Genomic DNA, 72,089 nt, shown 5'->3' with positions numbered 1-72,089 from the left:
ATAGAAAACCAGTAGCTTTAGAACATAAATTATTTTATCCATTATTCTGAATAATAAATAATCTCATATTGAATAAAATATTTAATATGGTAATTTCTAAAGGAGTAAACATTTTAATGTTTTAATAAGCTTGCTCTTAAATATTATCTTTTGGTACTAATATAGCAATTTCTTAAAGTTATGGAATATGAAATAAATAATCGACAACTATATTTTTTGCATACTATCTGCAGTTTCTGTCCAGTTCTTTCCATTCATCTGATGGACTTGGATATTTATTTTTCCTACTTTCAGATAACTGAAGTTCGTATATCTCATAATTCTGTCCAGTTCTTTCCATTCATCTGATGGACTTGGATATTTATTTTTCCTACTTTCAGATAACTGAAGTTCATAATATCTCATAATTCTTAGTTATGCTGAAGGCATGTGTTATGTTTATTTCATATACTCTCCTTATGTATCTACATTATTTTTATAAATACTTAAAAAGGAATAGTTAGGTACTATGACTCTAATGTCACTTGAAAATTTAACAGGAATTTCTTGAATAATATTTCTTCTACAGAGAGCGTTTATTGGTTTATGTATGCTGAATTCAGTATGTTCTGTTTCATATCTTATGTAACCTTACAGGTATATGGCAAATTGCACGTGTTCTCAGTGTCCAACTTTTTTCAACCCATGGGCTGTAGCCCACCAGGCTCCTCTGTCCCTGGGATTTCCCAGGCAAGAATACAGGAGTAGGTTGCCATTTCCTCCTCCAGGGGACCTTCCTGACCCAGGGGTCGAACTCGAGTCTCCTGCATCTCCTCACTGGCAGGTAGATTCTTTACCACTGAACCACCTGACAGGCTGTAGGACAAATTAGGCATCATTATCTCATATATAAATGTGTAAATAGATGCTCAGAAAATTTGAGGGATTCGTCTGAATAATTTGCCTAATTAGTCAATGCTGCTGCAGCTCTTTAGTCATGTCTGACTCTTTGTGACCCCATAGACTATTAGCCCCCCAGACTCTTCTATTGATGAGGTTTCCCAGGCAAGAATACTGGAGTGAGTCATCCTTGCCTTCTCCAATATAACCAATATGAGAGCTCAGTTTGAAAAAGCAAACAAAAAGTGTTTATATGTTTGACTGTATACTTATTTGAAACTCTGTAAGGACCTGCAAATTTCGCACAGTGTTTACTAAAGACCTGAATGATTCTGTTGCCTTTCACCCCCATCATTTCACTTGTGTGTGTTTATATTAATATAATTATATTCTATTTACCAAGGTACTAACTCCTAAAGTTATGCTTGGAATACAGATTTACGCATTAATCAAAACAAGATACCTCTTCAATTTCTGTTGTGCTGAGCAACAGAAGGAATAGGAAAAAAGTATAAACTGTTATACTTTTAATGTATAGCAGTATAATGGTAACAAAATTTTTTACTGCAAGACAGATTAAAAGTAATGGAGTTAATGAATGTAGTTAGTTAAATGTGGTAGATTACCAGTTTAAAAAAAATGACATGGAATATTGAGCAGAAATCTGTACTAGGAATTAAGATAATTGGTTGCTAATATCTGTCTAAAAATGATGTCAAGGGAAAAGGCTTCACACTTAGTGTTGGGTTTTTTGTTTGTTTGTTTGTTTGTTTGTTTTGGTCTCATTGGATACTGTTCTCAAGCTTTCTTTTCTAATTCCAATACTAATGTGTTTTATATTCCTTCGTGTTTTGTGTACATTTCTGTTCTGGCAATTTTGATTCGCTGAATTAGTTCCCTTGAGCCTGTATGAGAGAGAATAGATAAAACATTAAGTACTTAAGATCTATGCAGAAACGATTCCAGAGGGTTTTAAACACCTGATATTTTTTATCTTGCATATATTTACTTTTTCGCATTCTCTATTGTCAAATAAACATATCCTTTCTGAATAAAAGAGAAATTTAACACAAAAACATTGACAATAGGAAGCATTTCGTGCAATGAGAAGAAATGTTTTTTTGCAGAAATAGATTACAACCATGATAGTTGCTAATATGTTTATATTGCAGCCACTCGAATGTTAGTGAACTTGTACAAAAATCAGAGGTAAGGTTGGCAAATAGATAGCAGTGGAAGTCTCTCAAATTTTATCAGTGATTTATTACCTATCGACTCAACAAATTAAATAGGATAAGAGCTTGCTATACAGCGCAGGCAACTGTACTCAATCCTCTGTAATACCTGTATGGAAAAAGAATCTAAAAAAGAGTGGATGTATGCATATGTATAACTGATTCACTGTGCTGTGGAAGTGGTAGTGTTAGTCACTCAGTTATGTCCAACTCTTTGCGACCCTAAGGACTATATAGCCCACTCTGTCCATAGAATTCCCAAGCAAGAATACTGGGGTGGGTTTCCATTTCCTTCTCCAGGGATTCTTCCCAACCCAGGGATCGAACCAGTGTCTCCTGAATTGGCAGGCAGATACTTTACCACTGAGCCACCAGAAAAGCCCTCACTATTAAATAAAGGCAGGTAATTATTATTTCCGTTGTTTGTTTCTAACTGAATATAGGCTTTGCAGTAATTTGTTTAAGAGAATAGACTTTAATTTTTGGTATATTCTTTGCTAGCTATATAAAACATCTAAGGTACAGAACCTAACTTAACTTAGTTATTTATTTGGGAATAAAGATTAAAAGTTCATAGGTATGTTATAAGAGTTAAATGAAATACAAATACAAAAGTTATTATTTCATTGAAATAGTACACAATTGCTATGATTATCCTTCCCAGAGTTGAGAATTAATTACAATCAAAAGAAAATTAAAGTAAGTAAAAATAAAGAAAATTAGTCTTCTTAACATATAAGTGCCACATGATTTTAGAATAATTTCCTTTATGTTATTGCAATTATTTCTAAGAAATACTTTTGAAATTTCAACTCCATTTTAAATACAGAAAACTGAAGCTTAAAAAATTAAATAGCTCATCCAGAGTCATAGATCCATAAATGGCCCATTTGTATTTTTATTTATCTATTTTAAAATATAAATTTATTTATTTTAATTGGAGGTTAATTGCTTTACAATATTTTAAATTCATGTTTTTCTTACCTCAATGCCCATGTATTTTGTGTGATAATAATTTACCCTAGAATGCTGTAATGATGGAATTAATAGCATGTTAACAATTTTAACATAATAATAATAATAATTTTTGTTGATTTACCTTCCCTTCGTTGTTTAAATTATAGATCGCTAACAAATGAACTGAAAGTGTGAGGTTATGAATTGATATTCACCACAAACCTCCAAAGATATAAATGTTACAATTTCTGGGCTTCTTATTAAATGTGAATTATTATCTCTTTTTCCCTTTGTGTTGTGTCTGTGAACACTGATATGTATGCTGAGAATTGAACCTGCCTATCCCTATTGAAATAAAGAAATATAAATTAATCAGATTTCTTCAAGGAAATAGTCTGCTATAATAATTGTGAAAAAAAAAAAAAAGTATCTAATGAAACAATCCTTCCAACCACTTGACTGGTTCTCCTGAGGAGTCTTTGCTTCATTCAAGATGAGACAAATTCTTAAAGGATCCCAGTGTCATGGACCAAAGTTCAGAATGATTGAGCAGTGTCCAAGATAATATGAAGCCAAACTAAATGTTACACATGACATGTAATTAAACAACTTCCTTTTTCTTACTGCATTAACCTAAACCCTAAAACACCCTTTAAACTCACAAAGTACAAGGAAATAATGATGCAACAAATGAAGCACATCGCCTTCTGGTATGATTTGTCAAAGTTTTCTAATGACCTGTAATGAAGTTTAACTGAAGAAGAGAGAAGTGGTAGATACAGTAAAAGTTGTACCAACTATACCTTCAAAGTCATTGCTTAAGAGATTTTTCCTCCCAGTGTACAAAAACAATTTTAAAAACAACAACAGCAAAACACACCAGAAATAAAATGGAATCAATCAAAGATGCCTATCTCAGTCTCTCAAAGGAATATATTTTATTTCTTTAAAAAGAATGTATTCATTAATATGAAGTCTCTTTTTCAACTTGGGTATCAAAGAAATCATAAATTTATCTACAGTTTCATTGTCAATGTTAATATGATAATAGGGGTTTAGGAAGGGCAGGCCATAGGAATATTTTCAGAATGACATATTGAAGATGATTTGCAGTCATCTTATTAACAAATTAGAAATAATAATACTAATTTTAATTTTGAAAAGCTCAAAGAATCTGTATCAAGGATTCTCAGAAAACAAGAATTGATTTTTATGAAATGAGTGGGAGGAAATGCAAAGTTTAGCAACCTAAACCACATTCTTCCAGGGGGAAATATGGACTTGTGTTCAGAAATAAAAGTTGAAAACATGAGTTAAATGCTTGGAGATATTCTTCATATTCTGTGTGAATACATCCTTGGGGTGGTTTAAATCTCTTGAAATCTTATATATCCTGTTAAACACTGAAATGTGTTTCTTTCAAAGGGCTGATGTATGAAGGAATGAATGCTGATGATTTTTTATCATGCTTACTTGATGTTAGGTGAATAAAATCCATTGCATTTTCATAATTTTTTTACATACAAAGTCTCATATACCACTCCCAATTTCATGATACTAAATCGTCTCTTGCTAGAGTTTGCTTCAGCCTGTTTTCTCTGGCCCTAGAAGCCTGGCTATGTTAGTGTCCATCACCAGTAATGCTCATATGAATTCTTCTAATGTCTGTTAATATCTTTCTTCACAGCTCTTCATACATTCTGTGACAAGTTTAGTCAGCAGCAAAAAGTGTAAATCCTGATATTATAATTCATCAAATAATTAAAATTATGAGGAAACTGAAGAGGAAATGAATATGTAATGAGGTTGAAATAGGCTTAAAAATACAGTGCAATGACACATAGTTCATCATATAATAATAACATAATTAAAAAGAAACCTGACTCTCCAATGCCTGTAGGTTATTGCAGAAATTTCAATCTTGAGATTGAAACCAAAGTTTGTCAGTTTATAAGAATGTATTTTGTGAGTGCGAAGTGTTATGAAAAACTAGTGCTTTCAATGAAAGGCAAATCCTGATGAAGGAAGAGTGATGTTACTGAGCAGGAGTAGAGTTCATTAAAAGAATGAATTGGCTACTCGTTCGATGCATGATACTGGATGCTTGGGGCTGGTGCACTGAGATGACCCAGAGGGATGCTATGGGGAGAGAAGAGGGAGGGGGGTTCAGGATGGGGAACACGTGTATACCTGTGGTGGATTCATGTTGATGAATGGCAAAACTAATACAATATTGTTAAGTAATTAATCTCCAATTAAAATAAATAAATTTATATTTTAAAAAAGAATGAATTGTAAAGAAATTAAGGACATTAGTTTTGAAATAATATTTTACAATTTTTTAAATTATATATCAAAAATTTAGCTTTCTTTACATGTTCTTTGTTATAAATGTACTCAATGCAGGGAATTTAACTTAAGCAGATAATGCATCCTGAAAAGTAGGTAAAGTAGGAAAATACATCTTATAAATCAAGATAGAACTGACATGAAATATAGTCTAGAATTTGGCTTAAAATGAAGAGTTGCACTTAGGGGCAGTATGAAATTCAACAACAAACTCAGAATTAATTACTTACATAGATAAGTGTTTATCTTAAATCTACTCTCACTATACTAGGCACTGGATCATGTTGCCATAGCTTTGAAGGTAAGACTTTGTGCTACACTGACTAGAGAGGAGTTCACAGGAGATTCTGTAGTATGCGAGGTGGGTTTGAAAGGATGAATATAAATTCTTACTGAACTCATACCATGAGTATTACATTTGTTCGGGAATAAGAAAGAAGGTGACTTGAAAATCATTCAAATATTCTACCCCTATGCTAGTTACATACATTTATTTTGTTAATATAAGCTTCACAGTCTTTCTCAGAAAGGTTACTAATATTAATGAGGAGAAGAGAAATGAAGCGGCTATTGGTAGCAGTGTCGAAGTCCTGGCAAATATCTAACACGCCTCAAATGTGGTGATCAAATCCTAGCTGAAGATGAGAGAAGTGGATTGTTTGTGGAAAGTAGGGGAGCAATGATGGGTAGACAAGGCAGATACACTATGCTGGGAGAAGTGATCATGTAACCAAAGTGGAAGAGTGAGGATAAGATTCACCTTCCCAGAATGCCTGTTGGGTACTCTAGAGTCTCGTGGTTCTACTCTATTTTCATTGCTTGTTGTTATTGTTCTTACGTGACTCTCTTGGTGCTAAATTTATGCACTACCACTTATCTTAGATGTAAGTTTTTACATAGCATAACATCTCAATCCCAAACGTTTTCAGCTCAGTGGTTAGGGAATGTTTTCTCCATTGAACAAAGCCTTTTAGGGGTTTTATTAAATGATAAACGTTTTTCAAAATGCTTCACATGTATTTGCTCATTTAATGGTCAAAATAATTTTATGAGATAGACTTGTATTAGTGTGTATTTATAGATGGGGCATGAAGGGACTGAGTGACTTTCAGACCTAGTAAATGAATTGAATTAAAACCTACATATCCTTGGTCTTCAGTAATATCATTTAAATTTTACTACCCAAGAAAGAAAAATTAAAACTCATTATTTCCAAAACATATACACATAAACATATTAACATTTGCTTTCTTGAAGGACAATTATCTTACTTATTAATCATCATCATAAACATAATATATAAGTAATATTTTAAATATAAACGGAAATAGGTTGTATGAGAATAAAGTCCACAATGATGACACATAGTTATGCTGTAACATTATAAATTGTCTCCAGGGATAAAGATGATATTGACCTTAAGCTTACATGATTGTCTATCTCATTTTACCCTCTGCCTCTAAAACCTGCATGTGCCAGTGGCAGTGGCTTTAGCATTTCTGACTTCCAGTGAGGTAGGAAGAGCTGAAAAACCTGAGAGACTTCCCTGGTGGTCCAGGGGTTAAGACTTTGCCTTCCAATGAAGGGGGTCCTGGTTGGATTCCTGATGGGGAAACTAGGATCCCACACGCATCATGGCAAAAAAAATTAACAGAAAAAAAATATTCTAACAAATTCAGTAAAGGTTTTAAAAATGGTACACATGTAAAAATCTTTAAAAAAGGAAAAAACTGGATGTTAACAAAACTTGATTTGCTGTTTTGTTGTTGTTTAGTCAATAAGTTGTGTTCAACTCTTTTGCAACCCTGTGGATGGAGCATTCCAGGCTCCCCTGTCCGTTCCCAGGCAAGAATCCTGGAATGGGTGGCCATTTCCTTCTGCAGGGATCTTTCCAACCCAGGGATCAAACCTGCTTCTCCTGCATCGCAGGCAGATAGTTTACTTCTGAGCCACCACAGAAGTCAAGGACAAAATAGTCATTTTTTAAATTAAAAAATTGCAATATCTTTTCCATTTTAAAGATTCTCAATATAATTAAGCTTTTAAGTTACACAGGAGGAAAACTGTGTAGGCACTGGAATACTAGCGCAAATATAATTATCATGAAACCTGGTGGGTATGTTTCTGAAAGGTAGTATTTGGTGTCAGAAAAAGTGTAGGAACATATTCTTGCCCTACAAGATTTGTGATATTTACTGTTTAAACTTCCATTAATCAAAGAGTGTTTTACTTATTAAACAGAACCAACTTAAGGATCAATGTCATGATCAATTTGCTTTAAATTTCCCCTGAAGGTGAAATGACATACTAATTTCATCAAATTCTAGGTCTACACTAGGTTATTTGGTAGTCTTCTCTTCCAGTGTATTCCTTGTGCTTTCTGTTGTAGGTCTCCTGGAAGGAGAAAAACAAACAAGCAACTGAAGAATGAGAAACCATACAGAAACAATAGAGTTTATCCTCCTGGGACTGTCAGATGACCCACAACTTCAGGTTGTCATCTTTGTCTTTCTGCTCATCACCTACATGCTCAGCATCACTGGGAACCTGACCATTATCACCCTGACCCTGCTGGATGCCCACCTCCAAACCCCCATGTATTTCTTCCTCAGAAATTTCTCCATCTTAGAAGTATCATTCACAACTGTCAGTATACCCAAGTTCCTGGCCACCATTATTACAGGAGGTAAAATAATTTCTTTTAATGATTGCATTGCTCAGTTATTTTTTTTCATTCTCTTGGGAGTCACTGAGTTTTACCTTCTGGCTGCCATGTCCTATGACCGTTACATTGCCATCTGCAAACCCCTGCATTACATGACCATCATGAATCACAGAGTCTGCACACTGCTTGTCTTCTCTTCCTGGCTAGTTTCATTCTTAATCATATTCCCTGCACTCATGTTGCTCTTAAACCTTGATTACTGTAGGTCTAATATTATTGACCATTTTACCTGTGATTATTTTCCTTTGCTTCAACTGTCTTGTTCAGAGACAAACTTTCTCGAAATGATGGGATTTTCCTATGCTGTGTTTACTCTAATGTTCACTTTGGCATTAATAATTCTGTCCTATATATACATCATCAGAACAGTTTTAAGAATTCCTTCTACTAGTCAGAGGACAAAGGCCTTTTCCACATGTTCTTCCCACATGATTGTCATCTCCATCTCTTATAGCAGCTGCATTTTTATGTACATTAAACCCTCAGCACAGGAGAGAGTGTCTTTGAGCAAGGGGGTTGCTGTGCTAAACACCTCAGTAGCCCCCATACTGAACCCCTTCATTTACAGCCTACAGAATGAGCAAGTCAAACAAGCCTTCATGGACATGGCAAGAAAGACTATTTTTCAGAAGCAAATGAAATGATGTGCTATAATAAACTAGAAACTTTTTGCAGGGCAACTTTAAAAAATATATAATCAAGAATTTTAATAACTTATTCAAATCACAATGGCTTCCCTGTCAACCTTGTTTATTCTTTTTATTCCTAGAAGTTGAAAATCATATTTGTTTATACATTTCTCATTCAATTTGAATAACTTTTCTTATGTCTTTCTGACTCCCATTCTTCTGAACATTTTGTTAGTTGCAACTTCTTAAATTAAAAATTATTTGATATAAATTCCTATTTTGAGTTTGGATGTGATATTTAGTTAACTCAAGAAATATAATCATGAATTTCATTTATAGTATATTTGACAGAAACTCCTTTTTACCATTTTATAGGTTTTTAAAAGTTTATCTGTTTATTATTTATTTATTATTATTATTTTTTTTACTGACTCTTCATGCTTCTCGTGGGCTTTCTCTCATTGAGGCAAGATGGAGCTACTCTTTGTTGCAGTGCATGGGTTTCTTATTGCAGTGGCTTCTCTTGTTATGGAGCAAGGGCTCTAGGCATGCAGACTTCCATAATTGTGGTGCATGGCATCAGTAGTTGTAGCTGGTAGGCTCTAGAGTACTGACTCAGTAGTTGTGGCAGAGGGACCTAGCTGCTTCAAGGTATATGGGATCTTCCTGTCCCAGGGATTGTACTTGTGTCTCCTGATTGGCAGATAGATTCTTAGCCACTAGAGCCTCAGGGAAGTCCCTTCACTATTTATCTGGGGAAATGATGTCAAATGCTGTATAGATTATTAAAAAATGTAAATATTTTCATTTAAAAGCAGAAAGATTATTTATTGCACACTTTATAAGGTATGTCCTAATAATTTCTTCACCACCCTTATGGCAGAAAGTGAAGAAGAACTAAAGAGTCTCTTGATGAAAGTGAAAGAAGAGAGTGAAAAAGTTGGCTTAAAGCTCAACATTCAGAAAACGAAGATCATGGCATCCAGGCCCATCACTTCATGGGAAATAGATGGAGAAACAGTGGAAACAGTGCCTGACTTTATTTTTTGGGGCTCCAAAATCACTGCAGATGGTGACTGCAGCCATGAAATTAAAAAATACTTGCTCCTTGGAGGAAAAGTTATGACCAACCTAGATGGCATATTAAAAAGCAGAGACATTACTTTGCCAACAAATGTTCATCTAGTCAAGGTGATGGTTTTTGCAGCTGTCCTGTATGGATGTGAGAGTTGAACCAAAAAGAAAGCTAAGCCCCGAAAAATTGATGCTTTTGAACTGTGGTGTTGGAGAAGAGTCTTGAGAGTCCCTTGGACTACAAGGAGATCCAGCCAGTCCATCCTAAAGGAAATCAGTCCTGAATGTTCATTGGAAGGACTGATGCTGAAGCTGAAACTCCAATACTTTGGCCACCTGATGCAAGGAGCTGACTCATTTGAAAAGACCCTGATCCTGGGAAAAATTGAAGGAGAGAGGAGAAGGGGATGACAGAGGATGAGATGGTTGGATGGCATCACTGACTCAATGGACATGAGTTTGAGTAATCTCTGCGAGTTGGTGATGGACAGAGAGGCCTGGGGTGCTGTGGTTCATGGGGTCACAAAGAGTCGGACACAACTGAGCGATTGAACTGAACTGAACTGAATAATCTCTTCATCAATTGAAAACATAGACTTTTAACAATATGTACTTTTGTAAATATAGTGCTAGATAGATCAATGCTGCTGCTGCTAAGTCATTTCAGTCGTGTCCGACTCTGTGCGACCCCATAGATGGCAGCCCACCAGGCTTATCCGTCCCTGGGATTCTCCAGGCAAGAACAGTGGAATGGGTTGCCATATCCTTTTCCAATGCATGAAAGTGAAAAGTGAAAGTGAAGTTGTTCTTTTATGTCCGACCCTCAGCGACCACATGGACTGCAGCCTGCCAGGCTCCTCCGTCCATGGGATTTTCCAGGCAAGATTACTGGAGTATTTCCAAATCCCATAGTAACTTGATAGAAGTCAGTACACATACATATGTACTAGAATATGGTGAAGAAATAACCATTTTAGATATGTAGGATTAAGTTCACTTTCTCCAGTTCCACAAAAAGTAAGCTCTATTGTCTGATCTAGCTGAGATATATACACAGCTCCTTCCCAAATTCAGGACTAGTTTGAAACAGAGCATATATCTAAATCATTTAATTCCCTAAATTATTTATTTGTTTATTTATACCTTAAACTATTTTATAACAAAATCACTTAAGTTTTACAGAGGCTAAAGCCTTGATAACAAAGCAAAATCTCCCCTTTTTATAGAAAATTAGGATTTCATGTGCTAAATTTCTCTTCCACTTGTTAAAGCCTTAATAGATGCCTAAAGTATTTGGAAAGGTGGGTGTATGTGTGTAGGTGAGGTGATTACAGATACCAATGTAATCCTCATTTATGTAAACCACATTTTAGTAATAGAAAATACAAACCTAATTAGTGGTGCAACATTCTGAATAATCATTAAGAGATAAACACGCTTGAGAGATATAAGTTTTCTTTTTCAAAAAAAGGGAAGGGTGAGGATGGGAGTGATGGAAAATTGAAGGGGATTCAAATGTTAAAGGGAAGTTAAGAGTGGGTTCTCCATTTCTTTGTATCCTATCTCAAATACAATTTGTGTATTAAATAAGGTGAATATCTGACAAACTTAAGGTTTCTATAACCTCTAAGCAAATATTTTCCCATCAGTAAGTCAGGTATAAGTTCAGGTAAGCCAGGTATATATAACTTATTATAGAAATGAAAATGAATTTGTAAAGCATATAACATAGTTCAGTTCAGTTCAGTTCAGTCGCTCAATCATGTCTGACTCTTTGCAATCCCATGAATTGCAGCACGCCAGGCCTCCCTGTCCATCACCAACTCCCGGAGTTCACTCAGACTCACGTCCATCGAGTCAGGGATGCCATCCAGCCATCTCATCCTCGGTCGTCCCCTTCTCCTCCTGCCCCCAGATCCCTCCCAGCATCAGAGTCTTTTCCAATGAGTCAACTCTTCCATGAAGTGGCCAAAGTACTGGAGCTTCAGTTTTAGCATCATTCCTTCCAAAGAAATCCCAGGGCTCATCTCCTTCAGAATGGACTGGTAGGATCTCCTTGCAGTCCAAGGGACTCTCAAGAGTCTTCTCCAACACCACAGTTCAAAAGGATCAATTCTTTGGGGCTCAGCCTTCTTCACAGTCCAACTCTCACATCCATACATGACCACTGGAAAAACCATAGCCTTGACTAGATGGACCTTAGCCGGCAAAGTAATGTCTCTGCTTTTGAATATACTATCTAGGTTGGTCATAACTTTTCTTCCAAAGAGTAAGCGTCTTTTAATTTCATGGCTACAGTCACCACCTGCAGTGATTTTGGAGCCCCCCCCAAAAAAAGTCTGACACTGTTTCCACTGTTTCCCCATCGATTTGCCATGAAGTGATGGGACCGGATGCCATGATCTTCATTTTCTGAATGTTGAGCTTTAAGCCAACTTTTTTTGCTCTCCTCTTTCACTTTCATCAAGAGGCTTTTTAGTTCCTCTTCACTTTCTGCCATAAGGGTGGTGTCATCTACATATCTGAAGTTACTGATATTTCTCCCAGCAATCTTGATTCCAGGTTGTGTTTCTTCCAGTCCAGCGTTTCTCATGATGTGCTCTGCATATAAGTTAAATAAGCAGGGTGACAATATGCAGCCTTAGCTATCAATAAATTATAATAATGATTATTAACATTATCTTGCATATCTAACCACTAGAGATATATACACATTATAATTTTGAGGTGATAAGAACTTTTAATGTGAGATTTATCTACTTAAAAATTTAAAGACACGATACAGTGTTGTTGACTATAACAAACTTTATGTCAATTGATTAGCAATATCCACATTTCCTTCTCCCTCTCCCCTCAGCAACCACCACTCCATTATCTGAATCTAGGAGTTTGATAATTTTCAGTTTATCATCTAAGTGAATTCATGCAGTTTTTAACATTTTACGACTGGCTTATGATACTTAGCATAAGGCCCTCATGCTTCATTCATGCTGTTCTATATATTGAGATATTTTTCCTTTTTTAAGGCTGAATAATAGTCCAGTACTATCCCATTAAATGCATTTACTGTATTTTCTGTATCCACTCATCCTTCCCTAGACATTTGGGTTCCTTTCCATATCTTAACAATTGTGAATACTGCTGCAGTGAACATGACAACGCTATCACTTACATACCCTGATTTCAATTATTTTAGATACATATCTGGAAATGGGGTTGCTAGATAACAGGGTAGTTCTATTTTTAATTTTTGAAGGAAATCTGTACTGTTTCTCATAGTGGCTGCACAATGTGCATTCCCACCGACAATGTATCAGGATTCTAAATTCTCCACACCGTCATCAACACTTGTCTTTTATCATCTTGATAACAGTCATCCTGACAGGTGTGAGGTGACTTGATATTGTCCTTTTGATCTTCCTTTCTCTGAACATTAGTGGCATTAAGCATCTAGCATATATCTGTTAGCCATTTATCTCCTTATATTTGTGTGTCTTCTTTGGGAAAATGTATACATGAGTCTTCAGTCCTTTTATTAATTAAGTTATTAGGTTTGGGGGTTTGTCCTGGTTTGTTCTATTGAGTTGTAACAGTTTCGTACATATTTTAGACATTAATCCCTTATTGGATACAGTGTTTGTAATATTCTCTTCTATTCTATAGGTTGTCTCTTCACTCTGCTGTTTGTCGACTTGTTCTTTGGTGGTGAAAGTGCTTTCTATTTTGATGTAATCCCACTGTTCTATCTAGTTTTGTTGCCTATGCTTCTGGGGTCATATCCATTAAATCATTGCCCAGTTCAATATCATGCAGCTTTTCCCCTATGATTTCTTCTGGTGGTTGAGTCGCTAAGTCGTGTCCGACTCTTGCAAACCCATAGACTGTAGCCCACCAGGCTCCTCTGTCCATGGGATTCTCCAGGCAAGAATATTGGAGTAGGTTGCCATGCTCTTCACCAGGGGATCTTCCCCACCCAAGAATCGAACCCAGGTCTCCTGCATTGCAGGCAGTTTCTTAACCAACTGAGCTATAAGTTGCTGATGCTCATGATTTCTTCTAAAGAGTTTTAAAACTTTATGTCCTATGTTTAAGCTTTAATCTGTTTTGAGTTGATTTTGTGTACAGTGTAAAGTAAGGGTAGAATTTCCTTCTTTTACATGCAGATGTTCAGTTTTCCCATAACCACTCTTTGTTTTCAATAATTAGCTTAACATTGAGCTTCTTTATGTACATTCACACTTTTATATAAAGCAGTCATATTTTCAATGCTTTTCTGCAAGTCTTTTCATATTTGAAAAACTTTTCTCTTTTCTGAAAATACTACTGTGAAATGTTTACTTGTAGTTTCTTTAAAAGTTGCTTTTGTTTGAAACTGTTAGTCTTTGGTTTTCAGTGTCCCTCTTTGAAAAGACTGTCTTTTCCCCTCCATGGGTTTTTGGCATCCTTTTCAAAGATCATTTGACTGTATGTACCTGAGTGTTTTCTGGGCTCCTCATGGTGTGTAATTGGTTAAGATGGCTATTGTTATGCTAGTACTCTATCAATTTAATTATCATAGCTTTCAATATATTTTGAAATCTGGAAGCCAGCTTTAGTTTTTATTTTCAAGATTTATTTGGCTAGTCATGGTCTTTTGTGATTCCTTATAAATTTTAGGATTTTTTTCTGTTTATGTAAAAAAATAATGCCACTAATATTTGACAGGACTGCACCGAATCTGTTGATTTTGTTGGGGAGCAAGATATATACATAAGTTTCCTAATCCATGAGTACTGAATGCTTTCCCATGTGTTTATGTTTTTAGTTTCATCAAAGTTTTGCATTTTTCAGTGTATGTATCTTCTACCTCTTTAGTTGTTTATTCCAAAGTATCTTATTCCTTTTGGTACTATTGCAACTTTCATTTTTTACTTAATTTCTTTTTTAGAAAGCTTATTAATAGTATAAAAATGCAACTTACATTTATAATATTGATTCTATGTTCTGCATCTTTAAAACATTTTTACAAAGTGTGTTCAGTTCAGTTCAGTCGCTCAGTCGTGTCAGACTCTGCGACCCCATGAATCGCAGCACGCCAGGCCTCCCTGTCCATCAGCAACTCCCAGAGTCCACTCAGACTCACGTCCATCGAGTCAGTGATGCCATCCAGCCATCTCATCCTCTGTCATCCCCTTCTCCTCCTGCCCCCAATCCCTCCCAGCATCAGAGTCTTTTCCAATGAGTCAACTCTTCACATGAGGTGGCCAAAGTACTGGAGCTTCAGCTTTAGCATCATTCCTTCCAAAGAAATCCCAGGGCTGATCTCCTTCAGAATGGACTGGTTGGATCTCCTTGCAGTCCAAGGAACTCTCAAGAGTCTTCTCCAACACCACAGTTCAAAAGGATCAATTCTTTGGCGCTCAGCCTTCTTCACAGTCCAACTCTCACATCCATACATAACCACTGGGAAAATCATAGCCATGACTAGATGGACCTTAGTCAACAAAGTAATGTCTCTGCTTTTGAATATGCTATCTAGGTTGGTCATAACTTTTGTAGAGTTTTCTATTATAAATCATGTCACCTGCAAATAGAGATGACTGGTTTATTGATTGATCAATTTTGTCCCATTATTCTGACTAGTACTTTCTGTACTATATTGAATATAATGGCCTCCTTGCTTGTTTCTAATTTTAGAAAAAAAGTTTACGGTTTTTAATTTGAGTATAATGTTTCATCCTTTTGATGAGGGTGAAAAAGGAGAGTGCAAAAGCTATCATAAAACTCAACATTCCAAAAGCTAACAGCATGGCATCCAGTACCATCACTTCATGGCAAATAGATGGGAAAAAAGGTAGACACAATGACAGATTTTATTTTCCTGGGCTCCAAATTATTTTTGGCTGTGTATGGCGACTGCATTCATGAAAATAAAAGACTCTTGTTCATTGGAAGAAAAGCTATGACAAACTCAGTGTATTAAAAAGCAAAGACATCACTTTGCCACCTAAAGTCTATATAGTCAAAGCTATGGTTTTCCCAGTAGTCATGTATGGATGTGAGAGTTGGACCATAAAGACTGACCACCAGAAAATTGGTGCCTTTGTATTGCGATGCTGGAGAAGACTCTTAAGAGTCCCTTGTACTACAGGGAGATCAAACCAGTCAATCCTAAAGAAAATCAGCCCTCAATACTCACTGGAAATACTGACGCTGAAGCTGAAGCTCCAATACTTTGGCCACCTAACGCTAAGAGATGACTCATTGGAAAAAACCCTGATGCTGGGAAAGCTTGAAGGCAAAAGGAGGAGGCAGCAAAGGAATGAGATAGTCAGATAGCATCACCAGCTCAATGGACATAAATTAGAGTGAACTCTGGAAGATGGTGAAGGACAGGATCCTGGAATGCTACATTCCATGGGGTCACATAGAGTTGGACACAACTTAGCAACAACAAATAACAACAACAACAATAATATTCACTGTGGGCTTTTCATGTATGCTCTTTATTGTGTCAAGGTAACTTCTATTGCTAGTTTGTTGAGAGCTTTTATCTTGAAAGGTTTTCGAATTTTGCCAAAAGCTTTTTCTACTTATATTGAGATACTCTTGTGATTTTTATTGTTTGATCTGTTAAAGTTGTGTCTCACATTGATTGACTTTCATATATTGAACAATTCTTCATTCCAGGGATGAATTGACATAGCTAGTTGAGCATATAAACTAAAAGAAGAAATGCTATCTACAAGAAATATATATTATTTATAGTATTCCTATAAAACTCCAGGTAGTATAAGAATAATGGTGGTTGTCTAAATATTTGTTTTCGCTAATTTAAAAAATAATTATTTAAACTTCAAAACTAATTGAAAGATTAGACACTATTTTCTTATTTTTACAAGTACGTAAATTGATGCTCAGAAAAGTTGTGTAACTTGCATGAGGTTGTGAGCTATAATAGCCAATATAAGAGACTGATTTGAAAGAAACACAACAAACAAAATCTTGTGTTTGCTTAATTTTATAGTGTTAACATTAATCAATAAAAACAGAAAACATCAAAATATCATCCCTGACTGCCGAGAAGCAGGAAAAATATATAAACTGTTAACGATATTATGGCACAAAAATCTTATTGGAAAGCAGATTGAAAATAATAGAGCCATTTTGTACCAAAAAAAATAATGGCTCCAACCATTGATCAACAATGGATACTAAAGATGAAAAAAGATCAATTTAGCATATTTCTGGAGTATCATTGCAAAAGAAAAAAAAAAAACATATCTAAACCTGGATATAGCCTCTTGGAAGGAATGATGCTAAAGCTGAAACTCCAGTACTTTGGCTACCTCATGCAAAGAGTTGACTCATTGGAAAAGACTCTGATGGTGGGAGGGATTGGGGGCAGGAGGAGAAGGGGACGACAGAGGATGAGATGGCTGGATGGCATCACTGACTCGATGGACATGAGTCTGAGTGAACTCTGGGAGTTGGTGATGGACAGGGAGGCCTGGCGTGCTGCGGTTCATGGGGTCGCAAAGAGTCGAACACGACTGAGCGACTGAACTGAACTGAACTGATGAGAATGAGGGTTTAATCTAGTGAAGCACTACTGTGCATGTGTCCTTCATGAATAATATAGAGTTCCTTTTTGCTTGTTAATTGGGCTCTTAGGGTAAATGCATTCAACATATCTCCATTGCCACAAAGCTGATATCAGAATATTGTGTTACATAACTGAAAATTGCTGAGAGTAATATTAAATGCTCTCACCACAAAAAAAGTAAATAGGAACTATGTGAGTGATAGATATGTTTACTAACCACTGTGATAATCATTTCACAATATATACGTATATAAAATCAACATGTGCATTTTAAACTTACACAATGTTATATGTCAATTGTGTCTCAATAGACTTGAAAAAAAGATGAAGTGGACAAAGTTATCAATCCTTGTGATATAGAGAGACATTTGCCAAAATGCTCCTTTACTGAGTTAAATAAAAACAGTACATGTCCTGTTGCAGATACGAGTTATGCTACCATTTTCTTCTATTTTTCTTTGTATTCTTTCCTAATGCCTCTCTTTCAGTATATAACTCTCATGCAGACTTCCCCCAGCAGTGCTCTAGTTCTGCATTAGTGACTCTATTATTATTTTAACATATGAATTCATTATTGTATTCTTTTATGTTAAATAAAGTTATTTCATTGAAATATATAAATGTATTTAATATAAAGCAGCTATTATATGATATGTGTTATTTATATGTTAATAATTATATAACAATGTATGGCATATTATTAGCTGATTATATATAATTTCACTATCAAAGTCTTGGGGAAAAATAAAAATAATAACAAAGGAAATAAGGAACAGTAATTCACTGACTACAACCTGAAAGAAACAAAAGATTGTATTTTGTGATGTTTCTCACTAGTATGTCAAAGACATGATAAAGACATGTAAAGGCCAAGATGAACAATAAGATGGACAAAACTGACACTGCAATTGAATATTGTTATCAATAGTGAGGACTCAGTTAATCCCATGTAACAGCAATTTTTTAAAACTGTGAGGACATTATGTGCATTATAATAGTTATCATACAACCTAGAAATATGAAATAACCTTGTTTTGAGACGTTCCAAAAATAATAAAGTCAAAGGAAAAGCAAAAAATTTGTATATGTAGAAAATTTTCATAGATCAAGATTAAAAATAAAGTAGATTAAGAGTGTTATTTTGTAAGATTTTACATGCATTTTATTACTCTTGAAATGAATAATTGTGATTGATGAAAGTGATCGTTTGTAGATGTCATCATTGAGGTCTTCTGTGGGATGCTGCTCCTGCTGCTGTGTCGCTTCAGTCGTGTCTGACTCTGTACAACCCATAGACGGCAGCCCAACAGGTTCTGTCATCCCTGGAATTCTCCAGGCAAGAGTACTGGAGTGGGTTGCCATTTCCTTCTCCACTTCTGTGGGATGAACATAACCATTCTCAAGGGAGATTGCTATAGAGGAGAGTCAGGAGGTTACTGAGAACACCAAGGGTGCCTTCCAGAAATCCCCTATGGTCCACAGCATAACACTGATGTAGCCTGGACTTTGCTTTGTTCCTAGGAGAGCAACACATGTCTTTCTTCATAGGTCAAAACAACTAGATTTGAGTATTTGCCTTTTAGTGCAACCAGAGGGACCCCAGATCCTAGTCCCAAAGACACCAGAATCTATACTTGTAAAACTAAATGTTGCCATATCCCTTGCGATTCTTTCTGTAAATATTTCTCCCTTAAACTTCTAGACCAATGTTACTGAAGAGGATAGTGTATTTCTACATCTTCTTAAGGTTTCTGAACATTTTTATTCTCATGAATCATCATAAAACAGAGAAAAAAATCCAATTTGATTAGTGTGACATTTGATAGTGTCTAGCAGAGAAGCAACGATTTCGCATTCTATTACTCATAGCAGAAGTATGAATATATGAAACAAGGAGAAGGGAGTTTTCACAATTTTTAGCAAACCAAATACACAGAAAGATATATGCAGCAGAGGTGGGAATTAACTGAAGAGTTATGAATGCATAGGAGAGGCTTTGCTGTACATATCTGGAATATTCCGTTAAATCAGACATCTCATGCACACGAAAAATGTGGAGCAGAACTACAAGGGAATAAAACATTTTTTCATAAAGCTTAATAGCTAAGAGACAATGATATTCAAGCAGAAAATGCACTGAGCTACAATATGGGTAACAGAGCTGCTAAGATCTGAGGCAAGGAGTTACTTTTCAATTTATGCTTCGGTGCAAAATGAAAAGTATATAAATACTGCATATCCATTTAAGCTAAAACTTAAAACTGTTTCCATATGTACATTCCTAGCAAATCATAGTAGATGCCAAATATTAATGATTATAAGACAAATCATTGAAAAAGTGAATATGTCCCCTAGTAAATAAAATAATTAGGTTATTTATTCTATTTATTGTAAATACATATGTAACATATATACAATGTTCTCATATAGTTGATAATTATATTCATAAATACCAATAAAATAAAATTAGTAACTAAATTATTTCATCATTAAACATTTATTTTATTTGCTAAGTAAATCATTAATTCCTTATATCATAAAAGTATTGGGTTGTTACTTTAGATTTTTATGTTTCATTTTGATCTTGTGAAGGAAGTGAGATCATCCACTTCTGTTTTAGGTGGTAGTATCTTCTAATAAATACATGACAGAAGAAAAGAAAAATGTATATTTTATAGGATTATTACAGCAAAACTACAATAATTTAATTGGACAAAGCAAAAAAGCATTGATTTATTTCACTTATCATCTCTCTATAATGCAACTTATTGTATGAAATTTTCCTATCATCTGCTAGATTTAGAATCAGAGAATTAGTATGTAAAGCAAGATTCACAAACATGTCAGAAGTAATAATGCAAATCAGGTAATCAAAATAAAATACCATTGACATGAATTATAGAGAAAGTTTTATTTTTTTAATATAAATTTATTTATTTTAATTGGAGGTTAATTATTTTACAACATTGTATTGGTTTTGCCATACATCAACATGAATCTGCCACAGGTATACACGTGTTCCCCATCCTGAACCCCCTTCCCACCTCCCTCCCCGTACCATCCCTCTGGGTCGTCTCAGTGCACCAGCCCCAGGCATCCTGTATCATGCATCGAACCTGGACTGGTGACTCATTTCATATATGATATTATACATGTTTCAATGCCATTTTCCAAAATTATCCCATCCTCTCCCTCTCCCACAGAGTCCAAAAGACTGTTCTATACATCTGTGTCTTTTTTGCTGTCTCACATACAGGGTTATCATTACCATCTTTCTAAATTCCATATATTTTTGCATTAGTATACTGTATTGGTGTTTTTCTTTCTGTCTTGCTTCAGTCTGTATAATAGGTTCCAGTTTCATCCATCTCATTAGAACTGATTCAAATGTATTCTTTTTAATGGCTGAGTAATACTCCATTGTGTATATGTACCACAGCTGTCTTATCCATTCATCTGCTGATGGACATCTAGGTTGCTTCCATATCCTGGCTATTATAAACAGTGCTACGATGAACACTGGGGTACACGTGTCTCTTAATTGACAGAGAAAGTTTTAGAACTGCATTAATGATGATGATATTGGTCACAATGAATTATACCTTTCATCTATTCCCTTTAATGTACTTTCCACCTAAGTAAATGTGTTAGGTAGGTAGAATAGGGAAAGGAGTCCAAAATGGCAGTGGCTAAAGACAAAGAACGGAAAAGAGCGTGAAAATAGAACAAAACAATGTCCAAGGACCAGAGTGAGGACCTCAGGTAAAACAACACTCCTGGCTGGCCCAATTTACATAGGACAGGCCCAGGGAGAGATAAACATATAAAAGGAGGCGCCAAAGCACTTTCTCTCTCTCTTTCTCTCCCGCATGCATGCGCTCTTTCTCTCTCTCTCCCTTTCTCACTCTCTCTCTCCCTCTCTCACTCACTCTCTCTCACCCGCGCTCTGGGGCACTCTTCTCCTCGTGTCTTTGGATCGATGTGCCCTCATGCCTCGAAGATGGATTTTCTTGCTATCTTCTAAATAAAATAGAGCTGTAACACTGAGCTGTAACACTGATTTGTCTAAGAGCTATAACATGGTCCATTCGAGACCTGAGATCTATAACATGGTCTATCCAAGACCTGAGAGCTGTGACATGCTGAGGGGGCTTTAATGTCCATCACTCCAAATCTTTGTTGTGACGAGACAAAGAACCAAGGCACATACACTCACGTGACATCTATTGTGCCGTGACTCGAGTTTAACCTGGCTGAAACAACCTCCACGTGGAAGAGGCCAAGCACAGCAGGAGCCCAACTCAGCAAAGCTCCTGTGGTAGAGGCAGAATGTGAACAAAATCCAGTGCAGGGGAAGGCCCATCATGCTGGAAATAAGGAAAGTGGAAAGCCCACGCAGCCCAGTCTCAGATTCCAAGGTAAGGTAAGAGGTCCTCGCTCCTATGGCTGGAGGGACATGCCTAACGAAATTTTAATTCCTTTACAATCTCTCATTTCTTGTTTCCTCGAACCTCCCGTGAACAGGCAGGCAGCAGGCGACACAATCGAGGGACTCTGGAGAGGCTACTCCTCAGCATGTCCCAAAGGCGCTATCTGCTGAGCCCCAGTAGCTGTTACACAAACCGGTGGGGGTTCTTCTGTCCTTTCTCTTCTCTGTGCCAAGGATCAGACCAAAGAAACTGTGACCCCGATCAGATATTTAGCAAATTTTCCGGCCGGCTATGAAGGGGATTCCTTGGCACGTTTTTCCCACCGCTTTTTCCTCCTGTCCTTCAGCCCTCTCCCAAGACTTGAGCCTGACAAAAACCCAGAATGGCTTCAGGTACCTAATAAAGCTCAGACTCTGAGGTCTCATTACAAAAATTCATTGAGAGTCAAAGAGATAGATAAGAGGTAGACTTGTTAAGATTCAGAGAAAAGCGCCCACTCTACAGGGTACTGGCTATGGAATGCGGCCTGGTTAGGTTTTGTGAGTGGCGTGAATTCATATGCTAATGAGTGAAAGGATCATCCCAGCCATTGGGGAACCACCCACTCCTCCATCTTTTGACAGTGCCTTGGAGCTGTCCTGCCACTTCTGGGTGTGTCTGTTGGCTCATAGATTGGAGATTAAGGTTTACTTGAATTTGAGTTGTCATCTTGGACCCAACTGATTTTAATTGGTTTACAATATACCCTTGTGCTATGTCATTCTTTCAAAGGTTATGCTCTGCCCCCTTACCTCCTGTTTCATGCTCTTTTCCTGAGCCCCATCCAGACCCACAAGGGTGCCTTTACAATCTTCTGGAGAGACAACCAGAAAATAGCTGGCCTTGGGAGGGAAATACTCTATAATATCCAACACCCTAATCCTACCCAGTACTGGTCACACTGGAGATCTTGGGGATGCCCAACTCCAGCTCAGGGGTCCCAGGAGGTCACCACGCCTTGACCTGCCTAGGGATCTGGTCCTCGAAAGGTTGTCATGACTCAACCTGCTCAGGGATCCGCTAGTCCCAGGGGTCCCAGGAGGTCGTCATGCCTCGACCTGCCCAGGGACCCAATTCTCAGGAGGCCGTCATGCTTCAACTTGCCCGGGGATTCAATCTCTAGGAGGCTGTCATGCCTCAGCCTGCCTGGAGATCTGCACCCTGACCTGGGGATGCCTGGCTCTCAGGTTGCAACAGTTCTGGGTAGGATAAGCTTCAGAAAGACTCACCCCTAAGGAAGTCCACCCATGGAAACAGAAGAAAGCCTATTACCTTGGGGACTGTGTCCAGTCTCAGCAATAACTCAGGAGCCCAATGAAAACCCATTGCCTTTCTGGAAAGGCTAAAAGAGACACTCCAAAAGTTTACCAATCTGGATGTAGACTCTTACGAGGGACAGGTGATTTTAAGGGACAAATTCCTGTCCCAATGTGCATCAGGTATCAGAATTAAGTTACAACAGCTACAACAGCAGGACCCTGCTGCCTCTTTAGATGAGATGGTCCAGACAGCCACCAATACCTTTTATAACAGAGAACAGGAGAAGGAGACCAAGACCCAAGAGAAGGAGAGAAAGAAAGAGACAAGGCATGCCCAGATGCTGGCCACCCTCCAGAGAAGCCCTATGGCAAACCCCGAGTCCTTGAAGGACAAGGCACGAGACAAATGCCTGATCTGTAGACAGGTGGGGTATTGGGCCAAAGAGTGTCCAAACCATGGAAAGTCTCCTAGAATGGCTTGCCACAAATGCCATCAACTAGGATATTGGATGGCACTCTGCCCTCAGAACCCAAGAGCCTCAAGGTCAAGCGCCAAGCCTACCCTCATGATGGTTCAAGAGGACTGAAGTGGCCCACTCCAGCCAGCCCGCCTGTCACAGATAACCATCATGGAACTGGAGCCAAGGGTGCAACTAGATGTGGCAGTAGGTCCGAGAATTTCTTGGTTGACACAGGGGCTACCTACTCTGTCTTGATCTCCTACTCTGGAGCCTTCTCCTCCCAAACTTGTACCATTTTGAGTGCTGCAGGAAAAGCAACTACCAAAAGATTCACCAGAGCACTTCTTTGTTGCTGGGATGGACAAATATTTTCCCACCAGTTTCTGGTGGTCCCTGAGTGTCCTACTCCCTTATTGGGAAGAGATATACTCAGTAAACTGGGGACCACCCTTGTAATGGGAAGTTTTTCAGCCCCTAGAACTCTACAGCTCCTGGTTACTACTGAAAAACCCATTACACCTTCAATAGAGAGGGACCAAAAACTATGGGAAGACAGAATTAACCGCCAGGTGTGGGACCAGGGGATTCTTGGACGAGCCCACCAAGCTGAACCGGTCATCATTGTCCTCCGAGATCCACTCGGTTTCCTAACCGGAAACAATACTCTCTCAAAAGAGAGGCTAAGGAGGGATTACTGCCTTTAATAAATAAATTCCTTGCTTGTGGGCTATTGGTCCCCATCAGTTTGCCATGTAACACCCCAATCCTCTCAGTAAAGAAAAAAGACGGAACTTGGCGAATGGTTCAAGATCTCCAGATCATAAATGAAGCTGTAGTCTCCCTCCATCCCACAGCACCCAAGCCCTATGTAATCTTGGGAGAAATCCCACGCAGTGCCAAGTGGTTTACAGTCTTGGATCTCAAAGATGCAATTTTTTTTTTTTTTTTTTTGCCTACCACTGGCTAAAGAATTCCAATATCTTTTTGCCTTCGAGTGGGAGCCCCCAGGAGAAAAACACCAACAGATGACTTGGACAGTATTACCTCAGGGATTCAGAGATAGCCCCCACCTGTTAGGACAGGCCCTTAGCCGGGATCTCCTAGATCTGGACCTAGGACCTAATGGGAAAATATTACAATATGTAGATGACCTACTAATCTGCTCTCCAGATGAAAAATGTGCCCAACAACATGCAATTCAGGTTCTAAACTTCTTGGCAGAAAGGGGATATAAAGTCTCCTGTGCTAAGGCACACATGGTGGAGACAAAGGTCACTTACCTGGGAGTTCAGATTACACACGGGTCCAGGAGTCTGTCCTCTGATCAGGTACAAGGAATCCTCCAGTTGCCTTCCCCCATGACTCGAAAACAATTGTGAGCTTTCCTGGGGCTAACTGGATATTGTAGAATCTGGATACCCAACTATGTTCTAATTGCCCAGCCCTTATATGAAAGCTTAAAGGGACGAGATGATTCAATCCCACTGATGTGGGTAACTCCTCAAAAGAGGGCAGAGGCTACACTAAAACAGGCCTTAACTCAGGTACCTGCCTTGAGGTTGCCAGACCCAGATAAAGCATTCCAACTTTATGTCCATGAAAGAGAGGGAATAGCCTTGGGAATGTTAACTCAAAGGTTGGGATCTGAGCTCCAGCCTGTAGCTTACTTATCCAAAAAGCTCAATCCAACTACCCAAGGCTGGCCCCCTGCCTTCGAAATCTTGCAGCTATTGCAATCATGATAGAAGAGCTTTAAAACTCTCCTTTGGAGGCAAACTATTTCTACCAGCCACCAAGTAAAACGACTCCTAAATGGGGGAGGCCATTTATGGATGTCTGATCAAAGAATCCTCAAATATCAAGTAATGCTGATGGAAAATCCAGGCCTCGCTATATCCCCTTGTGAGGTTCTTAACCCAGCCACCCTCCTGCCTACCCCCGAGGGCTCTCTCCCCTTTCACTCTTGTCTAGAAACCTTGGACCACTGAACAAAACCCGGAGAAGGATTGTCAGAAGATCCTCTGACCAATCCTGAGGAAATCTGGTACACTGATGGAAGCAGCTTTGTCTTGGATGGAAAAAGAAGAGCTGGGTATGCAGTAGTCTCCAATTTTGAGACCATAGAGGCTAAGCCTCTGCCACCAGGTACTTCAGTCCAATTAGCTGAGCTCATAGCCCTGACTCGATCTTTAGAGCTGAGAATAGGAAAAAAAATAGCCATTTACACTGATTCCAAGTATGCCTTTCTGGTGCTACATGCACATGCGGCTATTTGGAAAGAAAGGGGCCATTTGACCACCCAAGGGTCCCCAATCAAATATGTTGATCAGATTCTTCAACTCTTGGAGGCAGTCCATCTGCCCACTGAGGTTTCAGTCTCCCACTGTAAAGGACACCAAAAAGGGAGCACAGAAGTGGCACGAAGAAACCAAGCAGCTGATCAGGGAGCTAGGAGAGCAACATTACAGAACCATGACCTAATAGGGGTTGCCACCTTAGTTCCACAAACTAATTTGTCAGAAACTCCTTCATATACTGAAAGTGAGACTCTTAAAGCTAAGAGCGAGGGCTTTCAAGAAGATCATATGGGGTGATTCCAAAAGGGGGGACTCCTTTTTCTGCCTGGGAACCTCCAATGGAAGTTGGTTAACTCCTTACATGCCACTACTCATTTAGGAGAAAAGGCCCTCCAAAGATTACTAGAAAGGTCCTTCAGAGGAACAGGCTTCCAAACAACTATAAGACAGGTGATCTCCTCTTGTCCCACTTGCCATTTAAACAACCCTCAAGGAACTCAAAGACACCAGCTGGCCCAGCCCATCCAATGACATGGGGCCTACCCAGGAGAGGACTAGCAGGTGGACTTCGCCCAGATGCCAGTTTCTCAAGGGTATAAATACCTATTAGTCATGATAGATACATTCACAGGATGGATTGAAGGCTTTCCCACCCAGACTGAGAAGGCTGACGAGGTGGTATAAAAACTGCTCCATGAAATCATTCCAAGATTTGGTCTGCCCAGGTCATTACAAAGTGACAATGGGACATCATTTACTTCTAAGGTCACCCAAGGGGTCTCGAAAGCATTGGGCATTACTTATTAACTCCATTGTACCTGGAGGCCTAAATTTTTGGGAAAAGTAGAAAGAGCCAATCAACTCTTAAAATCAGTAATAAAAAAGATAACCCAGGAGACCTCCCTGGGGTGGAAGGAGGCTTTACCGATAACTCTCCTCCGCACCCACATTGCCCCTAAGGAACAGCTGGGTCTTAGTCCTTATGAGATGCTATATGGGAGACCTTTTGTTTATGTCAATAACCTCTTCCTAGATCCAGAGGTTCAGACCCTCCAGTCTTATACCATGGCCATTGGGCAATTCCAACAGGATATACACTGGTGGGGTATGAACCAAGACCCAAAAGATTCTAAAGAGACACCACTATATGCTCCAGAGATTCAAGTCCTAATTAAAGTCTGGAAAGATGGGTCCCCAAAAGTTAAACTCCAGCCCACATGGAAGGGCCCCTACCCTGTAATACTTTCTACCCCCACAGCAGTCAAGGTACAAGGACATGACGCCTGGATTCACTACTCACAAGTCAAGCTGTGGAAGAAAACAGAAGAGGACACTCAATACACCTGTGAGCCCCTGGGAGATCTCAGATACCTATTCAGGATTACCAATGAGTGCCATTCTAACGAACACCCCCAAAAATCTAGTTTCTGGGGATAAGATTTCTCAGGATAGCTCTAAACAGCCAACACAGCTGGACAGAGATTATACTCCAAAACATACAGGAGATAGATCTTCTGATCCCTGAACAAGGAGGGACTTGAGCCATCCTGGCGATGTGAATTTAAAATTAACTAATGCCCCTACTAGTCCTTGTTATGCTATATTGATGATACTTATGATTATTCCATGTACTGTCAATTGTCTAACCTGTTTCATCTCTGCCCAGGTCAATAAACTACAACATACAGTGCCAGTTCAACAAAGATGTAAAATTACAGCTGACCACAGAATATATCACACACCCTTAGATGGACACCACTATAAGGACTCTGAGGCTTGAGACTAACAAGAAGGGGAAGCCCAATACCCCTCGCTGTCCCAGTTCAGCAGGAAGTAGCCAGAAAGACCTCGACACCCCTATTCCCAAAGAGTTGGGCCTCCCATCTCTTGAGGGGGGAATGTTAGGTAGGTAGAATAGGGAAGAGGAGTCCAAAATGGCGGTGGCTAAAAGACAAGGGAAAAGCCCATGAAAATAGAACAAAAGAAGGTCCAAGGACTGGAGTGAGGACCTCATGTAAAACAACACTCCTGAGGAAGTTTACATATAGGACAGGCCCAGGGAGAGATAAACATATAAAAGGAGGAGCCAGAGCGCTTTCTCTCTCTCTTTCTCTCCCACATGCATGCGCTCTTTCTCTCTCCCTCTCTCACTCACTCTCTCTCACCCGCGCTCTGGGGCACTCTTTTCCTCGTGTCTTTGGATTGACATGCCCTCACGCCTCGAAGATGGATTTTCTTACTATCTTCTAAATAAAATAGAGCTGTAACACTGATTTGTCTAACAGCTATAACATGGTCCATTCGAGACCTGAGCTATAACACGGTCTGTCCAAGACTTGAGAGCTGTGACATGCCAAGGGGGCTTTAATGTCCGTCACTCCAAATCTTTGTTGTGACGAGACAAAGAACCAAAGAACATACACTCACATGACATATGTAAAAGAAGAAGAAGAAGAAGAAAAAAAAAAAAAAACAGAAAAAAATAAACCATACAGTGATCACAGATTTTGTCCTCCTAGGCCTTTGTGATGATCATGACCTTCAGATTGTGATTTTCCTTTTTTTTGTTTATCACATATGTAAAAGTGTCACTGGAAACCTGACAACACCACCCTAACCTGGATGGACTCCCATCTCCGATGCCTAAGTATTTCTTCCTCCAAAATTTCTCAGAAATCTCCTTTACTGCTGTGTGCATTCCTAGATTTCTGGGGGCAATTATCACCAGGAACAAGACTGTGTCTTACAATTGTGCAGCCCAACTATTTCTCTCTATTTTCATGGGGGAGGGGGTGGGGGTGACTGAATTTTACATTCTAACTGCCATTGTCCTATGTTGCCATCTGCAAGCCCCTGCATTATACAAACATCATGAGCAGGAAACTCTGCAGCCTGTTTGTGCTCTGTGCATGGCTGGGCAGGTTTCTGACCATTTTCTCGCCCTTTATGCTTCTCCTCCAGCTGGATTAGTGTGCTTGTAATGTCATTGATCACTTTTTGTGTGACTACTTCCCTCCTTTTACAATTGTCTTGTTCAGATACATGGCTTCTAGAAGTAATGGGTTTTTACTTTGCTTTGGTTAGTTTGCTATTTGCCTTGGCATTAGTGATTTTGTCCTATACATACATTATCAGGATATTTTGAGAATTCCATCTGCCAGTCAGAGAAAAAAGGCCTTCTCTACTTGTTCTTCTCACCTGATTGTCATCTCCATCTCTGATGGAAGCTGCATATTCATGTATGGTAGTCCCTCCCCAAAGAAAAGAGATCATTGACAAAAGCTATTCTCAATATCTTTGTGGCCCTCCTTGCTGAACCCCTTCATCTATACCCTGAGAAACCAGCAAATGAAACAAGCCTTCAAAGACTTGGTCTATAAGGCAGGCTTTTCTGCCAATAATTTTTTTTTTGGTCAAAAATAAACCACACTTTAAAGAACAATCAGGTTATATCCTGAAATTCCTAACCATCTATTCATTAATAACTACCTTTGTTCTTAATAGGTTGTTAATATTACAAATGACAGTTAATATATTTCCCAATCTGTTACTTTCACTTCCAAGCTAAGTTTTTCCAGTGCATTGCTTATCAACATTTCAAGATATATAAAGTTATTCCTCCTACAATATTTTTGTAAATTGAAATGTATTTGTTTAAGACAAAGCACATTGTGAAAAGATCATTTTAATTCTGTTAATCAGTCCCTGAAAGGATCCTATGAAGTACCAGACTGTACTTCAAATGTAGCATTTCAAAATGAGTGTGTAATTTCCTATGTATTTTCAAGGTGAACACTGATCGTTTCCTATGGTGTAAAGAAGCTATATATTCTGTGTAATAGTACACGAAATTCAGTCCAAAGAGATAATATGTACTCGTGCATTGCACTTTTAAAGTAGAGGTTTTTTATTTCATGAAATTCAATATATATATAGAAGGTAAATATTGATCATGATATTATGTATTTTTATATAATTTATATACGAATTCCATAAAAATAAATAGTAAATTATATTTATAATCAAGTAATTAAAAATAAATGTAATATAACTAAAACACTGCCACTTTCCAGAATTTAATACTCATGTCTATGACAATTATTTTGAATTCTTTGTCAAGTGTTCATAAATCTATATTTATTTAGGGTCTATTTTTTGAGATTCATTTTATTTGCATCATTTTCTCTTCTTTATGTCCCTTGTAAATTAACGTTCTTATGTACACATTTGATAAAACAGCCACCTCTCCCAGTCTTTTAAAGCTGGATTTGTTCAGGGGAAATGATCACTACTCAATCCACCTAGAGACTCTGGGGGCCTCTCCAATCTTTTCTGAGGATGTCTATCCTCAGATTTGTGTTTGGAGATTCCTCAGCAAGCTGAGTAAAGGTGGGTTCATATCTATTTTGATTCTATTGTATCTACAGTGTCCTATAGTATCGAAGACAGCAGGTTCTCAATGTTTGTTGAATGAATAATAATGATGAGTCAACAGATGCAGAGACTTTTTGGTCATTTCTAAAATTAGGTTAAAGGAATCTGAATTGTAAATTTTTGCAGATTTCCTAGGTTTTATGCTACAGTCCATAGGGTCCCAAAGAGTTGAACATGACTGAGCGACTACACTTCACTTCACTCCACTCCATGCTTTCATTAATTACCAGAACCCAGCCCACCAATCAAATGAAAAGAGGCCTCTGGATAGTAGATACTTCTCAACAATTAGCACCATTATTAAGGGAAAATGACCTGTGAAAATTCTTGGAACATATTGAAGACTTTAAAATTTATTTAATCTAACTTCTCTCATGTCTTCTATGGGAATTCATTGAGCATGATATTGTATCTCATTCTTCTTTTCATTGTTCTTTATTTAACCTTTTGAATAATTTATTTTATACTTAATAACTTAGTGAGCCACTTAATGAGGACATTTTATTACACAAGAAAGGAAATGTAGTGTTTACACATAAGATTCATTAATCCCAATATTTCAGTCAGCAAGGTCAAGAAATGTCTATACTTTAGAGAAATCCTGATGTACCAAATTCAGAAAAACTTTTCCAAAAATTTTGCAAATATTCCATATGTTTCTGCCCTACTTCTCATGCTTTTCTATCTCTTTGGACATAGTCCACCAAGTTTTCTAATTCAATATTGGTACAACCCCATGAATTGCAGGACACCAGGCTCCGCTATCCATGGGATTCACCAGGCAAGAATACTGGAGTGCATTGCCATTTCCTTCTCCAGGGGATCTTCCCGACCAAGGGATCTAACCCGGGTCTCCCACATTGTAGGTAGACGCTTTACCGTCTGAGCCACCAGGGAAGTCTACTACAAATATTAATAACATATGTATAATCCTTAGAGTATTTTCCTCTTGGCTCTGTTGGCACATTTGATTCACTGGAGTACTTCCCATGAGCCATGGACATATGTTGTGATAAAACTGCTTGTGGCTTATGCAGGTTAAAAATCCATGTAAAAATCATGTCCATAAAGAACCACAGTAATGATATCTTGCTACCCTTCACCATTTTTGCTCCCATGGCTACAAAGCAAAATGCATCAAAGAAAAATAGCTATAGAAAGAAGATAATTGCAAGTGTATTGAGAAAGAATATTTTTACAAATGCTACATATCTTAACCTAAACTTGAAATAGTTACCAATATTTTTTAATAGTTTCTGCCACTTAATGTGATGGATGCATTTGTAGAAATAGAGGTAAGATTATAAAGTAAAAGCCAATGCAAACTTTCCTTTCCTTAGCACTGATTTATTAATTCTTAGCTTAGCATTTCATCAGGTGAAATAAATAATGAATAATTTGGTGTTGCCATTCCTTCCTGTATATATCAAGGATTCTGAAGAATTAGTCTGTTTATGTTTCCTGATTGTTATACTCATTGAATATAAGTCTGATAAGTATCACATGCTTCAGTTTCAGGAGGAAATAGTATAGAATTCCAATTTGACCTTTAACTAGCTGTATGCTTTTGTTTATAATAATTAATCTCTCATTGTCAGTTTCTTCAAAGGCAACATAAGGTTACTGCAATGAATCAATGAGATCAATTAGATAAGAATATAAACAGCACTGTCTCTCAAGTTTCCTCCAAAATGGTTGCAACTGTTTTATAGTGGGACCAGACCGCCTGACCTGCCTCTTGAGAAACCTATATGCAGGTCAGGAAGAAACAGTCAGAACTGGACATGAAAAAACATACTGGTTCCAAATAGGAAAAGGAGTACGTCAAGGCTGTATAATGATCTTCCTCAAATGTAATAATTGATTTTATTTGTATGAATAATAAAGAGAACAGTATTTACTGTGTAGGAATACAGGCTTTAAAATTTTATATAATTTAATTTTACTTCTAATCCAGTTCAGTTCAGTTCAGTCGCTCAGTCATATCCGCCTCTTTGCGACTCCATGAATCTCAGCACGCCAGGCCTCCCTGTCCACCACCAACTCCCAGAGTTCACTCAAACTCACATCCATCGAGTCGGTGATGCCATCCAGCCATCTCATCCTCTGTCGACCCCTTCTCCTCCTGCCCCCAATCCCTCCCAGCATCAGAGTCTGTTCCAGTGAGTCAACTCTTTGCATGAGGCGGCCAAAGTACTGGAATTTTAGCTTTAGCATCATTCCTTCCAAAGAAATCCCAGGGCTGATCTCCTTCAGAATGGACTGGTTGGATGTCCTTGCAGTCCAAGGGACTCTCAAGAGTCTTCTCCAACACTACAGTTCAAAAGCATCAATTCTTTGGTGCTCAGCTTTCTTCACAGATCAACTCTCACATCCATACATGACCACTGGAAAAACCATAGCCTTGACTAGACAGACCCTTGTTGGCAAAGTAATGTCTCTGCTTTTCAATATGCTATCTAGGTTGGTAGCCATCACAATAATTGTATGAAATATTATCCTTATTTTCACAGTGGGGAAGAAAAATATATATAACTCAGAGAGAGTTGTATTTTTAATCCAGATCTCTTGGAATGCAAATCCTGAATAATCCCACACAAAATAATTAAAATTAAGACCTTATGCTATATTTTTATAAGAAATCATTTTCCTTTTTAGGTTAAAAATTATTTTTAAATATAGAAACTAGTTGACAAACAGACATTTAGGGAGAGATAGAATATCTCTTCAGAGAAGGCAATGGCACCCCACTCCAGTACTCTTGCCTGGAAAATCCCATGGATGGAGGAGCCTGGTAGGCTACCATCTATGGGACTACACAGAGTCAGACACGATTGAAGTGACTTAATAGCAGCAGCAGCAGCAGCAGCAGCAGAATATCTCTATTGAAACCCACAAATCCTAAGAGTGATTTAGGTGATTACATTTTTTTCCTTCATTATTCTAATCATACGGGTTTGTGTGTTGATCTGACTGATTTGATTTGACTCCCCTTTTCCATTATTCCAAAGGGCTTCCCTGGGCTTCCCTGGGCTTCCCTGGTGATGCAGAGGTTAAAGCGTCTGTCTGCAGTGTGGGAGACCTGGGTTCGATCCCTGGGTGGGGAAGATCTCCTGGAGAAGGAAATGGAGGCAACCCACTCCATTATTCATGCCAGGAGAATCCCATGGACGGAGGAGCTTGGTGGGCTACAGTCCACGGACACGAATGAGCGACTTCACTTTCGCTTTCTTTTTGCTTTCGCTTTCGCTTTTCCATTAATAAAAAGTAAGTTGCCTTTTTTTGGAGGAATCAGAGAAACAGAATTCTGAGCTAACTGTAGGACTATTCAAAAATAGTCTTTTGCTGTCTCGCATACAGGGTTATCATTACCATCTTTCTAAATTCCATATGTATGCGTTTGTATACTGTATTGGTGTTTTTCTTGTATGTGAGACAACAAAAGAGACACAGATGTATAGAACAGTCTTTTGGACTCTGTGGGAGAGGGCGAGGGTGGGTTGATTTGGGAGAATGGCATTGAAACATGTATAATATCATATATGAAATGAATAGCCAGTTCAGGTTCAATGCATGATACAGGATGCTTGGGGCTGGTGCACTGAGACGACCCAGATGGATGATACGGGGAGGGAGGTGAGAGGGGGATTCAGGATGGGGAACACATGTATACCTGTGGCACATACATGTTGATGTATGGCAAAACAAATACAATATTGTAAAGTAATTAACCTCCAATTAAAATAAATAATTTTATATAAAAAAAGAAAAATTTAATTACATTTTCTTGAGATATCAAAAAACTTTTCCCATTATCGAGTTTGACATTTTCTGTGCTGTTGTTCAGTTGCTCAGTCATGTCCAACTCTTTGTGACCCCATGGACTTCAGACTCCCTGGCTGTAGAAGACTGCAGCCAGTCTTCCCTGTTCCTTACTATCTTCTGGAATTTGTTCAAACTCATGTCCATTGAGTCTATGATGCCATTCAAACATCACTATATTATTCTTCAATTCAAAAAGTTATTATAATGAATAGTTGCTTAGGGAAAATTATGATACAGACCCTGCTTTGGGAGAATGCCAATATTAACATATATACAATAACAATTCTTTTAAAAAGCCTGAAGAAACTGGCATCTGAAAAAATTTGAGAGCTGTATGTTAAGAAGTTTTTAGGTGGGCAATATGAGCAACCCAGGAGACAGTGCCTCAAATAACTCTGAGAAACTTGGGAAACTGTTCCAAAGAGGTACGGGGGAAGGATAGTATATATGTGATTTTAATATGCAATTAAGCACATATTTATTTTAGTATTTCTGCTGGTCTTATGAAGCTTCTGCCAGTCATGAGAAACAATTTGCACCATGAAGAATTTTAGTACTTTTCTAGATATGAGGAGATATAAGAATTGGGCTCATAAAATCAGCTCCTGAGTGTATCTAACTATCTGAAGACCTGTCCTGGCAGTTTTCCTGGAGCAGAGAGTGCCTCATTTCTTCTCTCTACCCTCACTCCTTCAGGGAGGGTTGAGGGTCAGCAATTGCAGTAGCACATGATTTAATCCTTGTAGAGATTACATGGCAAGTACCCATGCACATTGCCAACTTGTAGTTGCTGGATACCAACTATGACTACATTTGCTATGGTCAGTTGCATATTTAAATAAATGCTTGATGTTAAACTGGTCTTTTGATAATAACTAAGTTTTTTTAAAATAACTTTCTCATATCTGTGGCTATTTTGAGATAATAGCTTATACATACAATTCTTTTAATTGCCTCTTTTTTTTAATTATTACTTCCTTTTTTTTTAATTTTAATTGCCTCTTTAAGTGATATGCCTAATCAGTAGTAGAGAAACTAACAGTAGCAAAGTTTTATTATACACAAAATTGAGATTTTCTTGTTAAAAATGCTTATTTTAAGCATTAGAGTATGACATCATATGGAAAATGTACTGATTAGAATTTATATGAACAATTGTACAAGATTATACAGTTCTGGCTCTGAACATTTTTTTTTTCTTCTGTTTTCCATGAAGTCAAAAACTGAAATAATAATGGAGAGTGCTCACTCTCATCCTACACTTTTAAACTATTATTATAGAAAGACTGTAATCATAATTCATTGAGCTAAGTTCTGATTTTCACATACTATACTCAGTTGAGAGTCTTAGATACATCATTTGCTGAAACACAAAGAAAATAACTTATAAAACATACTGAGGAGATTTCCACACTGTAGGGAAATCATGCAGTTACTTTTTCTTCCCCTCATTCTGGAAGTTTATAATTTCTAAGCTTAACTGGAAACATATGAAAATGCTGAAGTTAGACTTAATTGATAACTGTGACTTCTAAATGACTCAAAAAAAAATATACCGTAGACTGTAGATAGGTATAGTTCAGGTAATTAAAAGAACTGTAAAATTATTGCAAAAGATATGAGAGAGTTTATGTTGATATTATCAGATAATACAGCTCTCTACACAACACTATGCAAATTCCTTAGTGGTTATTACAAATATTTGCAATCTGTGTGAGCATTTTGATTATTAATGTCACCAGTCAAGACATACTTTTTCTATAAAAGGGTCATACATTAATAATTTAGAATTTGTAGACCATAAGTCCTTGAAGTAACTAACTCTTCCCCTCTGTAGTGTGCAGCTATGAACAACATGTAAGTGAAAGGGCTAAGGCATGTCTAATAAAGCTTTTAATAAACAGTTCATGAGCCAAATTTGCCCAATAGGCTGTAGATAGTCTATCCACTTGTTGTCTTAAAATTTCCCATAAGCTTTGACCAATTGGGCAACAATCTTATAAAATATTTCCAGAGAAAAAGATAAGATAAATATTTCTGCAAGAGAATAACAATTACAGATACCTCATAAAATTGTTGGCAGGATTCAAAGAGGCAATATGTAGAAAACAATTAGACTAGGTCTGCTGCTGCTGCTGCTGCTGCTAATTCGCTTCAGTCGTGTCTGACTCTATGCGACCCCATAGACGGCAGCCCACCAGGCTCCCCCATCCCTGGGATTTAGGTCTGGACTATAGTAATTGATGAAAAAAATTATCTCTACCATCCGCTTTCTTTTCCTTCTCATTATTATCAGAAGTACTATTAATAATGTAAAGAATATATATATATATATATATATATATATATATATATGAGTTTCTAATCTTTTATTTTAAGCTCAGTAAACATTGTAATGGTCTGTGACATTTTATTATTTACATAGTTTTTTTACATGCTTAAAAGACTTTATAATGTAGAATAATTTTCTATAGTGATCTTAAAATACTTTGCAGAATCTCATTCTTGAGTACCATAAAGCTACATTTCTTTGTAAAAATTTCATAGCATATATACTTTATCGAAGTATAGTTGACTTAAAGTGTTTCAGGTACAGTTCAGTTCAGTTCAGTTCAGTCGCTCAGTCGTGTCCGACTCTTTGCGACTCCATGAATCGAAGCACGCCAGGCCTCCCTGTCTATCACCAACTCCCGGAGTTCACTCAAACTGGCTTCCATTGAGTCAGTGATGCCATCCAGCCATCTCATCCTCTGTCGTCCCTTTCTTCTCCTGCCCCCAATCCCTCCCAGCATCAGCGTCTTTTCCAATGAGTCAACTCTTCGCATGAGGTGGCCAAAGTACTGGAGTTTCAGCTTTAGCATCATTCCTTCCAAAGAAATCCCAGGGCTGATCTCCTTCAGAATGGACTGGTTGGATCTCCTTGTAGTTTCAGGTACATAGCCAGGTAATTCAGTTACACATATACACATATATTATTTTTCAAATTATTTTCCATTATAGGTATTATACCATTATAAGTATAAACATGATTTTGTTTATAGTTCCCTTTGTAATACAATAAAACATTGTTGCTTGTTGTATATCTATTTTTATAATTAGAAATATAGCATTTTATTAATACTAAGTCAAACAAATTGAGTCAAAATGTCAAATTTTTTATTTAGGAAAAAATTGATAAATTTTCTAAGAGATATATATATATATATACACTAGACAAATACTATTTATATATATGTATATGAAAACTGTTCTACTATGCTTGATAAATGGAGAAAGCAATGGCACCCCACTCCAATACTCCTGCCTGGAAAATCCTATGGATGGAGGAGCCCGGGAGGTTGTAGTCCATGGGGTCGCTAGGAGTTGGACACGAATGAGCAACTTCACTTTCACTTCTCACTTTCATGCACTGGAGAAGGAAATGGCAACCCACTCCGGTGTTCTTGCCTGGAGAATCCCAGGGATGGGGGAGACTGGTGGGCTGCCGTCTATGGGGTCGCACAGAGTTGGACACGACTGTAGTAAGTTAGCAGCAGTAGCATGGTTGATAAAGGCTTGAGAAAAGACATCAAGAAAAAAAAATTAGAAGAGATGAAGAAATCTGAAAACAAAAGCTAAATGAGATGGGAGTACTGAATATGAAATAGAAAAAGTGAAACCAACTGGATAAAAGTAAAAGATCATCCTATGGTCCAGTTCTTCGTAAACATGGCTGCTCCTTAGAAACATATCTGGAGCTTTGGAGGAAAAGCAATACCTGGGCATTTGTATTTTTCAAAAAATTCCAAGATATTTCAGATATGCATCTTTATTTTAAAATGTGATTACAGGTTTTCCTGTTAAATGTTAGTGTTGATGATATAGAATTCTATTGTTGACCAATCATGATACAATGATATTAAGGAGTAATAGTTACATAATCACAATACTAAAAGATGTTTATCAGTTTTTGCAATCAATAGCCAGAGAAAATTTAAAGGTCCCTGCAATTGCAAGTTATAATGGGAACATGATTAATCTAATAATATAAAATAGTTCCATACAGTTTGGGAGGTTAAGCAGAGTGATATAGTAATTGGAAGTACATACATGCACATGTTTTCATCCAACCAGTCAGTCTATGTCTTTTGGTTGGTGCATTTGACTCATTTACATTTAAGGTAATTATCAATATATATCATCCAATTATCATTTTCTTAATTGTTTTGGGTTTATTTTTTGTAGGTCTTTTCCTTGTCTTATTTCCTACTTAGAGAAGTTCCTTTAGCATTTCTTGTAAAACTGGTTTGGTGGTGCTGAATTCTCTCAGTTTTTGCTTATCTGGAAAGCTTTTGATTTCTCCATCAAATCTGAATGAGAGGCTTGCTGGGTAGAGTATTCTTGGTTGTAGGTTCTTCTGTTTTCACCAGTTTAAATATATATTGCCATTCCTTTCTGGCTTGTAGAGTTTCTGTTAAAAAGTCAGCAGATAACCTGATGGAAGTTCCCTTGTAGGTTATTTTTCCCTCGTTAATTTTAATATTTAATAAAGTTCTTATATAACTTAGAATTATGAAAGAACCTTGAAGCTGCAACAATAATGAAGTCTAAGGATAAGTAATGAAGCGTATATGTAGAGAACTTTTATATGTCAAGAATATGACTAAAACTAAAGTAGATTGAGTGCTATTTTTGTAAGATTTCACATCTATTTTATTACTCAAAAATGTTAAATAATTGTGATTAATGAAAAGGATTATTTTGTGAGAGTCCTCATTGAACTCTTCTGTGAGATCAACATAAACATTCCCAAGAGATATTCACTATAGAAGAGAGTCAGGAGGCTCTGCAAACACCAATGGTAGCTTCCAGAAATTCCCGATGTTCCACGTCATAGCACAGCTGTCACCTGGACTTTGTTCCCAGAAGATCAACACATGTCTCTCTTCATAGGTCACAACAACTAAAGTTGAGTATTTGAGCATTTAGTGCAACTAAATGCCAGATCCTAGTTTAAGAATTGACACTTGTTAATACCCCATGTTGCCATGTCACTTGCAGTTCTCACTTTGAATTGGGCCTAGAGGAGCTATCCCATGTTGAAGGTCAGGAAGGGTGGAGGTGAGGAGATACCCTTCGTCCAAGGTAAGGAGCAGTGGCTGTGCTTTGCTGGAGCAGCCATGAAGAGACACCCTACACCCAAGGTAAGAGAAACCCAAGTAAGATGGTAGGTGTTGCAAGAGGGCATCAGAGGACAGACACACTGAAACCATACTCACAGAAAACTAGTCAATCTAATCACACTAGGACCACAGCCTTGTCTAATTCAATGAAACTAAGCCATGCCTGTGGGGCAACCCAAGACGGGCGGGTCATGGTGGAGAGGCCTGACAGAATGCGGTCCACTGGAGAAGGGAATGGCAAACCACTTCAGTATTCTTGCCTTGAGAACCCCATGAACAGTATGAAAAGGCAAAATGATAGGATACTGAAAGAGGAACTCCCCAGGTCAGTAGGTGTCCAATATGCTACTGGAGATCAGTGGAGAAATAACTCCAGAAAGAATGAAGGGATGGAGCCAAAGCAAAAACAATACCCAGCTGTGGATGTGACTGGTGATAGAAGCAAGATCTGATGCTGTAAAGAGCAGTATTGCATAGGAACCTGGAATGTCAGGTCCATAAATCAAAGCAAACTGGAAGTGGTCAAACAAGAGATTGCAAGAGGAATCAGTGAACTGAAATGGACTGAAATGGATGAATTTAAATCAGATGACCATTATATCTACTACTGTGGGCACAAATCCCTCAGAAGAAATGGAGTAGCCATCATGGTCAACAAAAGAGTTCAAAATGCAGTACTTGGATGCAATCTCAAAAACGACAGAATGATCTCTGTTCATCTCCAAGGCAAACCATTCAATATCACGGTAATCCAAGACTATGCCCCAACCAGTAATGCTGAAGAAGCTGAAGATGAACAGTTCTATGAAGACTGACAAGACCTTTTAGAACTAACACCCAAAAAAGACGTCCTTTTCATTATAAGGAACTGGAATGCAAAAGTAGGAAGTCAAGAAACACCTGGAGTAACAGGCAAATTTGGCCTTAGAATGTGGAATGAAGCAGAGTAAATACTAATAGAGTTTTGCCAAGAAAATGCACTGGTGATGGCAAACACCCTCTTCCAAAACACAAGAGAAGACTCTACACATGGACATCACAGGATGGTCAACACCAAAATCAGATTGATTATATCTTTGCAGCCAAAGATGGAGAAGCTCTATACAGTCAAAAAAACAAAACCAGGAGCTGACTGTGGCTCAGATCATGAACTCCTTATTACCAAATTCAGACTTATGTTGAAGAAATTAGGGAAAACCACTAGACCATTCAGTTCAGTCACTCAGTTGTGTCCGACTCTTTGCGACCCCATGAACCACAGCACGCCAGGCCTCCCTGTCCATCACCAACTCCCGGAGTTCATTCAGACTCACGTCCATCGAGTCAGTGATGCCATTCTGACATCTCATCCTCTGTCGTCCCATTCTCCTCCTGCCCCCAATCCCTTCCAGCATCAGAGTATTTTCCATTCAGTCAACCCTTCGCATGAGGTGGCCAAAGTACTGGAGTTTAGCTTTAGCAGCATTCCCTCCAAAGAAGTCCGAGGGCTGATCTCCTTCAGAATGGACAGGTTGGATCTCCATGCAGTCCAAGGGACTCTCAAGAGTCTTCTCCAACACGACAGTTCAAAAGCATCAATTCTTCGGCATTCAGCCTTCTTCACATTCCAACACTCACATCCATACATGACTACTGGAAAAACCATAGCATTGACTAGATGGACCTTAGTTTGCAAAGTAATGTCTCTGCTTTTGAATATGCTATCTACGTTGGTGATAACGTTTCTTCCAAGGAGTAAGCGTCTTTTAATTTCATGGCTGCAGTCACCATCTGCAGTGATTTTGGAGTCCCAAAAAATAAAGTCTGACAGTGTTTCCACTGTTTCCTCAACTATTTGCCATGAACTGATGGGACCAGATGCCATGATCTTCCTTTTCTGAATGTTGAGCCTTAAGCCAAATTTCTCACTCTCCTTTTTTACTTTCATCAAGAGGCTTTTTAGTTCCTCTTCACTTTGTGCCATAAGGGTGGTGTCATCTGCATATCTGAGGTTATTGATATTTCTCCCAGCAATCTTGAATCCAGCTTATGTTTCTTCCAGTCCAGTGTTTCTCATGATGTACTCTGCATATAAGTTAAATAAGCAGGGTGACAATATACAGCCTTGATGTATTCCTCTTCCTAGTTGCAACCAGTTTGTTCCATGTCAACTTCTAACTGTTGTTTCCTGACCTGCATACAGATTTCTCAAGAGGCAGGTCAGGTGGTCTGGTATTCCAATCTCTCTCAGAATTTTCCACAGTTTATTGTGCTCCACACAGTTAAAGGTTTTGGCATAGTCGATAAAGCAGAAATAGCTACTTTCTGGAACTCTCTTGCTTTTTCCATGATCCAGCGTATGTTGGCAATTTGATCTTTGGTTCCTCTGCCTTTTCTAAAACCAGCTTGAACATCAGGAAGTTCACAGTTCACGTATTGCTGAAGCCTGGCTTGGAGAATTTTGAGCATTACTTTACTAGCATGTGAAATAAGTGCAATTGTGTGGTAGTTTGAGCATTCTTTTTCGTTGCCTTTCTTTGGTATTGGAATGAAAACTGACCTTTTCCAGTCCTGTGGCCACTGCTGAGTTTTCCAAATGTGCTGGCATATTGAGCGCAGCACTTTCACAGCATCATCTTTAGGTATGACCTAAATCAAATCCCTTATGATTATACAGTGAAAGTGAGAAATAGATTTAAGGGCCTATATCTGATAGATAGAGCGCCTAATGAACTATGGAATGAAGTTCATGACGTTGTACAGGAGACAGGATTCAAGACCATCCCCATGGAAAAGAAATGCAAAAAAGCAAAATGGCTGTCTGGGGAAGCCTTACAAATAGCTATGAGAAAAGAGAGGTGAAAAACAAAGGATAAAAGGAAAGATATAAGCATCTAATGCAGAGTTCCAAAGACTAGCAAGAAGAGATAGAAAGTCTTCTTCAGTGATCAGTGCAAAGAAATAGAGGAAAACAACAGAATGGAAAAGACTAGAGATCTCTTCAAGAAAATTAGAGATACCAAGGGAACATTTCATGCAAAGATGGGCTCGATAAAGGACAGAAATGGTATGGACTTAACAGAAGCAGAAGATATTAAGAAGAGGTGGCAAGAATACATAGAAGAACTGTACAAAAGCATCTTCATGATCCAGATAATCACGATGGTGTGATCACTAGAGCCAGACATCCTGGAATTGAAGTCAAGTGGGCCTTAGAAAGCATCACTATGAGCAAAGCTAGTGGAGGTGATGGAATTCCAGTTGAGCTATTTTAAATCCTGAAAGATGATGCTGTGAAAGTGCTGCACTCAATATGCCAGCACATTTGGCAAACTCAGCAGTGGCCACAGGACTGGAAAAGGTCAGTTTTGAGAAGGCTCAAACTACTGCACAATTGCACTCATCTCACATGCTAGTAAAGTAATGCTCAAAATTCTCCAAGCCAGGCTTCAGCAATACGTGAACCATGAACTTCCTGATGTTCAAACTGGTTTTAGAAAAGGCAGAGGAACCAGAGATCAAATTGCCAACATCCGCTGGATCATGGAAAAAGCAAGAAAGTTCCAGAAAAACATCTATTTCTGCTTTATTGACTATGCCAAAGCACAGTGGATCACAATAAACTGTGGAAAATTCTGAAAGAGATGGGAATACTAGAACACCTGACCTGCCTCTTGAGAAATCTGTGAGCAGGTCAGGAAGCAACAGTTAGAACTGGACAAGGAACAACAGACTTGTTCCAAACAGGAAAAGGAGTATGTCAATGCTGTATATTGTCACCCTGCTTATTTAACTTATATGCTTAGTACATCATGAGAAACGCTGGACTGGAAGAAACACAAGCTAGAATCAAGATTGCCGGGAGAAATATCAATAACCTTAGATATGCAGATGACACCACCCTTATGGTAGAAAGTGAAGAGGAACTAAAAAGCCTCTTGATGAAAGTGAAAGTGGAGAGTGAAAAAGTTGGCTTAAGGCTCAACATTCAGAAAACGAAGATCATGGCATCCAGTCCCATCACTTCATGGGAAATAGATGGGGAAACAGTGGAAACACTGTCAGACTTTACTTTTTTGGGCTCCAAAATCACTGCAGATGGTGACTGCAGCCATGAAATTAAAAGACGCTTACTCCTTGGAAGAAACGTTATCACCAACGTAGATAGCATATTCAAAAGCAGAGACATTACTTTGCAAACTAAGGTCCGTCTAGCCAAGGGTATGGTTTTTCCAGTAGTCATGTATAGATGTGAGTGTTGGAATGTGAAGAAGGCTGAATGCCGAAGAATTGATGCTTTTGAATTGTCGTGTTGGAGAAGACTCTTGAGAGTCCCTTGACTGCAAGGAGATCCAACCAGTCCATTCTGAAGGAGATCAGCCCTGGGATTTCTTTGGAGGGAATGATGCTAAAGCTGAAACTCAAGTACTCTGGCCACCTCATGCGAAGAGTTGACTCATTGGAAACGGCTCTGATGCTGAGGGGGATGGGGGCAGGAGGAGAAGGGGAGGACAGAGGATGAGATGGCTGGATGGCATCAATGACTCGATGGACGTAAGTCTGAGTGAACTCCGGGAGTGGTGATGGACAGGGAGGCCTGGTGTGCTGCCATTCATGGCATCGCAAAGAGTCAGACATGACTTAGCGACTGAACTGAACTGAACTGAACTGAACTGAAACTTAATAGACCAACGTTATTGAAGAGGATGATAGAAGTTCCACACCTTCTTAAGGTTTCTGATATTCTGTTTTTATTTTTCATGAATCATCATAAAATAGAGAAAAAATAATCAAATTTGATTCATGTGATGTTTACTAGTGTCTGGCAGAGTAGCAATGACTCATCTTCTATTATTCACAGCAAAAATGGGAATATCTAAAATAAGATAAGGGAACTATCATGATTTTAGCAAACCAGATACGCAGAATGATAGGTGCTTCCAGTGGAGCTGGGAATCAGCTGAATGGTTTGGGATTAATAGGAGAAGTTTTCCTCTACATTTCTGGAATATCCTTTTGGATTAATCACGTCATGCAAAAGATAAATGCGGGGTAGAACTCCAATGGAATAAAGCAATTTTTCATAAAGTTCAATAGGTGCTAAGCAAGGATGTTCAAATGGAAAGTGTACTGGGCTAAAGTCTGGGTAACATAGCTGGTATTATCTGAGGCAAGTAGTTACTTTTCAGTTTGTCCTTCAATGCAAAATTAAAAATTGATAAATACTGCATATCCTTTTAAGCTCAAAAATATACATAGTTTTCTATACATATATAGTTTCTATACACATAATCATAGAAAATCTTAGAGAATGTCAAACATTAATGATTTCAAAGGAATTATCAGACAAGCCATTAAGTGAATGTTATTTAATATATAAAATAATTAGGCTATTTATTTTATTTTCTTGTAAATAATATCTAATACCTATAGTATATTTTCATTTTGATAATTACATTCATAAATACTAATATAAAAATAAAGCTGGTAGTTAAATAACTTAATCATTAAACATTTTAAAGTTTATTTTATTTGCTAAGAAAATCATGAATTGATTTCTTGTTTCATAAAAGGTGTTGTTACTTTATTCTTCTAAGTTTCCTGTATATCTTATCATGCAAGTAAGATCATCCACTTCTCTTTTAGATGGCAGTGTCTTCTGACATCTACATGACAAAAAATGATGTATGTTTTATAGGATTATCCCAACAAAACTGCAATGACTTGCATAAATTAGACAAATCAGAAAGTATCAAATTCATTTATCAATTCTGAATAATATAACTTATATAAAGATTTCCTGGCTTCTCCTGTTAGATTTAGAATAGGAGAACTATTATATAAAAAATGACCTACAAATATGTTTTAAGAAAAATTTTAAATAAGGTATTAAAAGAAAACAATATAGGCATGAATTAGAGAGAATGATTTAGAGTTGATGATGATATTGATCATAATGAACTATATTTTCATCTCTTCCTTTTAATACACTTTCTATCTAAATATACTTAAAAGAAGAAAAAAGGAGGAAAAAAGAGAAAGAAATGAACCACACAGTGATCATAGAGTTTGTCCTTCTAGGCCTTTCTGATGATCCTGAGCTTCAGATTGTGATTCTCCTCTTCTTATTTATCACATATGTATTAAGTGTCACTGGAAACCTTACTATCATCACCCTACCCTGGGTGGACTCCCATCTCCAGATGCCAATGTATTTCTTCCTCCAAAACTTCTCTTTCTAAGAAATCTCCTTTACTACTGTGTGTAACCCAAGATTTCTGGGGGCAATTATTACTAAAGACAAGACAATTTCTTACAACAATTGTGCAGCCCAACTATTTTTCTTTATTTTCATGGGGGTGACTGAATTTTACATTCTAACCACCATGTCCTATGACCGCTATGTTGCCATCTGCAAGCCCCTGCATTACACAACCATCATGAGCAGGAAACTCTGTAGCCTGCTTGTGCTCTGTGCTTGGCTGGGTGGGCTTCTGACCATTTTCCCGCCCCTTATGCTTCTCCTCCAGCTGGATTACTGTGCTTCCAATGTCATTGATCACTTTGCATGTGACTATTTCCCTCTTTTACAATTGTCTTGTTCAGATACATGGTTCCTAGAAATAATTGGTTTTTACTTTGCTTTGGTTACCTTGCTATTCACTTTGGCCTTAGTGATTTTGTCATATATGTACATTATCAGGACTATTCTGAGAATCCCGTCTGCCAGTCAGAGAAAAAAGGCCTTCTCCACTTGTTCCTCTCACATGATTGTCATCTCCATCTCCTATGGAAGCTGTATATTCATGTATGCTAATCCCTCGGCCAAAGAAAAGGCATCAATGACAAAAGGAGTGGCTATTCTCAATACCTCTGTGGCCCCCATGCTGAACGCCTTTATCTACACCCTGAGAAACCAGCAAGTGAAACAAGCCTTCAAAGACGTGGTCTATAAAGCAATCTTTCCTACCAATAAATGAATTTTTTGTCAACTTTAAAGGGGAGTTTGGTTAATTCCTGAAGTTCCTTAAAGTCTGTATAATATGGTTGGTCTTTATAGTCTCTTAACATGCCACCTGACAGTTAATATGTTATTTACCCAGTCTGCTGCTTCTATTTCTATTCCTGTTTCTCCAGTGTATTGTTTTTTGACATGTAAAAATATAATAAAGGCTATTTTTATGCAGAACTTTTGTAAAAATGAGATGTATTTCTTTAAGACAGAGCACAATGTGAAAGATACTTTTAATTCTCTTAATCAGTCCCTGAAAAGATCCTATGATACCACCTTGTACTTCAAATATAGAGTTTCAAAATGAGTGTGTAGTTTCCTGTGTATTTTCAAGATGAACATTGACATTTCCTATGGTTTAAAGAATCTATATATTCTGTGTGATATTACATGTGAAATGAAACTATCTCCTGCTATATCAACAAACAAGAAACGTCACAGCCATCAGCAATTTCTGGTCTCCAAATGTGAATGAGAGCTCCCAAAACTGATCCAGCAGAGTCTCATTCCTTCATAGTGACTGCTGAGTACCTGGGGGTGATGCAAGAAGTAGCCACTTGCAACTCTTAAGGTGAACAAGGGAACCAATGGCACCCCACTTCAGTACTCTTGCCTGGAAAATCCCATGAACGGAGGAGCCTGGTAGGCTGCAGTCCATGGGGTCACTGAGGGTCGGACACGACTGAGCAACTTCACTTTCACTTTTCACTTTCATCCACTGGAGAAGGAAATGGCAACCCACTCCAGTGTTCTTGTCTGGAGAATCCCAGGGACGGTGGAGCCTGATGGGCTGCCGTCTATGGGGTTGCACAAAGTTGGACACGACTGAAGCGACTTAGCAGCAGCAACAGCAGCAGCTGAGGTGTTTATGAAAGGAATTAATTCAGTGAACCTAGAGGCTTGCATCTTCCCATGCCTAGAATGTTATATTCCTTAATTTGATACCTGATCTTTGGTGTACAGACTGCCTGCTCTCTTTGTTGCACACTTGTATATAGTCTGACTGCCTCTCCTGTCTTCTTGATGCAGTTTTCTCGGAGCTACTGAGATGCTGTTTCCTGGGCTCAGATTCCTAAACATTCCCATCAAATAAGATAGCTCTCTTCTTTTAGGTTGTGACTATGTTTTTTGGTTGACATACACTAAATTCAGTCCAAAGAGATATGTACCCTTAATGTCAAGATATTTATTTTGTGAAATTCAATACATATTTTGAAGGTAAATATTGATCATGATATCATGTATTTTGTATATAATTCACATGTTCTCTATTATTTTGGAAAAAAAGTTTATTCAAATAATTCAGAATAAATTCAATAAAACTAAAACACTGCCACTTTCCTGAATTTAGTGATCATATTTATGACAGTTATTTTGATGTCTTTGTCAAGTGTTCAAAAACCTCCTTTTCTTTAGGGCAAAATTTTTGAAGTTTATTTTATTTGATTTTCTGTTTCTTCCTTTCACTTGTAACTTGGTGTTTTTTACCTACACCAAGTGACAGTTCAAGTGCCACTCCAGGATTTAGGAGCTGGATTTGTTCAGGACTTCATCATCATCAAGTCCAGCAAGAGGATTTGAGGCATCTCACATATTTTATGAGGATGACTTTGGGATGCTTCAGAGGGCCCCTGAGACATTCCAAAGAGCTATTAAACTACCTGGGTTCATTAGATATGTTAAGTTACATGGGAAATATTGTTTAAGGGATGATAAATCTCAGGTCATACTATATGGTTGATTTACATATATATATATATATATATATATATATATATCCTAAAATTATGTGGAATTTGAATAGATCTAATATGCCCTGATAAAAAATGTGGTCAATTATAATTCTAGTTATCATATTAGTGTTACATATCACAGCAGTGGCCAGGCTACTTTGTCAATTGCAATTTAATCAGATTTTTAACATGCCTTCTATGGTTTCACTGTGATGCTTTTGCAAGAATATTGCTGTTTCAAGATTTATGGAAAAGACTTTTCTAAGATTAACCAATAAAATATTTTGTTTGTTAGTTATCTTGGATACTGATAACAGGCTGTAATTTAGCCTATTCTCCATGTTAAGAGAACAAAGTTTTGTTAGAATGAAGCTTTCAATAACAGATTATGAATTTCTTTGCTTTTAAGTATTTTATTTGTTTTAAAAATCTTTTGTTACTTTGGTACAGTAAATAAGAATTATTAAAGATTATGGTACATGTAAAAGCTCATTCTGCTTCTACAAAAAATAACCCTTCACTCTTAGACTTTTGCTATTCTGATGTCCTTAAAACATGACAACAGTCTACTCATAAATCAGAGAATTAAAAATGGGTTAACAATAGCTGTATATCAAAGAGTCAGGGCTATGGGAAATCTAAGACGGCTGCTTGGATTTTTCAGGCTCCCTGACTAACCTCATTTTTATTTGATAGGTTAAAGCCTACCCTGGCTACAGGGTTAATGCCCTCACAATGAAAAAAAAATATATATATATATATATATATTTCACTTAATATTAAGTTCTAATTTTGTTAATTAAGGTCTGTGTTTACTATGACTCACTTCTGAGATAGTTCTTTGCTATTATGTTATATTGCTACAAGGTTTAATTAAGCTATTTAAAAGGACACTCTAAGTTTGTTTCTAAAGCTTATCTCAAATACCAACCTTTTGATGTACAACCAGGAGAGTCACGCTTGTCTATAGTCATTTAACCAAGTCAGATGACCTGGGGTATGCTGGACTATACCTAATGAAGTTCTTGACTTAAATTCTTTATTTCTTTTTTAATTTTTTAATATAAATTTATTTATTTTAATTGTGACCCTATTAACAGCTGCTAGCTGTACTATTTTCTATGTCTCTTGTTTCAGAATATTGCTTCTTGTGTTAATAAATGTGTGACTGAGCCTGTGATAAAATGCTTAAAAACAGTTCCGTGAGATCAATGATTATAATAATGTAACTCTAGATATGGGAAGAAGCAACAAGAGGGAATATTTTCCTGGACCAAGAGGCTAGTAAGACAGGTATGGTCCAGAGACTTTTGCTGCTCACAAGGCCTGGTCCAATAACAGCACACTGAGTGGCCTATCAATAGAATCTTCCCTGGAACTGGAATGAGCCTTCCCAGCACTGCAGGGCACAATGGGCATGAAGGACACCCAAAGCATGGTCAAATATGTGGATCCTGCTGACTGGGAGTTGGCACTTGCCAGCTGCCTCTACAAAGATTACATCATGACCACTGCAAGCTGCTGACCTTCAACACCCCTTGAAAGGAGCTCAGGAAGGAGATCAGAAATAAGGCACTCTGTGCTCTGGGAAAAGCCCAGAAGAACTGGCCTTCAGATAGTCAGAGGCTTTCAGGTAAAGATTTTATGAGCCCAAATTCTTGCATCTTCTTGTACCTAGAGAAACACTAATGTCACAAACCAATGTCTGGCCCTGGTTCTCCTGGCTAGCCCTTGAGCAGCTTTTCTACTTCTTTTAATCTTTGGGCCATGTACCTTTAACTTTTTTGTTAAGTTTGTTTCTTCTAGAATACAATAAATCTCCACGTGGTAGTACAAGAATACGCTCTGAGCAACCCAAAGACAATGCTGAAAGAAATCACCTTATCATTCCAAGGACTCTCATCTCCCTCCATAAATGCACTCTGACAAAGAAGCAGGCAAAGGAAACCCAGAGCCCCATGACACCCCTGTAGAGCCTGAAGAAGCCAGACTGGTCATCACTCCTCTTATCCTGAGACTTGATTCCCAAATGCTTAAGAAGGGAAAAAGGTAGATAATAAGACATGAACAGGCATCAAGAGGGCCCAAAAAATTGGCCCTAAAAATAAAGGAAGGGAGGAATGTGGTGACCCAAGGACTAAAAAGCAGATAAAACCAAGGAGGGTCTTGGAACGGAGGAACGGAAAAACCAGACACATATGGTCCTTCCCTCCCCCATGTCATAACTATTAACAGATTTCAGGTCCTCCTGAGCAGTATAACCTGTCTTCTCTCCTACCCCACACAGGGAATGTATTTGCCTTACTGTTCCCCACCCAGGATACGTGCCTCATCCAATCAGCAAATGACCCGCAAGACATCTATCCCATTTTTGTACTCGTACCCTGGGTATAAAATTGTCTAAGGACTATTCAACGTCGGTTCTCCCTTGAGCTGGCCCACTATTCTAACAGCGTCTCCCATTCTTTTCTTTTTTAAATTTATTTATTCTTTTATTGAAGGGTAATTGCTTTACAGAATTTTGCTATTTTCTGTCAAAGCTCAACATGAATCAGCCATAGGTATACATATATCCCCTCCCTTTTGCATTCCCTCCTAACTCCATTCCAATACCACCCCTTTTGATGCAGAGCCCCTGATCCATACAGCAAATTCCCCTTGGTTATATATTTTACATATGGTAATGTAAGTTCCCATGTTACTCTTTCCATACATCTCACCGTCTCCTCCCCTCTCCCCATGTGCCTAAGTATATTGCTTCTCAGGCTTTTGGCTAAGATCAAATGTAGTATCTCTTCTTATCAGCATCTCCCACTCTAATAAACGTTATTTCCCTCTCATTCTATATGTCTGGAAATTCTTTTCCAACCTGTGCATGGACCACCACAAATATCTTCTATATTTGTGTTTGGAGGTTCCTTGGCAGGCTGCTTAAAGTTTGGGTCATGTCTATTTTGATCCTGTGGTGTCCCTAGTGCTCCTATAGTATCCAAAGATAGAAGAATCTCAATAAATGTTTGTTGAATGAATAACAGTGATTGAGTCAATAGATGAGGTTTATTTAATTTTCTGTCTTTTCTAAAATTAGATTAAAAGGAATCTGTGTTGTAAATTCTTGTAAAATTCCTAGATTTATGCTTTCAGTAATTACTGGAACACTGACAACCTGTTTTCAATCAGATGAAAACAGGACCTCTGAGATGTTTCTCAACAATTAGTACCATTATTATGGAAAAATAACCTGAAAAATTTTTTGGAAGAGTTTGAACAGTTTAAAGTGTATTTAATCCAAAATTTCTCATAAATTTCATTGGAATTCACTGAGTATGATATTTTGTCTCATTCTTCTTTTTATTGTGCTCTATTTGATGTAAAATTTTTTATATTTAATAGCACAGAGCACAACTTTATAGACACATTTTATCACATAAGAAAGGAAAATATAACGTTTACTCATAAGACTCATTCATCACAGTATTTTAGTCAGCAAGGGAAAAAGGTCTATTCTTCAGAGAAATGATGATTTAGGATATTCAAGAAATCCCTTCCTCTTCACATAAATAGTAAGCAAAATAATCCATATGCTTCTTCCCTAGTTCTCATGATTTTCTATCTGTTTGGATGTTATCTGCCAAGTTTTCTGTTTCAGTAGTGGTATAAATGTTGATAGCATGTTTATAATCCTTAGTGTATTTTCCTCTTGGCCCTGTTGTCACATTTGATTTGCTACTGTATTTCCCATGAGCCTTGGCCATATGGTGGATAAAGCAACATTTGCCTCATGCAGGTTAAAATTTATATAGCAATCACATCCAGAAAGGACCGCAGTAACTCCATATCTTGCTTCCCTTCACTGTGTTTGCTCCCATGGCTTCCATGTAAAATCTATCAAGGAAATTTATCTATAGAAATAAGGTAATTCCAAATGTGTTGAGATAGAGTATTCTTAGAAATGCTCGATATCTTATCCTAAAATTGAAACAGTTACCAAGTTTTTAAAGTAGTTTCAGTCACCTGAAGTGATGCTTTTGTACAAAAAGAGGTAAGACTGTAAAGTAAAAGCCAATGACAACTTTTTCTTAGCATTAATTTTTACATTCTTAGCTTAACTTTTCATTACATTGAGATGAATAATTTAGAGTTGCCTTTCCTTTCTGTAAATATCAAGGGTTATGAAGAATGAGCACATTAATACTTTCTGTTTGTCTTACTAATTATTTATTCATTGTTAGAAAATTACTCTTTGAGTTTGGTCCTCCTCATTGAGTATATGTTTGATAAATAACACATGCTTCAGTTCAAGCAGAAAGAATTTAGAATACCAATTTGACCATTTACTAGTTATATGATTTTAATATTTAGCCTCTCATTGTTAGCTTATTCAAACATTACACAAAACTATTGTAATCAGTCTGTTAGATAACTACATAAATCTTAGCATTGTCTCTCAAGCGAGTTTCCTCAAAAATGGTTATTGTTTTTTATTTTGGTTTCATCTTCTTCAAAGGTAATAATTGATTTTATTTTTAGGAATAATAATAAAAATAGTATTTACTCTGAGAATACATGCTTTAAAGTTTTTATATAATTTCACTTTTCTTTTAATTAAATTAGCCCTCATAATAATTCCATGAAATATTATAGTCATGTTCATAGTGGAAAAGAAACCTATAACTCAGAGAGTTGAAGTTTTAATAATTTCTCTTGGAATGCAAAACCCTAATAGTCTCACACATTATTAACTAAAATTAAGGCCTGATGCCATATTTTTTAAAGAATTTATTTCCTTTTTAAGTTAAAAATTATCTTCAGACATAGATAATAGTTAAAACTGAGACAATTAGGAGAGAAGCAATATTTCTAGGAAAATATACAGATTTTGAGAGTGACTTAGGTCTTTACAGTTTTTCCTTCATTATTCCTAGTCATACTTATTGGTGCTTTGATTTCCCTTTTCCATTAAGAAAGAAACAAGGATTTTTTTTTTTTCCTGAAAAAAATTAGAGGACTGAGAGAAACAAGATTCTGAACTAACTGTAGGACTAGTCAAAGGCAGTCATAAAGTAATAATCTGAAAATAATCTAAATTGACTCTTATGAGTTTTTATTTTTTTCCCATACAGTCATGATGACGTTCTTCCATGGTATTAGATGTCAGCAAACACAATCAGGAGTGGAACGAATCATTCTAGAAAAAAAGATTAGGGTTGTTATAAAACCAAGCTATTACCCAAGATATCAAATTTAATAAATATTCTGTTCTATTCTGTGACAAATTATTCTAGCTTATAAACCTAACCCCAAGAAAAAGATCCTCAAGTGAAAGGAAAAGATAAGGAAGTGGAATACTGCGTAGTATGCAAAAGGTGCAAACTGCTTGAGGATATATGTGTTCATAGAATTACTTAAGATTTCCTTAGGAGTCTTAAAGTTATGAAGAGAAAATTTAGTTCACATAGAGAATGTGAGAAGCTAATTTGTTTCCAATTATATTGTGGAATTTAGAGAGCTTCCCACTCGTGTCTCACAATTTGTATAAAATAAGGAACCCAATCCTTAATAGACATTTAAATATTGTCAGTTTTTAAAAGTGATGAATTTGGGGAATGCTAGTGACCTTTTCTCAAAGAAGCCATGCTTACAATTTACTATGGAATAGCATATGTGTCCTGAAAATCACTTCCAGTTATCTTATTTAACACAATGGCCAGCATTTGTTTATCATATAGGTTAATTTTCACTTTCAATTAGCCACATGCCTGTTTCAACAGTGAGATTCAAGACACTGCTGCTAAGTCACTTCAGTCCTGTATTGACTTTTTGAGACCCTATAGACCCTATAGCCTGCCATGTTCGTTTGTACATGGGAATTCTCCAGGCTGAATACCGGGGTGTGTTGCCATGCCCTTCTCCAGGGGATCTTCCCAACCTAGACATGGAACCCACATCTCTTATGTCTCCTGAATTGGCAGGCATGTACTTTACCACCAATGCCATCTGGGAAGCCTTTATCCAAGACAGGAGAATTCATTAAAAAGAAGGACAGAAAGGAATATGTAACTTGTTATCCTAAGATCCATGGGACTAAGGGGGAAAAAAGCATGAATGAGTTGTAAGGAAAAAAACTCTGAAATGATGTCTTATAAATTTGGATATATTCTTCATTACTTTAGCAAAAGCATCCCAAGAATGGTTAACACCTCACATTCCAGAAATGGTTTATAGATCAGAGTCATCAGTTCAGTTCAGTTGCTCAGTCATGTCTGACTCTTATACACAATTGTTAATTAGAGATGACTTTTGTTAACTGATAACAATGACTTTTATATTTGTAAATATGTATCAAATTCTGGGTTGCCTGAATTTATTGAGGGAGCTCAGCTTCCTTTTAACATAAATGCATCATTATTACTGTTAATTGGAATGACAAAATAAAGATTTTCATTGCTATTTCATCTTTACACTAATACAGTGACAAAATAGAAATTCTATTAAGGGAATATTAATGTAGATGCTTCCCAGGTGGTACAGTTGGTAAATAATCTGTTTGCCAATGCAAGATTTGCAAGAGACTTGGGTCCAATACTTGGATGGGGAAGATCCCCTGAAGTAGAAGATGGCACCCCCACCCAAGTGTTCTTGCCTGGAAAATTCTATGGGCAGAGGAGCCTCGTGGGCTACAGTCAAAGGGGCTGCAAAGTGTTGGACTTGGCTAGAAACAGAAATGGAGAGGATACTAATAACATTTAGATGGCAGAAATTTTGAAGAAAAAATATTCTCCGCAAGGTAATGTTTGTTTTCAGATATCTATACACTTTGGTTGAGAGCTTAGCTGAAGAGCCAGTGGAGCGAAGATACCATCTGTGGGATTATGACTGAACACCTCTAAGTCAGAATATTACCCATGCAGAATGACACAGCAGCATCACAGGAGCCTTGATTAGTCTTGGATAGCTGGTCCCCCAACATCCCTGCTAGCAGGCCTCCACCAGGGTCCCTAAGGGAGCGCCACCCTGTGCTTTGGGACCAAGGTCAGGTGCAAAGAGCCCTTCTTCCAGGGACACTGGGTGCAGCCAGAAAGGTAGTCACCCCTTCACCCATCATGGCACCCCAATTTATAGGGAACCTGGTGCTAAACCATTCATAGATGACCTAATTCTGGTTTGTCTAAGTCAAGGTCTGTCTAGTCAAGGCTATGGTTTTTCCAGTAGTCATATATGGATGTGAAAGTTGGACTGTGAAGAAAGCTGAGCACTGAAGAATTGATGCTTTTGAACTGTGGTGTTGGAGAAGATTCTTGAGAGTCCCTTGGACTGCAAGGAGATCCAACCAGTCCATTCTAAGGCGATCAGTCCTGGGTGTTCTTTGGAAGGAATGATGCTAAAGCTGAAACTCCAGTACTTTGGCCACCTCATGCGAAGGGTTGACTCATTGGAAAAGACTCTGATGCTGGGAGGGATTGAGGGTAGGAGGAGAAGGGGACGACAGAGGATGAGATGAATGGATGGCATCACCAACTCGATGGACGTGAGTTTGAGTGAACTCTGGGAGTGGTGATGGACAGGGAGGCCTGGCATGCTGCAATTCATGTGGTCTCAAAGATTCGGACATGACTGAGTGACTGAACTTAACTGAACTGACTGTTGTAGCAGAGCAGCTCCGTTTCTACTATCTACTGAAAGCTTCAATAATTTGGCCAGTTGATGCCAACAGTTGACTCATTGGAAAGGACTATGTTCCTGGGAAAGATTGAGGGCAGAAGGAGAAGAGGATGTCAGAGGCATGACATCACCATGGCATGATGGCATGGGTGGCATCACCAATGCAGTAGACATGAACTTGAGCAAACTCTGGGAGATGGTGAGGGACAGGGAAGCCTGGCATGCTGCAGTCCACGGGGTCACAACGAGGCGGACACAGCTTGGTGAAAGAACAACACAGTTTGGTTTCCTTAACTCATAACATAGATCCAATCTACTAAATGTCCACTCTGCCTCCTCTCTTGACTGTCTAATATCTGAGAAGACTGCTGAAGCAAATCCATTATCTGGATTCCTTTATTCCATTATCTGGTGCCTCAGAAGAGAAGTATGAAGTTGGGAGGTTAATCTGAGTCTGAATGGAAACGTAGAAATCTGTCATTGTTAAAGATTTCATTCCAATGACTTATTTTGGAGACATATCCACTGGGTGACTTTTTCCTGACACATTTAGATTTTCTATATTACAGTAGAGAATAACAGTTCAAGGAACCAGCCGACACAAACTAGGATAGGGTGATTTTATGGGGCTTGAAAAAAGACAAAGTCTTTCCCAACAGGAGGGAACCCTCTAAGAGTGGGGGGTGGGGCACTTTACAATTCAACAGGTAGCATTTATTCTACTATATTTCCTAGGTTTCAGAAAGATCTAGGTTATAATCCCTGCTTTTTCAATTCAGGTATGTGATTTGGATAAGATTTTTAAAAATTGTTTCTACTCTGATTTCAACCCGTAAAACAGGGATTTTAAAAAGAAATATTCCATGTGAAACACACATACTGGCATATGGTAAAAACTTACTTTACACTGTTCTATACATCTGGGTCTCTTTTGTTGTCTCTATGGGGAGAGAGGTGGGTGGGGTGTTCAGGATAGGCAATATGTGTACACCCGTGGTGGATCTATGTTAATGTATGGCAAAACCAATACAATATTGTAAAGTAAAATAAAATAAAATAAAATTTAAAAAAACTTACTTTAAAGTAAGTTACCTATTTTTATTAACTTGTTTTTAAAAATCTCCTGAATTATGTTAGCATGGCATAGTAAGTTTACTTTCAGAGACAAATCCCAGTGTTATACATGGATAATCCCCTTCTCTGTGTCTTCCCTTTCTGTTTTCTCCTGAAGGTTACTTAAAAGAAGAAAAATGAGAAACTACACAAAAATAACAGAATTTATCCTCCTGGGACTCTCGGATGACCCACAACTTCAGGTTGTGATCTTTGTCTTTCTGCTCATCACCTATGTGCTCAGCATCACTGGGAACTTGACCATTATCACACTGACCCTGGTGGATATCCACCTCCAGACCCCCATGTATTTCTTCCTCAGGAGTTTCTCCATATTGGAAGTTTCATTCACAACTGTCACTATTCCCAACTTTTTGGCCACCATTATTACGGGCGATAAAACCATCTCTTTTAATGATTGTATGACTCAGTTATTTTTTTTCATTTTCTTGGGAGTCACTGAGTTTTACCTTCTGGTTGCCATGTCCTATGACCGTTACGTTGCCATCTGCAAACCGCTGCATTACATGACCATCATGAATCACAGAGTCTGCACGCTGCTTGTCTTGGCCTCTTGGCTGACGTCATTCTTAATTATATTCCCATTACTCATGTTCTTCATACAGCTTGATTACTGTAAGTCCAATATTATCAACCATTTTACTTGTGATTATTTCCCTTTATTATACCTTTCTTGTTCAGACACCAAATTCCTAGAGATACTGGGGTTTTCCTGTGCTGTGTTTATCCTATTGTTCACTTTAGCATTAATAATTCTGTCCTACACATATGTCATCAGAACAATTTTGAGGATCCCTTCTACCACTCAGAGGACAAAGGCCTTTTCCACGTGTTCGTCCCACATGATTGTCATCTCCATCTCTTATGGCAGCTGCATTTTCATGTATGTGAATCCATCTGCAAAAGACAGGGTCTCTTTGAGCAAGGGAGTAGCTGTGCTAAATACCTCAGTAGCACCCATGCTGAATCCCTTTATCTACACTCTTAGGAATCAGCAAGTCAAGAGAGCTTTCATGGACATGGCAAGGAAGACTACGTTTTTCTCTAGGAAATGAAAATATAAAAATCCTGTTTCATGAATTAGAGGCATATGAATGAAGAACAATTAAATTAAAATCCAGGTTTTTCAAAATTTATTAATATCCACACAGCCTCCCTAGATTCATTTTCATCATTTATATGTTAATTGTCAGCAGTTTACTAAGGATATTTGCATATGTGTATTTTATTTTTGCCATTTAAATTCGAACACTTCATATATGTACACATATAGGCAAATATGTTTTTGTCCATTCAGATTGCAAACCTTCTCTCATGCACTTTTCTTCTGGTGAAATTTCAAAATGCAAGAGAGAATAGCATTTAGTGATTTCACCAGAATTACTCTTTTCAGTAACTGAGTAAATATTGTACCATGTTTAACTTTATTTTTTATTACCACACAAGGACAATAAACATAATCTGACAGCCTCATTGAATATTGCATATACTCTCCTTTCCATACTGTGGCCAATTTAGTAACTAGGTGAAAAAGAGTACAACTTAAAAGAATGATGTAATAACATTTTCTTGGGAAATCAAATAACTTTCTCATTACTGAGTTTAACATTTTCTGTGCTGTATAATTTATCAACTCAAAGACTATTATAATGAAGAAAACTATGAAAGGGGTTAGGGAAAACTATGAAATAGCCTCCACTTCTTAGGGAACTCCAAAATTAACACATGTATCATAACAATTCTTTTTAAATGCCTGAAGAAATTATCAGTTTAAAAAATACACAACATGAGAGTGGCACTTTAAATTTTATTTGGGGCAATATGAGGATTGCAATCTGGGAGACAGACCTCAGATATCAGTGAGAAACAGATCTAAAGAGGTATAGCGGAAGGACAGTATGTATGTGATTTGGTAAAAGGGGAGTACATGTATTCAAGCACATTGTTTTTGTAGAAAGTTTCTGCTTGTCTCATGAAACGTCTGCTAGTTATGAGAAACAGTTGTCTCCATGAAGAATTTTAGCGTTTTTCTGATATGAGGAGAATTAAGAATTGGGCTCATAAAATCAGCTTCTGAGACTATTTAACTATCTGAAGATCCATCCTGCCAGTTTTCCCAGAGCACAAAGTGTCTCACTCCTGATCTCCACACTGAACTCCTTCAGGCGGTGTTGAACATCAGCAGCTGCACAGCACATAATTTAATCCTTTTAGAGGCAGATAGCAAGCACTCATGGCAAGTGCCAATTTGTAGCTGATGAAATAAATATTACTGGATACCAAATATGACTGCATTTACTATGGTCAGTTGTATATTTAAATAAAAGCTTGATGTTAAGCTGATCTTTTCATAATCAGTAGCTAAGGGAGAAAGCAATGGCACCCCACTCCAGTACTCTTGCCTGGAAAATCCCACGGACGGAGGAGCCTGGTAGGCTGCAGTCCATGGGGCCTCTAAGAGTGGGACATGACTGAGTGACTTCACTTTCACTTTTCACTTTCATGCATTGGAGAAGGAAATGGCAACCCACTCCAATGTTCTTGCCTGGAGAATCCCAGGGACGAGGGAGCCTGATGGGCTGCCATCTATGGGGTCGCACTTAGTCGGACTGAAGTGACACAGCAGCAACAGCAGCAGCAGCAGCAGCAGCAGCAGCAGCAGCAGCTAAGGGGTATTATAACTTTTTCATATTTGTGACTATTCTGAGATAATAGCTTGTACATACAACTCATTTAATTGCCTCTTTAAGTGATATGCCTACTCAATAGGAGTAAAGAAGGTAACAAGAGCAAAGTTTTACCATAAATAAACTTGAGGGTTTTTGTTAAAAATGCTTATTTTAAGCATTATCATATTGTAAAATGTACTGATTAGAATTTATATGAATAATCATGCAAGATGATGCAATTCTGGCCCTGAACACTTTGTTCTTTTCTGTTTTCCATGAATTCAAAAATTTATATAATGATGAAAGGTACTCAAACTCATCCCTCATTTTTAAACCATTATTATACAAAGACTGTAACTATAACTCACAGGCACGTTTTTCCTGATATTCACATACTATCCTCAATTGACAGTCTTAGATCCATCATTTGATGAAACACAGGAAAAACAACTTATAAAAAAATACTGAGATTTCCACTTTGTAGGAAAGTCATGCCATTACTTTTTCCTTCCCTCATGCTGAAACATTTATAATTTTTAAGATTGATTGGAAGCATGTGAAAATACTGAAGTTTAGACTTGATTGAGGATTGTGAGTTCTTATTCACTCAATAAAAATATACCATAAACAGTAGATGGGTTAGTTCTGGGAATTAAAAGAACTGTAAAAATTTTACAAAAGATATGAACGAGTCTACACTGATATTGTCAGATAATGCAGCTCTCTACATCATTCTATACAAACTCTTTAGTGGTTAGTTTAAATGTTTGCTATCAGTATAATTATTTTGACTATCAATAGCAGGGGTCAACACAGACTTTTTCTGTGGAAGGGTAATATATTAATAATTTAGAATTTGCAGGCATAGTGTCCCTGATGCAATTACTCAGTTCTTCCTGTCTTTATTTTGGATGCAGCTATGAACAACATGTAAATGAAAGGGCTCAGGTGTGTTCAATAAAACTTTTAATAAAAATAGGTGGTGGGCCAAATTTTCCCAGTGGGCTATGGATCGTCCACAGACCTCCTGTATCAAAATTTTCCTAAACATTGACCCATATATTATTTCTTATTTAAAGTAAGGTAGTATGACTAATAGGTCCATCTAGTCAAAGCTATGTTTTTTCCAGTAGTCATGTATGGATGTGAGAGTTGGACTATAAAGAAAGCTGAGTGCTGAAGAATTGATGCTTTTGAACTGTTGTGTTGGAGAAGACTCTTGAGAGTTCCTTGGATAGCAAAGAGATCCAAACAGTCCATCCTAAAGGAAATCAGTCCTGAATCTTCATTGGAAGGACTGATGTTAAAGCTGAAGTGCCAATACTTTGGCCACCTGATGTGAAGAACTGACTCATTTGAAGAAACCCTGATGCTGGGAAAGAAGGAAGGTGGAAGGAGAAGGGGATGACAGAAGATGCGATGGATGGCATCACTGACTCATAGGACATGAGTTTGAGTAAACTCTGGGAGTTGATGATGGATAGGGAGGCCTGGCGTGCTGCAGTCCATGGTGTTGCAAAGAGTCGGACACAACTGAGTGACTGTTTATGACTAAAATGAGGAAATTCTTGATAGAGGTAAGATTTTAAAATTTAATTCCAACATTTTTCACATGTATATGAATGATGATAATCTTATAAGATATTTCCAGAGGAAAAGATAAAGTAATATTTCTGAAAGAGAATAACAATTACAGGTACCTCAGAATGTTGTTGGCGGGATTCAGTGAGCCAATAGGAAGAAATTGCTTTCTTCTAGAAAATAATTCTCTAGAATAAGTTTGAAATATAGTAATTGTTAAACATAATTATCTCTACCCTGTTCTTTCTTGCCTTTCTCTTCATTATTATCAAAATTATTAATAGTAGCATAAAGATTTTGAATATGTATGTTTATAATCTTTCAAAAATATTTAAGTAAATATTTATATTTAATTTACAATCTGCAAGTGTTTGTGGTTATTTGATTTCATGAAAATGCCAATAGAATCAAAATTTTCTAATACTATTCATTTTTGTTATCTAGTATGAGTGACAACTTCAGAAATCCACATTATTCCTGAGATTCTTTTTCTTAAACAAAATGGCTTACATTGTAACATTTTATACTTCATCAAATACATGCGCATAAAATCAATTTACAGAAAATTCTAAAGCAGTATTCAGCTTTATCTAATTTACTTGGTTCAATGTGTGGGGAAGTTTAGAATAGGAATGAATAAAAAGGCACCATGTAACTGTAGTGAAATAGTTTTGAGAGAATATGAATGAAGAAATCATTGACCAGAACTTTTATTTTTCAATGCTACAGATACTTGCATTTACTTGAGAAAAAGATAACATTTTGGATGATATCTTAAAGGCTTGCTTCACTTGCTGGTTAGGAGCAACAGAAGTATTTAGAATTGCTACTCCTTTCGTCAAGGATGCCTCTTATTTTGCTAAAGGGTTGGCATACATGAATATACAGCTTCCATAAGAGATGGAAATGACAATCATGTGAGAGGAGCATGTAGAAAATGCCTTTTTTCTCTGACTGTCAGAAGGCAGTCTTAGAATTGTCTTGATGATGAACATATAGGATAGAATTATTAATGCCAAAGTAAAAAGCAGAATCTCTATTGCAGAGTAAAAACTTCAAGGTGCCATGTGTCTGAGCAGGATATTTGCAAGAGGGGGAAATAGTCACAAGCAAAGTGATTGATGATATTAGAACCACGGTAATCTAACTGGAGAAAAAGAATAACAGGTGGGAAGATGTTTAAGAACTCTGCGAGCCAAGCACTAAAGACAAGCAATACACAGACTCTGTTGTTCATGATGGTTGTGTAATGCAGGGGTTTGCAGATAGCTACATAGCGATCATAGGACATGGCAGTTAGAAGATAAAACTCAGTGATACTCAAGAAAATGAAGAAAAACAGCTGAGCTGTACCATTGTTGTATGAAATTGCTTTGGTCCTGGTGATAATTGTGCCCAGAAATCTAGGAATACAGATTTTGTAAAGGAAATTTCTAATATAGAGAAGTTCCTGAGGAAAAAATACATAGGTGTCTATAGATGGGGGTCCACCAAGGTGAGAATGATGATGGTTAAATTTCCAGTGACAATATACATGTGATGATTAAAAAGAGAAAAGTCACAATCTGAAACTCTGGGTCATCTGATAGGCCCAGAAGAATGACTTCTGTGGGTTTTGTGTAGTTTTTCATTTCTGATTCTATTCTCCCTCATTAGAACAGAAAATGTATGCTCTCCTTATAGGACATAAAAAAATGTTAAAAGATATTTGAGGATAGAATACAAAAGTTTTAAAGCTTCCATCATGAAGATAGTGTTTGAAATTTAAAACCTCTGTTCCCATACAGTAACTTTCTCCAGTTTCCATTCAACCTTTCATTCAAATAATGAATATTAGTCACTCAGTCACTCAAGTCGCTCAGTCATGTCTGACTCTTTGCGACCCCATGGACTGTAGCCTACCAAGCTCCTTTGTCCATGGGATTTTTGGGGAGTGGATTGCCATTTCCTTCTCCAGGGGATCTTCCCCACCCAGGGATCAAACCAGGGTCTTCGGCAGTGTAGACAGATGCTTTACCATCTGAGCCAGGGTAAGTCCAAATGAATATTATCTGAAGTTAAATATTGAGCTCTCATCCCCAAAATACACTCTCACAGGCCATGGATGAAATAAAAGTTACATGTTAACATTTAAACTGGGACATTTCTTCTACTGTTTTCTTTACTAAGACTTCAGATTATTCTTTAAAATAGTTAGTTTCTTTGGTAATAATATGATAATATTTAATTTATTCTTCTCCTTTCTTCAGTATTATAAAAACCAGTATGCTTTGTAGATAATCTAAATACAGAGTTTATAAGCTTACAGAGCCTATGTAGCCCTCTTCCACATTTATATTTTGAAAAACTGAGGCCCACTTTGTTTAGGAAACTTTCACAAGTTTAAATGAGTAGTCTACATAGTAAATATCTCACTTTAGTGTATATGTTTATCCATGGGAATATTTTTTTGGTATTCTCTGCTTTCTTATGGGTTTGGTTGATGCAACCCTTTTCCCCCATCATTGTTTTCTTTTTCTAATAAAAGATCAGAAGGACAAGAGAGTGTAACTTCTGCTACTAAAATAAATACTGCCTAGAAATACTTTAGTTCATGCAATGAACACATCAGTTTTCTTTTGTTTTACAATATTTCTTTAGAAAGTGACCAAGTAGATGGTCAAACTTTTACTGGGAAGCAGATATTCTTTACATAGGAAATGTCATTTTATTTCTGTAACAGAAAACCATTTAACTTAAGAAAAGTTAAGGAAAAGCTCTAGACTTATTGCTGTGCTGGTTCTTTAGGACTCTGAATAGTCTTCTTGTTAGTAGATAATCACATTTTAATATAAAAAGGTTTTGAATTCACAAACCCATAAACAAATACTATTTTGATGTATGGCAAAATGAATATTGTAAAGTAATTAACTTCCAATTAAGATAAATAAATTTATATTAAAAAATAAAAATAAAAAATATTTTAATGAGATAGAGTCATATTGTTATACTGGAAAATAACAAAGATACTTACTCCCTGGTTCTTCTTGATGATTTAGTCTCAAATTTTAAAGTCTGATTACTTCTGTACTTATATAAATTCTGAGTTGGTGAATTGAGTTGGCAATTTATTTGGTTTCTTATGTACTCTCAAATCAAGTTGTCATGGCTCTCAAGGTTTATAGTTTTCATTATGGTTAGACTGGTAATATTTGACCCACAATATCCTTCATTCTTGCTGTTGCAACATTTGAGGAATATTTTCAATTATAATGCAATGCGTAGTTGCCCTTTGTTTCTTACCCAAGCTCTATGTATAAACTTAATTACACCTGGGTAGAATCATAAAGTAGTTCTTACACTTGTTCCTTTTCATATAATATGAAACACTACTTACTAAGACATTTTCTTTGTGTTAATGCAAAGATTTTAAATGAATATTTTGTAATTCTATGATAATCTATCTATACAATTTAAGTAACATATTTCTTAGGCTTCAGAGCTTAACATTTTCTACAGATTCTGCTTTGAAAAACAGAAAATAGGAATGTTCTTCTCTATGTATGTCATACACATGGAGCTGGATTTATTTTATTTGTCTCCTGTTAGCCCAAGGGAATCTAAGTAAAGAGAGGGCCAATGAGGCATCATTAAAAGATACAGGTGAATCAGTTTTGTAAATATGGATAAAAAATGTAAAAAGGCAAAATGACTGAGATATATGAGGCAACTTCAGAAACAGCATGTGATATTGAGTGTGTGAAAACTTAATTTAGATTTGACTCTTGTATGATTATGTTTAAGGAATCTACTTTTTTCTCCCAGAAATTCTGGACTTACCCTCAAGAGAGTTAGTGTGCTTATATCCCTTGAGTTTTGAGTTTACATCATAGAAACAGAGAATCTCTAGGAATAGATTTATATTTGTACAACTCCAGAGAGGCAGTTGTTAAACATTTACCAGAAGTTGTTAATCCTTCTCATTTAGAACATCTGTCAGCCATGCAGTGGATACTCAATAAATATTTTAAAATAAATAAACATATTTAAGGTGGATTCATGTCAATGTATGGCAAAACCAATACAGAACTGTAAAGTAAAATAAAGTAAAAATTAAAAATAAAATAAAATAAAATAATAATTTATGAGCAGAGTCAATCCCTGTTAATCAACGGAACCTTAACAACTGATTGCAACATGTATTATTGTTAAAGAATTTGAGAAAGAAAATATGAAAAGAATCACTAGTTGGAAACACAAATGAAGGTGAAGTCTCTCACCATGGCAGATTTCAAGCTATCAGTGTACCCTTACAGAACTCAGAAGTGAGAAGAGACTTGCAACCCTCGGCTCCCAGGATGTGGTCCAGGCAAACTCCAGCACATCACTGCTGGGAGTGCATCTACAAAGTAGATAAAGATCCTTGCTTTCATGGGGTGAGGGATGTAAGAGAACATAGACAATAAACCTGAACATAATTGACCAGTAAACTATATATATGGTATTTCATATGTTAGTGAGTAGTTTGTAAAAGAAGAGAAAACTGAAAAATCATGGAAGTGGGGAGATACTGTAATATTAAAAACTGTCATTGGGGTGGATTTAGCCCAGTTCATATTTTTGTTAAAGAAAGTTGTGGTACATATACACAATGGAATATTACTCAGCCATTAAAAAGAATACATTTGAATCAGTTCTAATGAGGTGGATGAAACTGGAGCCTATTATACAGAGTGAAGTAAGCCAGAAAGAAAAACACCAATACAGTATACTAACACATATATATGGAATTTAGAAAGATGGTAACCATAACCCTGTATGTGAGACAGCAAAAGAGACACAAATGTATAGTACAGTCTTTCGGGCTCAGAGGGAGAGGGAGAGGGTGAGATGGTTTGGGATAATGGCATTGAAACACGTATATTATTATATGTGAAAAGAATTGCCTGCCCAGGTTCAATGTGAATTACAGGGTGCTTGGGGCTGCTGCACTGGGATGACTCAGATGGAGGGGATGGGGAGGGAGATGGGAGGGGGTTTCAGGATGGGGAAACACATATAGACCCATGGCTGATCCATGTCAATGTATGGAAAAGCCAATAAAATATTGTAAAGTTAAAAAAAAAAAAGATAATGTAACATAGTATTACAAAGAAAAAACAAATATTTTATTGAACATGCCTGAGCCCTTCCATTCACACAATGCTCATAGCAGCATTTGTATTACAAAGATGGAGAGTTGAATAGTTTCAACAGGGACACTATGGTCTGCAAATTCTAAATTATTGATATAATGCCCTTTTACAGAAAAATTGTGTTTACCTCTGATATTGATAATCAATGTTTACATGCAGATTGCAAACATTTATACTAAAAACTAAGGACTTTGTACAGAGTTATGTGGAGAACTACATTATCTGATAGTATCAGCATAAACTCCTCTTTTGTAATTCATTCACAGTTCTTTTAATTCCCAGACTACACTTTATGGTGTCAAGAACTCACAATCATCAATCAAGTCTAAACTTCAGTATCTTCAAATATTTTCAATTAAGCCAGGAAATCATAAATGTTTCAGCATGAGGGGAGGAAATAGTAATTCCACAACTTTCCTACAAAGTGGAAATCTCCTCAGTATTTTTTAATAAGTTGTTTTATTTGTTTTTCAGTAAATTTTGGAGTTGTGTCTCTCAACTGATAACAGTACATGAATATCAGGAAGAATTTTGCTCAGTGAATTACAATTATACTCTTTCTGGGTAAATGTTTTAAAAATGTAGGATGAGTTTGAGTATCCCTCATTGTTATTTCAAGTGTTGACTTCACGGAAAACATAAAAAATAAAATAAAATTCCAGTATAAGAATAGCATAATCTTGTATGAACATTTTATAAATTTTAATCAATACATTTTCCAAAGCAATGGAATTTTCTAGTACTTAAAATAAGGTGAACTTACAATCTTTTTTAACCTCAATTAACTTTGCCAATGTGAGCTTCTTTATCCCTACTAATTAGGTTTGTCATTTAAGCAGATTATTGAATCTGTAAGATATTACCTCAAAATAGCCACAGATATGAGAAAGTTACAAAAAAACTCTCAGCTATTGATTATTGAAAAGATCAGCATAACATCAATAATTTAAGTATACAACTGGCCAGAAAAAATGTAGTCATATATGGTATCTGGTAATATTCATTCTTTAACCTTTCTTTAAGAATTGTTACAGCATATATGTAAATTAAATATTTCCAAAAAGAGGGGTATTTCACAGTTTTCCTAAATGTATATATTCATATTGATAAATTATATGGCACAGAAGATTTAAGCTGAGTGATGGAACTGAACTGAACTGAACTGAATGAGAAAAGTTTTTTGAGTTCTCAGAAAATATAATTACATTATGTTCTTAGTTGTATTGTTTTCACATAACTACTAGGTAGGCCACAATATGCAGAGGAGAGTATATGTAATAGTCTAATGAGATGAACAGATTATACATATGGCCATTGTATAGTAAATTAAAAATAGTGATTTACATGACTTAGTATTTCCTGAAATTCTAGAAAGAGAGTTACCTAGGGAGATCATAAAACACAGGTCTCTCTTGTGTGCTCTTGCTCTGCCTCTTCTGTCTTTAATTTTTTAAGAAATATTGTCCCAAAACATGGAATTAAAAACATTTCAAAGAAGAATTATGACGTCAGTTCACTGCTATAGAGTGGAAGGACTAGCCTGAAGGAAGGGAAGTGTATGAGAGAAGGTTGGGAATTTGAATGGGGAAAAAATTTTATCTAATATCCTTGGCAAGAGCTGGCAATAAAAGTATGAGAAATGAAAAACAACTCTAGAGATACTATGTGAAAATAATTAGATTTATCAGTAATTTATAATAATTACTCAACAATAGTGTATGGCTTCCCCAATGGCACAGTAGAGAAAGAATCTGCCTGCAGTGCAGAGACACAGAAGACACAGATTCAATCCCTGGGTCAGGAAGATTGCCTGGAGGAGGAAATGGCAACCCACTCCTGTATTTCTTGACTGAAAAATCTCATGGACAGAGGAGCCTAGCAGGCTACAATCTAAAGGACCACAAAGAGTTGGATGAGACTGAGATGAGCAGTAATGAACAATGATCAATAGTGTATATATGCCAGTCCCAATCATCCTCACTTCCTCTGACAAGCAGTAGTTTATTGGATAGGTTAATATTCACTCTAAGTGAACCACAAGCCTGATTGAACTTGAGATATATAAGACATTAGAATTCTTAAGGGAGAAAAAGGGATATGAAGCTTGTTATCCTAAATTTCATGGGAATAGCGGGAAAAGTGTGGATAAGTCCTAAGGAAGGATAAGTCTGAAATGAGGTCTTAAAGACTTGGGTATATTCTTCATTGCTTTATCAAAAACATCCCAGGAATGGTTGACACTTCACATTCCAAAATGGTTTAAAGATCAGCGTTACGTACAGCTGTTAGAGAGAAAATTGTTGTTAATTGAGAACCATGACTTTTACACTTGCATTAATAAATATTTACCAAATATTGAGTTGCCGTGAATTTGTCTAAAGACAATATAAAGCCTGTTGTTTTTGTAAGTTTCAAGATATTGCTTTCCTCTGATCTTTGAGGATTAGCAAAAGGATATGCTCATTTTCTCCTAAACATCACATGATTTCCCAGTAGAATTGGCCACCATTTATCTCAGTTGGAATTTTCCCTAAATGGAAAGTAGCTATAGTTTTCTTATATAGTAAAGTGAATGAAAAGGCTCAGCCTTGTAGAAGAAAAAACTCTGAGAATTTTCACAATATGATGATGCATTACATACTAAAAAATGGCTTCCCTGGTGGCTCAAATGGTAAAGAATCTGCTGGCAATGCAGGAGACCCAGTTAGATCCCTTGGTCAGGAAGATCCCCTGGGGAAGGGAATGGCTACTCACTCCAGTATTCTTGCCTGGAGAATCTCATGAATACAGGAGCCTGATGGGATATAGTCCATAGGTTTGCAAAGAGCTGGACAGAACTGAGCAACTAAGCATGCACATACAACAAATCAATCAACCTATATCTTGAAATTAAATATTCTATTGCAGAAAGGTCTCTCCTGATACCAAAATGTAAATTTTACCATTCAAAGAGAATTCACAGAATGAGTGATCTTGAAAATAACTGGGTCAATTTATTGACCTTTTACAATAAATGCATTGTTATTATTGTTACTGTTAAACAGCCAGACAAAGTGAAAGTCTTTCATTGCTATTTAAGAATTATACCAATATACTGACAAAATAGAGATTTTACTAAGTGAATAGCAATGTAGAAAAAAGGAAAATATAAAATACAACATAGGATAGAAAGCAGAATATTCACACACATATAGAGAGAATAATAATATTTAGATGGCAGAGATTTTGAAGAAAAAATGTTCTCTGAAAGATAATGTTTTATGTTTCATTTTAGATTCCAATTTAGTTTCCTTAGCCAATGACACAGATCCAGTCTATGAAAAATCCATTCTGCCTCCTCTGTACTCTGGACTCTACACAAGTTCCCCAACTTTTTGTACCAGGGATCAGTTTAGTAGATGACAACTTTTCCAAGGACCTGGGTGGAGGCTAGTTACAGGATGGTTCAAGCTCATTTTGTGTATTGTGCACTTTATTTCTATTATTATTATATCTTTGTCACATCAAATCATCAGGCATTAGATTTCAGAGTTCAGAAACCCTGGCTCCAATACTCGCGATGGTCACAATAGTGACTGCATTAGGTGTGATTCAGATAAGGAGTCAGAAGTTAGGAAGGTGGATGTCAGAGTGAGAGCTTAGAAGTCTTTCATATTGTTGAAGATTTAAGTCCAATGACTTTCACTTGGAAGACGGACTCATTTGAGTGACCTTTTCCCTGACATATTTGGATTTTATAAATTAACTAGCAAAGTAATAATGTAAGAAATCAGGTAAAAGATTAGGGAATAATGCAATCTAACTGAATTTGAAGAAAAGATGAGGAGTTTCCCATTGGGAAAGAAATATTTTAGGGAAGGATTTAAAAGATCAACAAATATCATTTCTAGTCCAGTATTTCAAATACATAGAAAAGCCTAGGTTAAAATTCCTGCTCTTCGCATTTAGAGTATGTGATATGGATAAAAATTTTAAGCATATTTTAACCCCATTTCAATCAGTGGAATAATTATTTTAAAAGAAATATTCTATGAAAAACACACACTAGCATATGGTAAAAAGAAAAAAAAATCTTTAAAGATAAGTTGTTTCAAAGATCTCCCAAGTTAAATTAGTATGGCATAGCCCTTCCAGAAATAAATTTCAGTGCTATCTGTGAATAGTTTCCTTTTCTTTAAGCTTCTTTGTGTTTTACCCTGAAGAATATTCAAATAAGAAGAAAAGAGGAAACTGCATAGAAAGAATAGAGTTTATCCTTCTGGGACTGTCAGATGACCCACAACTTCACGTTGTGATCTGTGTCTTTCTACTCACCACCTGCATGCTCAGCATCATTGGAAACCTGACCATTATCACCCTAACCCTGCTGGATGCCCACCTACAGACCCTCATGTATTTCTTCCTCAGAAATGTCTCCATATTAGATGTGTCATCCACAACTGTCTCTATACCCAAGTTCCTTATCACCATTATTACAGGAGATAAAACCTTTTCTTTTACTGATTGTATGGCTCAGTTTTTTTTTTTTTTTTTTCATTCTCTTGGGAGTCACTGAGTTTTGCCTACCGGCTGCCAAGACTTCTGACCATTACATTGCCATCTGCAAACAGCTACATTACAAAAGCACCATGAATCATAGAGTCTGCATACTACTTGTCTTGGCTTCTTGGCTGGCTTCATCCTTAATCATTTTCTCATCACTCCTGCTGTTCAGACAACTTGATTATGCAATTGATCATTTTATTTGTGATTATTTCCCCTTTCACACATTTCTTGTTCAGACACCAAATTGCTAGAGATGATGGGCTTTTCCATTGCTGTGTTTACCTTAATGTTCACTGTGGTATTAATAATTCTGTCCTATCCATATATCATCAGAACAATTTTGAGGATCTCTTCCACCTCTCAGAGGACAAGGGGCTTTTCCACGTGTTCTTCCCACAAATTGTCATCTCCATCTCTTATGGCAGCTACATTTTCATGTACATGAATCCATCAGCAAAGGACAGGGTGTCTTTGAGCAAGGGAGTGGCTGTGCTAAATACCACAGTAATCCCCATGCTGAACCCCTTTATTTGTACCCTAAGGAATTTGAAAGTCAAGTCAGCCTTCATGGACATGAAGACTGTACTCTTCTCAGGAAATGAAAAAAATAAAAGCCTTGTTTTATAAATTACAGGCATAACAATGAACAATGATATAAAAACCAGGGCTTTCAAAGTCTATTAATTTTCACATAGTCCCCCTGGAGGTATTTTTCAGTGCTCATACTTTTATTGTCAGCATGTTACCAAATATGAGTGCAGTTGGGCAGTAGTTGGAACATTCTTTGCATTGCCTTTCTTTGGGACTGGAATGAAAACTGACATATTGAGTGCATCATTTTAACAGCATCATCTTTTAGGAATTGAAAGAATTCAACTGGATTTCCATCACCTCCACTAGTTTTGTTCATAGTGATGCTTCCTAAGGCTAACCTGACTTCACACTCCAGGATATCTGGTGAGTGATCACATCATCAAGGTTATCTGGGTCATTAAGATCTTTTTTATATAGTTCTTCTGTGTAGTCTTGCCAGCTCTTCTTAATATCTTGTGCTTCTATTAAGTTCGTACCATTTCTATATTTTATTGTGCCCATCTTGGCATAAAATATTCCCTTGGCATCTCTAATTTTCTTGAAAAGAATCTAGCCTTTCCCATTCTATTGTTTTCCTCAATTTTCTTGCATTGTTCACCGAGGAAGCCTTTTTTACCTCTGCTTGCTATTCTTGGGAACTCTGCATTCAAATGGATATATCTTTCT

General features: G+C 37.1%; 2 protein-coding genes and 4 pseudogenes across 2 annotated transcripts; 5 read left to right on the top strand and 1 right to left on the bottom strand.

Annotated features, from left to right (window-relative positions):
• Nucleotides 1-7,847: 7,847 nt before the first annotated feature.
• On the top strand, nt 7,848-8,789 carry LOC138077853 (olfactory receptor 6C1-like). The gene has a single exon (XM_068970161.1). It carries the CDS (start codon nt 7,848-7,850, stop codon nt 8,787-8,789), a length of 942 nt encoding a protein of 313 aa, XP_068826262.1.
• A 19,769-nt stretch (nt 8,790-28,558) lies between these two features.
• On the top strand, nt 28,559-29,342 carry LOC138078682 (olfactory receptor 6C3-like; annotated as a pseudogene).
• Nucleotides 29,343-45,363: 16,021 nt separating this feature from the next.
• Nucleotides 45,364-46,299, top strand: LOC138078183 (olfactory receptor 6C3-like; annotated as a pseudogene).
• A 10,677-nt stretch (nt 46,300-56,976) lies between these two features.
• LOC138077894 (olfactory receptor 6C1-like) lies at nt 56,977-57,915 on the top strand. Its single transcript, XM_068970262.1, has one exon. It carries the CDS (start codon nt 56,977-56,979, stop codon nt 57,913-57,915), a length of 939 nt encoding a protein of 312 aa, XP_068826363.1.
• A 3,918-nt stretch (nt 57,916-61,833) lies between these two features.
• LOC138079252 (olfactory receptor 6C3-like) lies at nt 61,834-62,741 on the bottom strand (annotated as a pseudogene).
• Nucleotides 62,742-69,843: 7,102 nt separating this feature from the next.
• Nucleotides 69,844-71,456, top strand: LOC138078681 (olfactory receptor 6C1-like; annotated as a pseudogene).
• Nucleotides 71,457-72,089: the final 633 nt, after the last annotated feature.

Source organism: Capricornis sumatraensis, chromosome 4, assembly GCF_032405125.1.
Source record: "Capricornis sumatraensis isolate serow.1 chromosome 4, serow.2, whole genome shotgun sequence".
In the NCBI taxonomy this organism is placed as follows: Eukaryota; Metazoa; Chordata; class Mammalia; order Artiodactyla; family Bovidae; genus Capricornis; species Capricornis sumatraensis.
This window is presented reverse-complemented; position numbering and strand designations above follow the sequence as displayed.

Coding starts and splice junctions, on each gene's coding strand:
- LOC138077853 (XM_068970161.1), top strand. CDS start 7,848: ATGAGAAACCATACAGAAACAATAGAGTTTATCCTCCTGGGACTGTCA.
- LOC138077894 (XM_068970262.1), top strand. CDS start 56,977: ATGAGAAACTACACAAAAATAACAGAATTTATCCTCCTGGGACTCTCG.